Below are 66,660 nucleotides of genomic sequence, written 5' to 3'. Positions count from 1 at the left end.
CCTCTCACTGTTGTGCCCTCTCCCGTTGCAGAGCACAGGCTCCGGACGTGCAGGCTCAGCGTCCATGGCTCACGGGCCTAGCCGCTCTGCGGCATGTGGGATCTTCCTGGACCGGGGCACGAAGCCACGTCCCCTGCCTTGGCAGGTGGACTCTCAACCACTGCGCCACCAGGGAAGCCCCAGCAGGCATTTTTAATTAAAAAAAAAAAAAGTTAAATAGGGACTGAAGGAAACAAGTGAACCACACAAGGTCTGTTTACCTCAAACACAGAGCAAACATTACACTAAGTGATTTCCATTATGTTGGGAAAAACAACTAGATGCCCTCTATCACCACTAATCCTAAGTCTTGTTCTGGAAATTATTTCTGTTAGAGTAAGAATAATAAAATAATCACTATATTCAGGAAAAAATCATATCTATTTGTAGTTGACATAACTGATTACCTAAAAAATCAAGAGTCTAGTAAAAAATGAATTTTAAAGGTTATTGGGTAATAATGAAAGCAATGATTGTATCCATATTTAAAATTTTAATATGACAATATCACAATAAAAACAAATAAGCCACAGTCTGGGAGAAGGTGAGTCCGTCATAATACTAGGTAAAGGATTACTATCTAGAATGTTATTTTTAAGAATCCCACTATTTTTATATGAATGTTTTTAAAAAAAGGAACATGGGCAATACATATGAATTGGCAAGCTATAGTATTTAGCAATAAACATATGTGAAAAGATGCTCAACTCATTATTTACCAGGAAAATATTAAAGCACATACCAGAAGTGGGGATATAAGGAAATAATATTTCACTGGTTGAAGGGGTTGTAAATTGGTACCATAAGGATGTTCTCCTTTTCTACAGCAATATCTAGCGAGGTTGAACATGAACATAGCCTCTGACTTACCAATCTCACCTTTTGATAAATACCTCAGGGAAACCCTTGTTATGTATAGCAAGAAACTCAGATATTCAACAAGATATTTTTCAGTGAGAAATTATATATAACCTAAATATTGACCAATAAAAGGCCTCAATACATATGGTGTATTTATATAAAGAAAAGGACTAGGGGTTTTCTATTCTACTGAAAAGAACCATGTTAAATCCAAAAAAAAGCAAGCAGCTGGTTGGACAGCATGCTGAGCTGCTTGCCTTGCTAGATAACCATACACCTGCCACAATGCTGACATTTCCATTCTTGAAGCCTCTCCTTTTGGTTAGGGCAACATCTGCCAAAGTGGAATTACACCTACAATAAGTATTGGGAATGGGAGTTCTATAGCAAAGTATGAGATACATTGAGTTAGATAAAATGAAAGATTTTTGATAGTCTTTTGATAGGCACTTAATGTGATTTTTTTCTTCCAAGAAATATAGAATATAGAGCTTGCATGCTTGTTTGACCACAAAATCATTTTCTTCAAGAACCATTAAGTACTGGTGTTTTGTGGAACATACTTTAAGAAATTTTGAGTTAATGTACTGTCCCCAAAAGACTTCAGTTAACAAGAAAATGTTACCAGGGTGAAGAAACACATAATAGCACTTAAAATGCTCATTGTGTATGTTATATTTTTGTGTAAACACTGTGTAATGTCCACAAATTAAAAGCAATTTGAAATCATGAGTGGAAGAGATTTATTATTCTAGATGGTGACTGATTATTCAATGACATCTGCCCAATCTGCCCACTCTGAGCAAAATGGACTTAGAGGTACAAGTCAGTGTATGACAGTGACATTCATTTGGTTGAAAATAAAGTGCTGTGGCAATACTTGTTTTTCTTTTGTAGAAGGTAATAACTTTTAAGTATTGAATGCCTATTTTTCAAATAATCTTTCATTCCTTTTATAAAATTGATGAAGCTAAAATAAACGAGAAAAAGAAGAGAAACAAATGAAAGAAATTATTGGTGCAGGATCACATCATTTTTCCCAACACTGTTACACCGCTCAAGTTAGAAAACCTAAATGCCTAACTAAATCACAAAAGGTAAGGCCCTGGGTATTCCTGGTAAATCATTTTATGTTTTATAACTGTTTTATTAGACTACTGAGTTCAACTTACTGAACTTTACTTGGAATGTCTGCATGTATCTTAAATGATACTGGTCTAGATTTTGCTGTTTAGGGATTACCCTCGTCTAAAATTTTATTATTGGGATATCTGCCTTATAGAATGATCCTGCAAAATTTTGTTAGAAGTTATCTATTCTTTAAAATTTTATTGCCTGAAAAACTATCGATTCTAGTTTTTAAAAAAACAAGAACATAACTCCATTTAAATTTCCTTTGTTTACAGATCTCATACATTATAAAACTATAAATTATAAAATCTATAAATTATAAATTGTTTCAAATATAAAATAAAATATAAAATCTATAGATTGTTCAGGCTTTCTATAGTCTCTTGAGTCAACTCTGATCATTTTGGTTTCTCTAGATAGCTCATTCTCTATATTTTTATACATACTGAAATATATGTATATAGTAACACATAAATTTTAAAACTTTTAAATCTCTTTGATATATGTACCTATTTCACCATTCCCATACATAAAGCTGTAATTGAATCAACTTTTGTCGTTCAATAATAACTGCTGATTCTATATTAATGGTCTTTTCAAAGAGAATATTCTTGGATAAAATCTACTACTTTATTAACTATTCTTTTACTTTTTTAAAAAAAATTTATTTTTAAATTTATTTTTGGCTGCATTGGGTCTTTGTTGCTGCATGTGGGCTTTCTCTAGTTTCAGTGAGCAGGGGCCACTCTTAGTTGCAGTGTGTGGGCTTCTCATTGTAGTGGCTTCTCTTGTTGCGGAGTACAGGCTCTATGTATGCAGGCTTCAGTAGTTGCGGCACACGGGCTCAGTAGTTGTGGCTTGCGGGCTCTAGAGTGCAGGCTCAGTAGTTGTGGCTAAGTAGTTGGGCTTAGTTGCTCCGCAGCATGTGGGATCTTCCCAGACCAGGGCTCGAAGCCATGTCCCCTGCACTGGCAGGTGGATTCTTAACCACTGCACCACCAGGGAAGTCCCTCTTCTACTTTTTAAAAATTGTACTTTTACTTTTATTGTATGAATTACTTCCTGCTATTTACCTTAATTTAAAAAAAAAAATGGGGCTTCGCTGGTGGCGCAGAGGTTAAGAATCCGCCTGGCAATGCAGGGAACAGGGGTTTGAGCCCTGGTCTGGGAAGATCCCACATGCCAGGGAGCAACGAAGCCCATGCGCCACAACTACTGAGCCTGCACTCTAGAGCCATCGAGCCACAACTACTGAAGCCCACACGTCTAGAGCCCATGCTCCACAACAAGAGAAGCCACCGCAATGAGAGACCCGCACACCACAACAAAGAGTGGGCCCCACTCGCCGCAACTAGAAAAAGCCCGCGCGCAGCAACAAGACCCAACGCAGCCAAAAATAAATTAAATAAATAAATAAATGTTTTCTGGGAATTCCCTGGCAGTCCAGTAGTTAGGACTTCATGCTTTCACTGCTGAGAGCCCTTGTAAAAAACATGTTTTCTGGCTTATGTTAATGCTTTTTTTCCCCAACACTTTTGCCAACTGCCTGCTATGTGACAGGCACGGTATGTGTGGTAACAGTCGTGAACTAACCGCTCAATCCAGGTTTTCTAAATGCATTAAGGTTGTTAATTTCCTACAACGTAGAGCTTTGGTGGCTTCTCACAAATTTTTTTAAAAATTTATTTATTTAATTATTTTTGGCTGCATTGGGTCTTTGTTGCTATGCACGGGCTTTCTCTAGTTGCGGTGAGCGGGGGCTTCTCATTGCGGTGGCTTCTCTTGTTGCAGAGCACAGGGTCTAGGCGCCCAGGCTTCAGGAGTTGTGGCTCATGGGCTCTGGAGCGCAGGCTCAGTAGTTGTGGCACATGGGCTTAGTTGCTCCGCGGCATGTGGAATCTTCCTGGACCAGGGCTTGAACCCGAGTCCCCTGCATTGGCAGGTGGATTCTTAACCACTGCACCACCAGGGAAGCCCTTCCCACAAATTTTTATCTGTAGGGATCAAATTATCATTTATCACTAAGTAGTCTAAAATTTCAGATTTTCCACTTAAACAAAAACTTTATTATGGAAGTTTTCAAATATATGCAAAGTAGTAAGAATAGCACAGTGAACCCTATGTACCCATTACCCGGCTTCAACGATTTACAGCATTTTTCTGATCTTGTTTCATCTATCCTTCCCATTTTTTCTTTAGTATTATAAAGCAAATCATACATATAATTTCATCCTTGAATACTTCAGTATGACTCTCTAATGCATAAGGATTTATACACACACCCACTCCCATGCCATCATCATGCCTAACAAATGAATAATACTTATTTAATATAATTTAATACCCATTCCAGGTTTACTTTTTCACAATAATGTAAAAAGTTGTCTTTTTTTTATTTGTCCAAATCAGGATTGTATTGCCTGTATTTTCTTATTTTCTGTATTCTTGATGCTCTGGCATTTGGAACTTGATCTTGGAGAGACTACCGCTTCTAGGGCTAGCAAATTCCTTGACAAAGGACCCTCCTGGCAAGCATGACGTTGATATACAAACCAACCAATCCAAAGTCCACACCCCTTTATCAAACATCTCCTTTATCAAACTCTCATACACCAAGCCATTACTTCTCCTGCCCTAAATCACCCCAGGGCCAGGTACTGGACAACTGAGGACCACCACTGGAGCTCAGAGCCCACAAAATTATTCAAGCTACCCAGTCTTAAACTTGCTCAGTGTACCTACCTGGCATCACGTCACCCATTCCTTCCTGGGAAAACTCCAGTAAAGGTTCTGAGTCATGCTCTGCCCTCTTCCGCCTTCTGCCTCCTAACAGGACTAGGCGCTCCTTCCATGTTCTCCTACGTATACTTGGTTCCTCCTGTTTGCAGAAATCTTCGCGTATAAGCGTCTTCCTTCATGATAATCATTTCCATGTCTTCGTGACTTATCAAACCTGATTAAAGCAAATCCTGGGTACATTTTAACACAAGCATCTCAATACATTCCATACACTGTATTTAATTAATATGTCTCAAGTCTCTTTTAATTTGTAAAATTTTGTTTTTATTAACTTAACATATATTGGTTAAGAAACCAGGCCTTAAAAAAAAAAAAAAAGAAACTAAGCCTTTTATTTTGTGGAATTTCCCACATTCTGGATTTGGCTGTTTGCTTCTTTGTGTCATGAATTTGTTCATTTATTTCCCAAGTTTCCTGTAAACTGGTATGTTTAGAGACTAAATTACACTTCTTTTTTTTTTTTTTGTGGTACGCGGGCCTCTCACGGTTGTGGCCTCTCTCGTTGTGGAGCACAGGCTCCGGACGCGCAGGCTCAGCAGCCATGGCTCACGGGCCCAGCGGCTCCACGGCATGTGGGATCCTCCCGGATGGGGGCATGAACCCGTGCCCCCTGCATTGGCAGGCGGACTCTCAACCACTGCGCCACCAGGGAAGCCCTAAATTACACTTCTGAATCAATATTTTGGACAAGAATACTCCACAGGTAGTATACATCCATGGCATTACATCAAGAAGCACACAGCCTTGCTGATTTAATTTAGAGATGTTACTATAGGTTAACGGGTTGTCATTCTGCTCTGTCCTTTAAAACCTTCGAATAATCTCTCACCTAATGGTTTTCACATCCACTGATACCATCAAGATCCATTATTTCATTAAAAAAAGTGTCACTTTTTGGATTCTATCATTCCTTTGACCTTTATTAGCTAGAATTCTCTAATAATAAAGAACTTTCCTTCACCAACTTTTGGTTGTCTTGAAATATAGTTCATAGAGGAAAGGCAGGTTAAATGCTCCATTTTCCCCCTTTATTTATTAATAAATGCTCTAATGTGCTCTGTAGCTGACCAATGCATCTTGTTAGAAAAAAAAGAAGCTATCACAGGCTACAGTAATCATGATAAAAGGACACAGGATCCAAATTGAGGGGATTCCCACTGGCCAAATATAGGACAATTTGAGCATTTTTTAAAAAGGCTACAATGGATTTTTAAAAATTGATTCTAGACTTATAATATAGGTGATTTTTAATTTCCAAATAGTTTCTTTTTATCTTATTCTTTGTTAATTTTATTTACTTAACTGAAGTATAGTTGACTTACAATATTGTGTTAGTTTTAGGTGTACAGCACAGTGATTTGGTTACATATACACATGTATATGTATATACAAACATACGGTGTATATATATATATATATATATATATATACACATTCATACATACAGTGAATATATATACATATATTCTTTAAAAAAATTATTTTCCATTATAGGTTATTACAAGATATTGAATATAGTGCCCAATGCTATACAGTAAATCCTTATTGTTTATCTATGTTATATATGGTAGTATGTTATCTGTTAATACCATACTCCTAATTTAAATTATCCCCCCCACTTCCCCTTTCATAACCATGTTTGTTTTCTATGTCTGTGAGTCTGTTTCTGTTTTGTATATAAGTTCATTGGTACTATTTTTAGTTTCCACATACAAGTGATACAATATTTGTCTTATTCTGTCTGACTTACTTCACTTAGTATGACAATCTCTAGGTCCATCCATCCTCTGTTAATTTTAAATCAAATTTATACAGAGGTCAGAGAGTATAGATTGTAGAATATATTTTTTTTATGAAAAAATTGAAAAAGGATCTTTCACTATTTTAATAAGAGTAAGTTATCTGCCATTCAATAATGGATGAGTGTTGGTGGAAGGCATTTCTATATTCACTGCGCCCGTAGTCATTCATATGGATTTTCAAGAGAGCAATATTAATGATGATAATAGTAAAACAATAATTAGTAGCTTAAAACAACAACCATTTAATTGTATCTCATGATTTTGTGGGTCAAGAATTTGGGCAGGGGCTCAGTTGGTGGATTTTTCTGTTCTACATGGCATCAACTGAGGTTATTCACTGGCATTGAGTTGATGGCTGGTTTGGAGGATCCAAAACTATTTCACTCAGATGTCTGGTGTTTTCATGGGCAATCTGGAAGACTGGGCACAGCAGAGTGCCTCTCCTTCTCTATGTAGTCTCAGGGCCTTTCCATGTGGTCTCTTCAGCAGAGTAGCCAGACTTTTTAACATAACAGTTCAGGTCTGAACTTGAGAGAGTATTCCAAGAGATGAGGCAAAATCTACCAGTAAAGTCTGGGTCCAGAAATTAGCACAGCAGTACTTCTGCTATTCTACTGATCAAAGTAGTCACAGTCTGCCCAGATTCAAAGGGAAAGGATGTGGATTCCACATCTTGATGGGTGGAATACCAAAGAATCTGCAGTAATCTTTATTCTGCCACAGTATTATAATTTTATATATCAAGAACTTATAGCATCAAGCAGTTAAACATCCTGTTCAATATAACACAGGTAGGAAAGTGATGGGCTAGAAATGATGATAAGTGTCTTTCCCACATTTGTTATATTAATAGGATTAGTTTCTAGAATGAATGTGAAGATTCTCAGGTCTGAGTGATGGTGGAATATATTAAATTAACACATTCTTTATGATATAAACCCCGTTATGCCAAGTCAGGTGCATGGAGGAAGCAAAAGGAACTAATTACTACATTCATAGACTAAAAAGTCTTTCTTATATTTTTACATTATGAATTTTCAGATGATGGGTAAGGTGTGAATGTTGTCTAAAGGCCTTCTTACATTCCTTACATTCATAGGGTTTCTCACCAGAATGAATTCTCAGATGCTGAATAAGAGATGAATTAAGCCTAAAGGCCTTCCTACATTCCTTACATTCAAAGGGTTTTTCACCAGTATGAATGCTCTGATGTAGAGTAAGTTTTTGGCGCAATCTAAAGGCCTTCCCGCATTCCTTACATTTATACGGTTTCTCACCAATATGAATACTCTGATGTTGTGTAAGTTGTGAGAGTAGTCTAAAGGCCTTACCACATTCCTTACAGTCATAGGGTTTAACACCAATATGAATACTCTGGTGTGAAATAAGTTGTGAGTAACGACTAAAGGCCTTCCAGCATTCCTTACATTCATAAGGCTTCTCACCAGTATGAATTCTGTGATGTAGAATAAGATGATAACCACGACTAAAAGTCTTTCCACATTCCTTACATTCATAGGGTTTCTCACCAGTATGAATTCTCTGGTGGAGTGTCAGTTGCTGTCGTACTCTAAAGGCCTTCCCACATTCTTTACATTCATAGGGTTTCTCACCCGTATGAAGTTTGTGATGTACCCTAAGGCCAGAGCCACACAAAAAGGCCTTCCCACATTCTTTACATTCATAGAGTTTGTCAGCAATATTAAGCTTCTGATGTCGAGTAAGGTGTGCATACTGTCTAAAGGCCTTCCCACATTCTGTACATACATAGGGTTTCTCACCAGTATGAATCCTCTGATGTAGAGTAAGTTGTCCACGAACTCTGAAGGCTTTCCCACATTCTTTACATTCATAGGGTTTCTCACCAATATGAATTTTTTGATGTACTCTAAGGTCTGGGCCACATATGAAAGATTCTCCACATTCCTTACATTCATAGAGTTTTTCACCAGAATGAAGTCTCTGATGTCGAGTAAGATGTGCCGTCTGTCTAAAGGCCATCCCACACTCCTTACATTCATAAGGTTTCTCACCAGTATGAATTCTGTGATGAAAGGTAAGTTGTTGGCGTACTCTAAAGGCCTTCCCACATTCCTTACATTCATAGGGTTTCTCGACAAAATGAAGTCTCTGATGTGAAGAAAAAGATGAGTATTTTTGGTAAGAGGACACTTTTTGAGATGTAATTTTCACTTGATTGAAATATTCCTCTTGTCCTTCAAATTTTCTTTTGGACTCCCAATCATTTTTTAAAATGAGTCTGTTAAGGCCATGGTTTTTAATTCTCTCCATTACCTTCCACTGGGATAAGTTTATTTCATGAATGTCATTTTCTGAAGATAACTTCTTGGTCTCGTAGTTGGTCTCCAAATCTGAAAGAAAACAAGAGAGCAAACATGTAGTTCTCTTTTTCTAAAAGAAGTAAAATTTCTACAGTAGAAGTAAAAGACAACCAAAGTACTACCCAATGAAATTCTAAAAATAGTTACATAATTAAAAAAAGCAAAAGGCAACACCAGGAAAATGAGAGTTCATGAAGGAAAATGAGATTAGTGACTAAGTAAATATTTTAAGTCAGTGGTTCTCAAACTGAAACATGAATCAGAATCACAAGGGAGCTTGTTACAAATACTATGATTTACATACCACCTAAACCACTTGGATCAGATTCTACAGTCCTGGGCAGTCCTATATTTAATATCCTCCATACGATGATTTTGATGGAAATGAAAGGTTGGGAATTCATGCTTAAATTCTTTCAACAATTTCTCTTTATTCTTAGAATAAAATCAAACTTGTTAAAAGGCCTCTGCTTACCTATAACGCACCATCTCAAACCACTGTTCTCTTTACTGCTACTTGGAGAGGCCTCTTTTCAGATATTAGAACATGTTCCCACTTACTTCCATTGGACTTTTCAGTCTGCTCTATTTCCCCACAAATCTGTTTGGGCTCTTTGCATGTCTGGCTCCTTCTCACTCTGAGGTCTTAGATTAAGTTACTTACTCTACAGCTGAATCTACTGACAGTACTTAAAGCTATGTGCTTATTATACAGTTGACCCTTGAACAACATGGGTTTGAACTGTGCAGATCCACTATATATGGACTTTTTTCAATAAATATACAAACATATATGTGTAGAACATCGTGTGCAAGACTTGTATTGAAGTGGATAACCTATCCTTACATAGGCATAAGGTGAGTGATATTTAGTATAAAATTAATAATGTGTTAGCTTTCTTACTGTTTTACAACTTTGCTTTCAAAGAATTACATTACTATATAGTGTGCTTCTGTCTCTTGTGACTGGATAAACTGCATATCAGCCTATCATCACAGGTAAGTGGTTTTTTAAAACATGTAACAATGTTTCCAATACTGTTTTATAAATGTGACTGTAATATTGTATGCCATAAAAGTTTTATGCTGATTCACTCATTACTGTATAGGCTAGGCTACTGTGAAACATTCATATCAATTACACTAGGTTACCGTAAAGCAATCATATTGCTGCTTCTTCATTACCAATGCATAAGTCATTATATCTGTAAATAAATATAAAATTTTTTCACATTATCTTTTCATTTCTGATGTCCAGTGTTAGTAACACATATAATATGTAATGTGTTTATCATATAGGACAATACTGATGTAGGTACTGACAGAAAATTTATCTTATAAACAGACAACATAAACTTATGGTATCAATAAATACAGTACAGTACTGTAAATGTATTTTCTCTTCCCTGTGATTTTCTTAATAACATTTTCTTTTCTCTAGCTAACTTTATTATAAGAATACAGTATATAATATATATAACATATGTGTTAATCGACTATTTATGTTATTGGTAAGGCTTCCAGGTCAACAATAGGCTAATAAGTAGCTAAGTGTTGGGGGAGTCAAAAGTTATATGTGGGGACTTCCCTGGTGGTCCAGTGGTAAAGAATCTGCCTTCCAACGCAGGGGACACAGGTTCAATCCCTGGTCAGGGAACTAAGATCCCACATGCCACGTGGCAACTAAGCCCATGTGCCACAACTACTGAGCTCATGCACCTCAAAAAGAGAGCCTGCATGCCACAAACTACAGAGCCCACGTGCTCTGGAGCCCATGCGCCACAACTAGAGAGAGAAAACCCCCATGCCACAGCTAGAGAGAAGCCCTCATGCCACAAAGAAGACCCAACGAAGCCAAAAAAATAGAAATAAAATAAATAAATAAAATAAATAAATATATTTTTTAAAGTTGTATGTGGATTTTTGCATATGCTGGGGGGGCAACACCTTAAACCCTGTGTTGTTCAATGGTTAACTGTATATCTGCATAGTTATTATACATATATTACATACAACATAGAGCTATATTGAAATTATCTATTTATTAATTTTTCCAATTGTTATTCTGCTTATTTTCTTACCCCTAAACCTCATTAAGGGCAGAAACAATCCCTGCTTTATTCTCCATTCAATAATAAATCCAGAGCACAAAATAGATTTCACTCATTTAATTCCTATACTTATATATTTATTCTGAATATATTTCTCGGCCTCTAACCTCTCACATCTTACTACAATGATTAAATATCTCCTTTATTCATTCAAGCTAGCCCAGCTGACTATATAAATGAAAAATGGTGGTTGTATTTTCCTGTACATCCTTCCGTTTTTTATACCCTTATTTATGCAGTATTCTCTACATTGCCATTCCCTCCTTCACATAGCTATGGGTTGCTCTTTGTTTGTCTCCACATCACAACAAAGACACTGAGAAACTCTTACGTACTTCAGTTTTGTTCCTTCATCCCCTTATTCTGGTCTCCTCCCTTCCGTCCCCTCAGAGGCAAGACCATTCCTTATTTCCTAGAAATGTGACTTTCAGACAGGAAAATATGTTTATACCTTATTGAAGTTTATGAAATCCTTAGCAAAAAAAAAAAAAAAAGACGTAATTTGTAAGTAACTCACTAATAGGGTCAAAGGGTTTTGCAGTAACTTGAGTGTGAAGAACTTGCTAACAAAGATCATGATAGATGTAAATCAGAGGATGGTAAGCCAGGAGGAGAAATAGCCAGAGGGGAATTTAAGTGCTGAATGAGCTGTGTATGAGAGAGAAAAATGATGATGTTTTCAAGTATTATAATATAGTCTGTATAAGAAAACTGAAATCATATAGGTTCTACTAAAACTGGGAATTAATAATAACAACAAAAAAGTAAATCCACTTGGAATTTTAGAAGTCTATCTTAAATAACTCTTAGATCAATAGAGAAATAAGATCCCAAATGGTATTTGTTTAAAAAAAACAATAGTAACAACAACAAAAAAAACTACATTAAATTACCTGTAAAACTATAACCACAGTGCGTAGAAGAAAATTCAAAAACTTAAATACATGGGACTTCCCTGGTGGCGCAGTGGTTAAGAATCCACGTGCTAATGCAGGGGACACGGGATCGATCCCTGGTCCGGGAAGATCCCACATGCCACAGAGCAACTAAGCCCATGCGCCACAACTACTGAGCCTGCACTCTGGAGCCTGAGAGCCACAACTACTGAAGCCTGCATGCCTAGAACCCGTGCTCTGCAACAAGAGAAGCCACTGCAATGAGAAGCCTGTGCACTGCAATGAAGAGTAGCCCCCTCTCACCGCAACTAGAGAAAGCCTGTGCACAGCAATGAAGACCCAATGCAGCCAAAAATAAATAAATAAATAAATTTATTTAAAAAAATATCTTAATACATACAGCAAAAAAATGAAAGAAAAAATTAACTAAAAATCCCACTCAAAAATATTAGAAAAGCAAGCTGAAGCAAAGCAGAAAAAAGAAATTAACTATATAAAAGCAGAATTAGAATAGTTAGAAAACAGAAAAAAAGAACTAACACACAAAGTAAAACCAGATTCTTTTTTTATAAATGAATCAGCAAAACAGATAACCATTAGTTAATATAATAAAAATAGCAATAAATAAATAAATAAATAAAAATAGCAAGAACACACAAACGTAGAAATTTAAAAATGGCAAAGTGAAAATAATCATGATTAAATACAGAACATAGTTGGAAGAAGAATTACTTTGCCAATAAGTTTTAAAACACAGCTAAAATGAATAATTTTCTAAGAAAATATAATTTACCAAAACTGACCACAAAAGAGATACAATGTTTCAACAGATTAATTTCCATAAGGCAAACAGAGATTGTAGTCAGACTTACCATCTCCTTCTTCAAGGAAAAAGCTTAAAAAGGTTATTAAAGCTTTAAAGAACAGACCATACAAATTCTGTTTAGACTGAGAACTAGGAAAAAGGAGGACCTCCAAACTATTTTCATGATGTAATAATATCATACTAAATCCTGCTCATGAAAAGAAAACTACACACCAGTTTTCTGAAAACTGATGTAAAAATTCTAAGCATCTAATAAAACAGTGTGTCAAAAGACCCAGTGTTGTTTATTCAAAGAATGTTAAAGAGGTCCAGTATGGGGAAATCTATTAAGATAATTCAACTCATTTAATACAGCTGAGGAAAGGGAAAAATAAAAATCACATGATCGGGGACTTCCCTGGTGGTCCAGTGGCTAAGACTCTGCGCTTCTTATGCAGGGGGCCCAGGTTCTATCCCTGGTCAAGGAACTAGATCCCACATGCCGCAACTAAAGATCCTGCACGTGTCAACGAAGATCCTGCATGCCACAACTAGGACCTGGCATAGCCAAATAAATATATTTTTAAAAATATTTATTTGGCTGTGCTGGGTCTTAGTTGTGGCTCACTGGCTCCTTACTTGAGGCATGTGAACTCTTAGTTGTGGCATGCATGCGGGATCTAGTTCCCAAACCAGGAATAGAACCTGGGACCCCTGCATTGGGAGCTTGGAGTCTTAACCATTGCACCACCAGGGAAGTCCCAATATTTTTTTTTTAATTCACATGATCAACTCCATAGACTCTGAAAAGGCAAATAAAAAAGGGACACATACCTGAGTTTTCAAAAAAGCTCAATAAAGGAGGAATAATTACCTCCCTAAAATGATAAAATATATAATACCTTAACAAAAAGACAGCTTTGGAGTTATTAGTCAAGACACTTAAATATCAGAAAAAAATGAGTGGTAGTCTTAAGAATTTAAAAGAAGAGATAAAACTGTATTTTCAGATGATAATTCATAATTGGAAATTTTAAGAGGTTTAAATAATATAAATAACAGAATTTAATAAGGTAGGAGGATATAAAAAACAACTAATAGCCTTTATACATACATTTAATAATAAAATATGATGGAGAAAAAAAAGATTCCAGTCACAACAGTTTCAAGAGTAAACTTAAAATATATATATAACCTTTATGAAGAAAACACTGAAACACTCATGAAGCATCTGGCATTAGATTTTCTAAAGATATCATACACGAAATCACAAGAGGGAGATTACTCTGCACAAGGGGACAGCGGTCTATCAAGGGTGTTCATGCTGATAAGCTGAGCAGGTATGGAGACAATGGCAAACAACAAGGCAAATTCTGTATTCAAAGTAGCCAGGTATATCGAATCCTGCAGATTATCACCACTGGGCCAGATAGCAACTTCTGCTGTCTGCCTGCAGAGTAGGCAACAGATATGAGGGCTAGGGCATGAGAGACAGGCCAGTGGCTTGTCACGTCCAGGGGATATGGCCCCCTCCACAGGCCCAGTTGACAAAGCACTCCTATCTCACAAGAGTTAACTGTGTTTGTTCCAAACAAATTTAGGCCAGTCTCACATTTTCCTGAAAGTACCCAATTTAATTAAACAATATGTAAACTTATAAGTAACTATGAGAAGAGATTGGTTCTATGAAAGTGAAATTGAATACGTTGGAAAAACTGGTTGTAAATACATTGTTAAAAATCATGGCTAACAGGGATATCCCTGGCGGTCCACTGGTTAAGACTCCGTGCTCACAATGCAGGGAGTACAGATTTAATTCCTGGTTGGGGAACTAAGATCCTGCATGCCACATAGCACAGCCAGAAAAACAAAAAACAAAACATGGCTAACAAAAACTAAGTGTGGGAGGGACAACAGTAAAAGATGGGGAAAACATAATAATCAAGAAGTGTTCTGTACTTGTTGCAAATTTTGTTCTTGTTCTACTTAAAAAATTTTTAACTAGAAATAGTAATAGACTATAAATTGTATGTGTGGTTTAGATGAAAAATTAAATAAGAGACACAATGGAAAGAAAGCCTTAGACAAGTTGAAAGTATTGACAAAGAGCTATATTTTAATGTTGAGAGTAAAAATATTACTTTTATGGTATGTACATAAAATATCTAACCCTTTTTTATGAATAAACAAACCAAATACCAGTCCCAATTCTGTTGGACCAAAGGATTTCTATTCTATTACACAATGCTGATGAGAATATAGAAAAATATAAGCCCTTTCTTTGATCAGTTAAAAATATATAAATATGAAAAATCACAAATGTGATTCCCCTGTTTCAGAGAACCAGCTTTAATTAAATGGAAAATGTCACATAAATTACCTGAACTTAGTACTTAGTCTGTTTAGGCATTTTATTATTAACCACCTTGCTTTGTTGATACAAGACTAGGATATAGAAGATTTGGTTCCAAGGTAATCCTATTTACATTTCAACACTGTGGACAGAGTACAAAGATCTGAAAATAATAAAACCTAACATCCGAGGAACTGTACTTCTGAAGTATCAATTTTAGTCACATCCTGAATAAGGCCATAGTGAATGCTTCCATTGAATAATCCTCATTCTATTCATGATCATCTTTCTGATTTCACTGAGGAAATAACAATAGAAGAATATGCTGTCCTCTCTCCACTACCCAGACCAACTTACTTGCATTCATAACTACATTGTTTTCCCTTTAATTCTCTCTTGTTCCCTGGATCCTATCCCCTTCCTCCACTCTCTCCTCAAGGACACTGCTTCCAAATTTATGCTCTCTCTACTGCATCAATTTCCCCCACTTACAGAATCATTCCCATGGGCACACAAACATGGTCTATAATTGCACACCATAAACTACACTGTTTATAACCCAAATCCCCAGTGTAACTACCAACTCTATTTCCCAGCTTCCCTTCATACATACTTCTTCCAGAGTTGTCTTACACCCATCTCATCACTGCCTTACCTACTCTTTTTTTTTTTTTTTTTGCGGTACGCGGGCCTCTCACTGTTGTGGCCTCTCCCGTTGTGGAGCACAGGCTCCGGATGCGCAGGCTCAGTGGCCATGGCTCACGGGCCCAGCCGCTCTGCGGCATGTGGGATCTTCCCAGACCGGGGCACGAACCCGTGTCCCCTGCATCGGCAGGCGGACTCTCAACCACTGCGCCACCAGGGAAGCCCTACCTACTCTTATTAAGTCACTCCAATCAGGTTTTCACCCTGACTCCACTAAAATCACTCTTGACAAGGTCACCAGCATTCTCCATCTTGCCAGAATCTGGGGTCAATTCTCATCCTCATTCTCTACTCCTTCCATTTTGAAACATTTTCTTCTGTTTTTATCAGTGCCTGCTCCTTCTGCATGTCCTTTGTGGCCCCCTCTTTCTAACGTCTGAATAGGGGAGTATCCCATGTATCAGTCTTTAGGCCTCTTCTCTTTATCTGCTTTCTTCTACCTGCATGTGTTCCTTAGATGAACACATTCAGACCCATGGATTTCAATTTTAACCATAAAGTGAAGACACCCAGATGGACATCAGGCTGTAACCTCTCCCTGAGCTCCATGTGTATATACATATTCAGCTGCCTACTCAGCATCTAAAACTGGAAAAATAAAAGACAATTCAAACTTAAAATATCCAAAACAGAAACTCTCAACGTCTACCTGCCAACCTGCTCTTCCTATCTTCCCTACCTCAGTAAATTGTGCTTCCATTCACCTAGCTTTTCAAGCTAACACCCTTATCTCCTCCTTTGATATGTCTTTCTTACTTACTGCATTTATAAGTCCATCAGCATGTGCTTTTGGGACTCCCTTCATACATAACCTGAGTCTAACAGCTTCTTACTACCTCCTACGGCTGCCAGCTTTATCCAAACCATCATTACTTCCAGTCTGAACTGAAACTGCTTCCACACTGGTCCTTCCTACTTTTGCACTTGACCAGAGGGATCAGAAAGCAGACTATAGCTTCCAATTTCTCTTAATGATTATATTATATGGCCCTTGACTAACTCTGATCTCATCTCTTATTACTTTACCTTCCTCTCCCCCATGTTCTAGCCATAATGGCTTTCAAACATGCAAAGCTAACTTCTTCCTTAGGCCTTTTCTATCTGTGCAGAATGCTCTTCCTCTAGAGTCAAATGGCTTGAGCCCTTACTTCACATCTCTCCTCAAATACTGTCTCCTCAAAAAAACCTTCCTTCATTTGTCCACTTTTCTATATGCATTTATACTTCAATAAAACTTAACTAAAAAGAAGAAAGAAACAAAGAAAGAAAAGGAAAGAAAAAAATGATGACCTTGTTTAAGATGTCTAACTTTGAATCAACAGTTGTTATTTTGGCTAAATATTTCCTGACTAAACTGATATTATCTTATTCACTTGGAGCCACTGTATTTCATTATTTTTGTAGTATTAACAGTTGTAAATACCATTTAATCAGATGACAGAAAATAAGTTAGGATTGGGAAAAACAGCATATTTTTCTTTCCTTTGGTAGAAGGTGAATCAGAAGACATAACCTTATAAATATTATGGGCACTGAAATGGCTCTGGTGTTACAAAAGAACTTTTAGCCTAAAATGAGTCTCCTCTGTCAGACCTGAATATAACACAGAGCAAAATATAAAGTGACAACATATATCTCTATATCAAGAGTTTTAAGGATCTTTCTTTAACAAAAGGTCCAAAGAGAGATGAAAATAGCACAGAGGTAGAAGCTAAACCAAGGGATCATTTTCCATATAGTCTATTACATTCATGTTTCTTCCTGATGTGAAGGTAGATATAAACATACATGGAAAAAGGTAAATAAAAATGATATTCTGTAAACTAAGGATCTATCTTCTAGAGTAATTCACATGAAACTTCAGTTGCTGATAAAACGTATGATATTATTACCACGTCAAGAACACTCATCTCCATAGTCTTCTATTTCCCATTTTTAATTTTATGAGAAAAGTTAGGGAAGAAAGGTTTTCCTGACCATAACTAAAACAGTTTTCCCATCCCATACCATTCTCTATTCCCTTACTGTGCTTACCTTTATTCATAGTACTCCCTTATTACCTAACATTATATTTTCTATTTACTTACTATGTTTCTGTAAATCAGGGTAAATCCTCATAGGGACAGGGATTCTAGTGGTTTTATTTACCACTGTATTGATGGTGTCCAGCATAGTGGCCGGCTCAGAGCACAGTTGGTCAATCGATCGATCGGTCTGTCTACCTATCTATCTATACATGCAAAAGAAGAAATCAAAATATAGATAGAATAATATTGGGAACAGAGAGCACCTTTCCATACCTTATGCCCCCTTCAAAGGGGAGGAAAATTAGAGAGAACAACAACAATGAAAAAAGGAGAGTGGTAAATACGATACAGTAGTACTATGAGTAACCCCAGCTAAGTCCTTAATTTGCTCCCAGGGTCTCAGACCTTTTCTCCTTAGGCCATGGTCTTTCAAAGTGGGTTTTCGAAACAACATCAGAAGGGTGTGCCTCTTCCTTAACTAGCAGGGAAGTTTTCTCTGGTGATGGTTTCCCCTACCCTATTGGCCCTCACTTACCTGGATATCGTCTTCTTCCTTTCCTCACTACTTTCCAGGGCTCTTTTCCTTGCTCCAATAAGAAAATCACATCTGGTTTAGAAACAAAGCATCCTGGACAGAAGAAAAGAAATGTAAGGTAACGTGGAAATAAAAAATAAATTCACAATTACTTTGATTCAGTTTTGGTTAAATTTTTAATAAACTATAGGTCAAATGGTAATTGATAAAGACTTTAGAACAAAGAAAAGTGAGGTGATTAAAAAACATCATGTTAATATTACATAAGAAATGGAGATTGCAGAGGGAGGGAAAAGGTCTTATTTTCATTTATATTCACACAAGTACTCCTTTTCTTGAGAGCAATAGTGGTTGACAGACGTCTGGGTTCAAATCTTGCCTTTGCCATAACGCAATAGTGTGACCTTGGACAAGTTACCACTCTGCTTTATTTTCCTCACCTATAAAATAGGGATAATTATAGTACCTATCATACATGATTGTTGTGCAGGTTATATTAATATATATCCATATCTAAACATTGCCTAGAATATACACTAAGCGCTACATATATTTTATTAGCTATTATTTATTATAATTTCTTTTTTTTTTTTTTTTTTGCGTTATGCGGGCCTCTCACTGTTGTGGCCTCTCCCATTGCGGAGCACAGGCTCCGGACGCGCAGGCTCCGGACGCGCAGGCTCCGGACACGCAGGCTCAGCGGCCCAGCCGCTCCACATGTGGGATCCTCCCGGAGCGGGACACGAACCCGTGTCCCCTGCATTGGCAGGCAGACTCTCAACCACTGCGCCACCAGGGAAGCCCCTATAATTGCTTTTTTTAACATCTTTATTGGAGTATAATTGTTTTACATTGTTGTGTTAGTTTCTGCTGTATAACAAAGTGAATCAGCTATACGTATACTTATATCCCCATATCCCCTCCCTCTTGTGTCTCCCTCCCACCCTCCCTATCCCACCCCTCTAGGTGGTCACAGAGCACCGAGCTGATCTCCCTATGCTATGCAGCTGCTTCCCACTAGCTATCTAATTTACATTTGGTAGTGTATATATGTCCATGCCACTCTCTCACTTCGTCCCAATTTACCCTTCCCCTTCCCCGTGTCCTCAAGTCCATTCTCTGTGTCTGCATCTTCATCCCTGTCCTGCCCCTGGGTTCATGAGAACCTTTTTTTTTTTTTTTTTTTTAGATGCCATATATATGTGTTAGCATACAGTATTTGTTTTTCTCTTTCTGACTTACTCTGTATGACAGACTCTAAGTCCATCCACTTCACTACAAATAACTCAATTTCATTTCATTTTATGGCTGAGTAATATTCCATTGTATATATGTGCCACATCTTCTTTATCCATTCATCTGGCGATGGACACTTAGGTTGCTTCCATGTCCTGGCTATTGCAAATAGTGCTGCAATGAACATTGTGGTGCATGACTCTTTTTGAATTATGGTTTTCTCAGGGTATATGCCCAGTAGTGGGATTGCTGGGTCATATGGTAGTTCTATTTTTAGTTTTTTAAGGAACCTCCATACTGTTCTCCATAGTGGCTGTATCATATAATTGCTATTTTAATGAGAGGAAAATAAGAAGTTTCCTGAGGCATTTACTGTTTTTTCTTAGGATATTCATACAATGTTACATGCAAAGTTCTTGGATTTTTAACTTTTAATCATAAAAGTAGGTTGGAGTGAATATGTTTGTTTATTAATATAAGACATGAGTTCTCTTGAACTGTAAATAAATCCGGTTGATACCACTTACCACTAAAAAAATTATGTGTTCATTTGAGAGTCAGAGAAAAACCAAAATATAAGGTCTAACTATTTTCCTTATAGGTATACCAACAAATAACAAAACACCTATAGCAATTCTGAGTTCAGATACAAAGTGAAGCCTGCTTTCTTTGACACTGGTAAGGTTGTAAATCACCCAGATTTCAAACCCAGTCCTTTCATCATTAAGGAAGACCTGAAGGCCACATAAGGATGGCCAAGATGAATATGCTTAGTGAAGGTGCTCACTTCCAAACAAAAAGAGCTCAAACCATTCCCTTGAGAACAGGGAGCAGGAATTTGGATCGTTTCTTGAAAGATATTCCTGAAATTTCTAGAGAAGAAAGCTAATTTTGCAGAGAACAGAGTCTAAATTTCTAGAGGCAGATAACCTTACCCAATGAGACCAAGTTGCTGTAGTTCTCCAACATTACATCTCTATACAAATCCCTCTGTTCCAAATCCAGGTAGTCCCACTCCTCCTGAGAGAAATCTATGGACACATCACTGAACATCACTGATCCCTGAAATGACAAACCATACAACTGAAATTAAAGAATATTTGTTTTAAGATGGGAGAAAAAAATGGAAGAGATACTGCAGGAAATGGATCATAGAGCAAGCAAACAGGATTGGGCTGGAAGCCCATAACACAGTAGTTAGGAAATGAGTGTGCTTGAAGCAGGATGCCTATATGTTCCTGAAGGATCCTGTTGCTACAGATACAGCCTCTTGTATACTCTAGCATATCTTAACTATCCAAACACATCTGGGAAAAAAATAATCAGTATGTATGCATGTATTTATGTATGTATGTATGTATGTATTTATTTATGCTGTGCCAGGTCTTAGTTGTGGCATGCAGGATCTTTAGTTGCAGTATGCAGACTTCTTAGTTGCAGCATGCGGACTCTTAGTTGCGGCATGCATGTGGGACCTAGTTCCCTGACCAGGGCGCAAACCCGGGCCCCTTGCACTGGGAGCATGGAATCTTACCCATTGGACCACCAGGGAAGTCCCTCAGTTTTCTAATTAAATGAAATACTGTGTATAAGACTTCTGTCTGTTGTATGTCTCCCTCACAGATTCTCAAAAAATGTGTTCTTCCACCCTTTCCCCTTAAAGAACAAGATTTTTTTTTTTTTTTTTTTTGCGGTACGTGGGCCTCTCACTGTTGTGGCCTCTCCTGTTGTGGAGCACAGGCTCCGGGCGCGCAGGCTCAGTGGCCATGGCTCACGGGCCCAGCCACTCCGCGGCATGTGGGATCTTCCCGGACCGAGGCACGAACCGGTGTCCCCTGCATCGGCAGGCAGACTCTCAACCACTGCGCCACCAGGGAAGCCCAAGAACAAGATTTTTTAAAAAAAGTTTTCCTATGATATCTCTATGTTGGAAAAGGCTCTGAATACAATTAAAACTTTCTTCCAAGTTCACCATTGAATCAGATCATAAACACTTCCCCATTTATGATAAATTCTTTTATGAAATTTAAAAAATTGGTTGTATAATAGTCTATGCAATAGATATCTGCATGATCTTATCTATTATTTTCCATCCCTCACTGTATGCATTCATTATTCCTGAGTTAGAGGATACTGATGTAGATTCTGGATACTGGTGATCCAGAATCACAAAGATGTCATTCTAGACTAGCTCATCCAGTTCCAATATGAATGGTATACAACTCTTAGGGATTTCCAGGGAAGATACTTGAGCTCCCTGCATGCAAGACCCAACCATAATCCTACCTAGTCCTAAAAGCCTCATAAAGCATGAGATCTCACCATGTACTGAGGCTGAGGTCAACCAACAGCAAATCTTACCTACTTGGAAAACTCAAGTTTGGAAAAACTTAGCGATTTCCCATGAGCAGCCAAATGGGCCCATACTCTCTCAACTACTCAAAAGAGATGGTGAAACGTCTCCCTAAAAGGATTTCATTTCTGCTCCACTGCAGCTTTTAGCAGAAGACTGAGCACATATAACAGATGCTGAATGATTTGTTCAATGAATACATGAACAATGACTGGAAAAAAGAGGACTCACAAGGAGGGCATTGTACTATTTATTTGGCCTCATCTCTCACTGGATTTGGAGGAAATGGGTCCTTAGATGGGGCTCTGATAAGTAAGAAGTTTCAGGATAAAGAAAAGTTTATAGGAACTTAACTTCCAGAAGGTGAAAGAAACAGCAACTTACATGGGCCATGGTTTAGAAATTCAAGAACTGGTCAGTCCTCCTTGGGATTTACTTGCCTGGAGAAGCACAGTTCACAGAGGCCAGAGCTAGGGGGAGAAAAAGGGGGCCATGAGATAGGCCTCAGAACTCTCAAAACGACTCAGTTTAATATATTCTTTCCCCTCCCTGGACCTCCCCACCACACACACACACACACACACACACACACACACACACACGGAAATTTGAGGAAGTATGGACAAATCTAATCCCTACTTATAAATTTCAGGGCTGATAAAGGACCACATCATTTAAACCAGAATCTCTTTCAAAACCTCACAAGCCTGCTTAAATTAAACAGATACAAAGAGAGAAATCCATAGGACCAATGCTAGCAGCCGTTACCACTGAGAAATTACTGCACTGGCAGCCCTGCCTGCCTGCAGTCAGAACAATAACTTCCAGAATCCTCTGGGTTCATCACTATTTTCAATCAGAATCATCCACATTGCTTTCCTGGATGACTTCATCTGTCATTCTGTTTCTTACAACCTAGGCTGAAGAGGTGTGAATTCATGTTGTCAGCAGTTAGACAATAACATATATCTATTTATCAAGACTTTTCACAAGAAAATGAAATAAAAGGCATCCAAACTGGAAAGGAAGAAGTAAAACTATCTCTATATTATATATAGAAAATCCTAAGGACCCCACAGGAAAACTGTTAGAATAAAAGAATTCAGTAAAGTTGCAGGATACAAAATCAATTTACAAAAATCAGGTGCATTTATATCTACTAATAATGAACTATAAGAAAGAGAAATTAAGAAAATAATCCCATTTATAATTGCATCAAAAGAATAAAATAACTAGGAATCTATTTAACCAAGGAGGTTAAATAGACCTGTACACTGAAAACTATAAGACACTGATGAAAGAAACTGAAGATGACGCAAATAAATAGAAAGATATTCAATGTTCATAAATTAGAAGAATTAATATTGTTAAAATGTCCATACTGCCCAGAGCAATCTACAGATTAAATGCAATCTCTATCAAAATTCCACTGGAATATTCCACAGAACTAGAACAAACAACCCTAAAAGTTGTATGGAACCACAAAAGGCCCCAAATAGCCAAAGCAATCTTGAGAAAGAAGAAAAAATCTGGAGGCAGCATGCTTCCTGATTTCAAACTATATTACAAAGCTACAGTAATCAAAACAATATGATATTGCCCCCCCCCGCAAAAGAAAAAAACAGTTATATAGGTCAATGGAACAGAATAGAGAGCCCAGAAATAAAACCCATGTGTACATGATCAATTAATTTACAAAAAGGAGCCAAGAATATACAGTGGGAAAAGGACAGTCTCTTCAATAAATGGTGTTGGGAAAACCAGACAGCCACATGCAAAAGAATGAAACTGGACCACTATTTCATACCATGCACAAAAATGAACTCAAAATGGATTAAAGACTTGAATGTTTAAGACCTGAAACCATAAAACTCCTAGAAGAAAACACAGGAGGTAAGTGTCTAGACATAGGTCTTGGTGATGATTTTTTGACACTAAAAGTAAAGGCAACAAAAGCAAAAATAAACAAGTGGGACTACATTAAACTAAAAATCTTCTACACAGCAAAGGAATCATCAACAAAATGAAAAGGCAACCTACTGAATAGGAGAAAATATTTGCAAATCATATATCTGATAAGGGATCAATTCCAAAATATATAAAGAACACATACAATAGCAAAAAAAAAAATCTTGATTAAAAAATGGGCAGATCTAAATAGACATTTTTCCAAAGAAGTCATAACAGATGGCCAACAGGTACATGAAAAGATGCTCAACATCACAATTGTCAGGGAAATGCAAACCAAAACCACAATGAGATATCATCATACACCTGTTAGAATGGCTATTATCAAAAAGACAAGAAATAACAAATGTTGGCAAGAATGTGGAGAAAAGGGAACCTTTGTGCACTGTTGGCAGGAATGTAAATTGGTACAGCCATTATGGAAAACAGTATGGAGATTTCTCAAAAAATTAAAAATAGACCTACCATATGATCCAGCAATTGCACTACTAGGTATTTTCTGAAGAAAACGAAAACACTAATTTGAAAAGATTTATGCATCCCCATGTTCACTGCAACATTATTTACAACAGCCAAATTATGGAAACAACCTAAATGTCCATCGATGGATTAATGGATAAAGAAAATGTGAAACACACACACACAGGAATATTATTCAGCCATAAAAAGAATAAAATTTTGGCGTGGTTGGGGTTGGTGGCTGACTTCGCGGGCGCACGCCCTGGCCCACCGGCCGGATGGATTTGGACCCCCTGCGAAGGAAGGTCGGCCGGGGACGTGTCTCCCGCCGGGCGGAAGGGGCCGGGGCGAGGCGTGCGCATTGCCGCTTCTGCCACCCCCCCCCCGATTTTCTTTATTCAAGAAATAAGGGAATAAAGGGAAATTTGACAAAATACCCTGGCCGTTTTCAGAGTTGAAGGCATCCACCAGGGATACTTCTGTCCCCGGGCGGCACAAGTGGCACTGGCTGGAGCCCACCTCGACTCCAGGGGATTATCCCTCGCGCTGGATCAACACCAGTCTCAGGCCTCACCCCCATGTCCCAGCTCCGCCCGTCCCCTGGTCAGCAGTTTGGGTCACAGGCGGTGCTCCTTGACCCGTCTCTGCAGAGGTCACTGAGCGACCTTGGGGAGAGACGGGCGGGCTTATTTTTCAAGGCGGAAGAATAGTAAGCGGTTTCAAGATTGCAACTTTTTCAAGAAGGGGAAAGTCCCTTCTACTTCGGCCCGTTAAGTTTTTTCTTCTTTTTCAGTAAAATTTATGGTAAGAAAAAAAAAAAAAGAATAAAATTTTGCCATTTTCAGCAACACAGACGGACCTTGAGTGCATCATGCTAAGCGGAATAAGTCAGACACAGAAAAACAAATACTGTATAATCTTGCTTATATGTAAAATTAAAAAAACACAAACAAACAAACTCTAACCAAGCTCACAGATACAACGAACAGATTAGTAGCTTCCAGAGGTGGGGGGATGGGAGGGGTGGAGAGGGTGATACGGTTGAAGTGGGGGGGCAAAGGGACAAACTTCTAGTTTTAAAATTAATGTCATGGGTTGTAATGTATAGCATGGTGATATAGTTTATATATATATATATATATATAATATAGTATTGCATATTTGAAAGTTTCTAAGAGAGTAGTTCTTATCACAAGAAAAAGAAAATTGTAACAATGTATGTCTACAGATGTTAACTAGACTTACTGTGATCATTTTGCAATATATGCAAATATCAAATCATTATGTTGTACACTTGAAACTAAAACAGTGTTCTATGTCAATTATACATCAATTAAAAAAAAGAAGAGAAAAAAAGGACTTCTATATGATAGGTATTTTATATGTTAATTGTATCTGCAGGATTGCTATGTAGTATCGTAATTATCCTATCTATGCAATGGATCAGAAAATTCACACTAAAAGAAGTGAAATCACTTGCAGAAATTCAGTTAATAAGTAGCAAAGCTGCATTTGGAATCCTTATTTTTCTAACCACAAAGTCAGCTCTCTTTCACCTCTAGCTCTTGCCCCTGAAACCCAGAATCTCTTGTCCCAGTGAGAGAAACATGAGGTACGACTCACTAAAACATAGAAATAACACATCAAATTACCTAAAGATATTAAACCTCATTTTAAGAGTACTGATGCCCATATTAGCAAGCTTGTAAGGATATGAACATTCTAACCTGTAGACTGCACAAAATTTAAAGTAGGTACAAGCAGCATTTAAACCATGAAAACCCTTTGATGCAGAAATTCTAACTTATGGGATTAAAGAAAATATTAAATAATTGTATATATGGACAAAAATGTAAAAGTGTGCTGACAGACATTATTCCTAGGGGAAAAAAGCTTTCCAACACTGAAGCATCCTTCAGTAGAAATAGATTTAATAAATTATAAAGCATCCATAGAGTGAAAAAACTTTCCATTTAAAAATTATGATATAGGGCTTCCCTGGTGGTGCAGTGGTTAAGAATCCACCTGCCAATGCAGGGGACACGGGTGCAAGCCCTGGTCCGGGAAGATCCCACATGCCCCAGAGCAACTAAGCCCGTGCGCCACAACTACTGAGCCTGCATGCCTAGAGCCCATGAGCCACACAACAAGAAAAGCCCCTGCAATGAGAAGCCTGCACACCACAATGAAGAGTAGCCCCCACTCGCCACAACCAGAGAAAAGCCCACACGCAGCAACGAAGACCCAATGCAGGCAATATAAAATAAATAAATTTTTAAAAAAATTTTAATAAATAAAAATTAAAATTATGATGTAGATCTTTAATAGGAAAGATGGAAATATGTTTACTACATGTTGCTGAGTGAAGAATGCAGGTAACAACAGTTGTGAGTACTGTGATCCTGTCATGGCAGGTAAAAACACCTATATGTATCTATATATTCATCTATGTGTAAAGTAATCACTAAATGCTAACCTTCATTATTAAAATTTTTTTTCGATTGAGGCATAGTTGATGGAAAATATTATATAAGTTTAAGCTTTAGAAAGTACACAGACATACAAAATATTCAAGATATGCAGTCTTTAGAAAAATAAAATGAAATGGTTATTATATTTGTAAAGTATACATATATATTGGCATAAAGAGGTACTAACAGGCATCAACAGAAAAAAATCTGCAAAGATTGCTATTTCTACATTTTTTCTTCTTTTTGCTTACATGTACTAATTTTCTTCTTTTTGCTTACATGTACTTCATAATTTTCTTTTTTGCTTAATGTACTTCATAATTTTCTTCTTTTTGCTTACATGTACTTCATAATTTTATATGGCCATATATACCCTTGAAATATATATATATTTTAAAATTTTATAAACAGGAACTTCTTCTTCAAGTAGGTGAAAGAGATTTTTTAAAGCAGTCATCCCTTGAACCTGGAGGAAAAAAGCTGCTATTTTTAAATTTATTTCAGCTCCCAATATCTGAACCAACTCTATGATTTCTAAGTTTCTGCTGCCTCTCATAACTTTTTCACTGATGAATTTATCTTGGTTCTGAATTAGTCATTTTAGTCACGATGCCCTCCAAAGAGCTAATGAATTGTCTTTCTTCTGTTGGTCTCGCCCTGCATCAACATCATGAGGAAAAAATAAACTGTGAGACAAAGCTTATTACATAAAATCCAATGACCTCCACAGAAATCTGATGGGTTTGGTACTATTTGGTCACAACCTGATAGTGCTTGCTATAATCAGATGATGTCTCCTTTCCAGGAACTCCCAAGCCATGCCATCAGACCTCTTCATTGACTTTATTTTAGTCTTATTCCTGTAGAGGTTTATCTACCTTGATAGATAAAAAGCAACTTAAGGATTTTAGTTACTGTATTTTCCCCAAGCACTAGCACAGGATCTGGCATGATATGAGTTCTTTTTAAATGTCTGATAATTTAACCTAGAAATTCAAATTCTAGGAATTTATCCTTAGGGAATATTTGTAAAAGTATACACAAAGAAGTATATGCAAGGAAGTTCTTCAAAGAATAATTTATAACCAAAAGAATACCTAACAATAGTCAACAAGCTAAATAAATTATGTTCCACTGTATGATGGCATATTACACAATTATTAATAATGATGATACTGGTTCATATTAATTAATGAAGAAAGATATCCATGATAAACTGCCAAGTACACTAGGCAGACTAAAAAGAATATGCACAATGTTGGGAGGTGATTGACTCTCACATATGAAAAACACAGGCTTTGTTGTCAGGATCCAGTATGTGAATCTAAGCTCTGACAGTTATCAACTAGGAGGCTTTGGACACGTTACTAATTTTCAGTGCCTCTGTTCCCTCATAGAAAAACTGGAGAATAATAACAGTATCTAGGGGACTTCCCTGGTGGTCCAGTGGTTAAGACTTCACCTCCCAATGCAGGGGGTACAGGTTCGATCCCTGGTCGGGGAGCTAAGATCCCACATGCCTGGAAGCCAAAAAATGAAAACATAAAAACAGAAGCAATACTGTAACAAATTCAATAAAGACTTTAAAAATGGACCACATCAAAAAAATACAGTATCTATCTTATAGGGTTGTTGTGAACCGTTAATATAATACATATAAAGAACTTAAAGCAGCTCATTACAAGCACTGAATAAAATGAAAAACATGACATGTCCATTCTATTTATTAAAGAAAATTATCTTTAACAATTTTTAATTAAAAATTTTTAATTTTTGATAAATCATCTCGAATAATTTTTTTTAAGGAACATTTGTTTTTTGGCCGCATTGGGTCTTCGTTGCTACATGCAGGTTTTCTCTAGTTGCGGTGAGCGGGGACTACTCTCCGTTGCGGTGCGTGGGCTTCTCATTGAGGTGGCTTCTCATGTTGCGGAGCATGGGCTCCAGGTGCGCGGGCTTCAGTAGTTGTGGCACGCAGCCTCAGTAGCTGTGGCTCATGGGCTTGGTAGTTGTGGCTCGGGGGCTCTAGAGCGCAGGCTCAGCAGCTGTGGCGCACGGGCCTAGTTGCTCCACGGCATGTGGGATCCTCCAGGAGCAGGGTTCAAACCCGTGTCCCTTGCACTGGCAGGTGGATTCTCAACCACTGAGCCACCAGGGAAGCCCTCTAATAATTTTAATACTAGCATGCCCTTTCTCTTTTTTCTTAACAGTAAATTTTTTGAGATTTTCACAACTGGCCTTTCTTAACAGCATCAATAAATTTTAGAACTAGGCTTAAGAAAGTAATTAACAAAAATCAATGCCTCCATAACTAAAAAGTGTAAATTCTTGAAAAGTTTTTCAAATTAGAGGGAAACCATTGCACTCCCCTTTACCCTGTATAGGCATAACAATATAATAAATCTTATGACTGCAATGGATTGCTTTTTCATAGTGTTGGAGAGTCTTTATCTTTTTAAATAACCCATTTTTATGATTCTATTTTGCAAACCAAACATATATACACAAGTGCACAAAAAAATATTTGGAAAAACAAACATCAGAATTGTAATATTCATTAACTCTGGATGATGGGACTAAGGGCATTTAAAATTTTCTTCTTAAAACTTCCTTAGGTTCCTGCATTTTTTTTCTTTTTACAATAAACCTGCATGAATTCTATCATCAGAAACAAAAATTAAATTACTATTTCCATATAAATAAAATAGAGTTGAGAGAGGGAGTACCTTCCAGTTGTTAAGAGAAATGTGAGTCATAGGCCTGTGACATGAGAGGGTTCTACACACACACACACACACACACACACACACACACACACACACAAATTAGCATGGCAGAAATAAATAACTGTTCTTTTACTGTTCATCAAAACAATAAGCTATCTTCACAATCCTTCTCCTGTAACTGAACACAATGAAGGTAAACAGCATTCCCAAATTTAGAAGAGTATACCAAAGCAGACAGAACAGTATTTGGTATACAACGGATGCTTTACCTCCTCCTTTCTCCACTGAATAACTATTAAATTTTCATATTAGATATATCATTGCAAAATGTCACACAAATCCCTAGTTTATTAAAAGGAATTCATACATAACTAAAAATGTCTTGAGTCATCTTGTTCAAAACTGTAACTATTGCTTAAAATTGATCATTTTACTTCTTTTCCTTCTCATGAGTCAATACCAATGGCATAAAATCGCATCACATGGATGGAATGTGATTTATTTAATAATTTCCTATAATTAGACACATTTTAATTGATCTTATCTTACCTTATTTTATTTATTTTTGGCTGCACCACGCAGTTTACAGAATCTTAGTTCCCTGACCTGGGATTGAACCCAGTGGCCCACGGCAGTGAAAGCGTGGAGTCTTAACCACTGGACCCCCAGGGAATTCCCATAGATATTAATTTTATATAGTTCTTATTTCAAAGAACATTCTCAGACATTAGCCTTTGATTCTAGGCCAATGGATCTGAATCTTTTTGGGTCATGTTTGATAATCTCATTAAATTATGGACTTCCTTCCCAGAAAAATGGCATATTATCAACTATTATAATTTCATATACAATCTCAAGGGATTTCTGGTAAAGTGAAAGCCCCAAATGGATTTAAATTACCACTAGTTAAGAATTCCTATTCAAACCATTTGAGTACATCATTTTTTTTTAATTTTTATTGGAGTATAGTTGCTTTACAATGTTGTGTTAGTTTCTACTGTACAGCAAAGTGAATCAGCTATACCTATACATATAGCCCCTCTTTTTTGGATTTCCTCCACATTTAGGTCACTGCAGAGCATTGAGTAGAGTTCCCTGGAGCACCTCAATTTTTTAAACTAGGAAATGTTCAACACAATTAGCATGGTATTTCCATTTTTCCTGATCTATTGGAGGCCGATGGGGAATTGCTCCAAATCACCACTTAACAACAAATAGCTAATGTTTATTAAGTACTTATGAAGTATCAGGCACTGTTATAAGACCTTTACATATAGTTAAAAAAAAGAAAGCTCTCAGAAGTAAGGGGAAGTATCTGCCACATGGATATATGCATATAGGCACTAGGGAGGGGAACTACATATCAAATTAATGGACAGGTCATACTAAGCAGAAGGAAGCAAATGTTTACAGGTTCTAAAAAATAAAAATGCATTTCACAGAACAAGTGGAAATACCCACTCGTCTTGACTTTGACTTTTAAGTGGGCAATAGCAATTCATTCCTCCTCCTCATCAGAGCCCTTTTCTTAGTTTGACAAGACTGAGGAAGAAGGGAATCTTAAGACAATATAGGCCTTTCTTGGAGCCCTGCCCACGCCGGCTAAATTAGGGCACGCCACGACCGCATCTGACCCCACCACCCACCACCCACGCACGCCCAGAGTAAGGAAGAGGAAGGGTACTGACTCTTCCCAGTAATAGAGAAAAGCCAGGGTCACGGTTGTGCGGAGAGGGAATTCCGTGGCTCCGAAACCTGCAGGTGGAAAGTGAGGAGCTGTGTGAGCAACCGTGCGTGTGCCCGCGCGCGCCCGCCGGAGAATGTAGTGCGCTGGGAATACTCCCAGGAGCCAGCCTGGGGGGGCACCTTCAGTTCTAACATTCTTATCCCAAGACGGGTCTGAGTCTTTTTGCTGGGAGTCTTTTCTCTGGCTCTCAGTTACCTGACTGGGGGCCATTTCTCTGCGGCTGGCAGAAGATTCAGCCGTGACGCTAGGGTCGGAGTCACCCAGTCCACGGCAACCGACGGTCACACAAGAGGCTCTGCACCCCATTCAGTCACACAAACGCCATCACCCACTAGTTCCGGCCTCACAACCGCACATAGTCCCGATGCCATACCCCGGTGCAGTCACGCCCACAGACACACCACAGCGTTACACCTCCGCGGTTCTCACGCCCACTCGGGGCTGAGATGCTGGGCTCCCAACACTCTGAGGTGCTGCAGCGCTTCCCTTCCCTCTCCCTCATCCCCGGGCCGCAACGCCTTTCCTACCGATGGCCAGAACAAATGCTCCGAGCCAGGACTGCTCACCTGGGGCACCGAACCCGTCTCACGGTGATGCCCAGTGGAAGAGAGCGCGCGACACCTCAAGTAAGTCCACAGCCCCCGGAGCCTAACGGGCCGCGCGCGGGGCTTGTTGGGAGCGCAGGCTGCACGCACTGAGTGCGCAGGTGCGGCCGAGCCCCAGGGGGCGGAGCGTCAGTGAGTGAGCTGCTTTGCGTGGGATGTGTCGAGTGAGCCCGAGATCCAGTCGCTCCGCAGTGGGGCGGGGTTCTCGGCTCTTTGTCCTAAGGAAGTCGCGGCTGGGCCGCAGCGGGGCGGGGGCGGACTACAGGCGCATTAAAGAGGGATGTGTATGCGAAAATAGGACTCTCCGCGGGGCCAACCGGAGAGGTCCATGACCAAGGACAGCGCTTGTGTATCTGTCTTTGGAGTGGTTCCGGATGCGATTTTTTTCATTGAATGTGGCTGGTTGTGTTTGAGATGGTGCGACTGCTGGGATTGGAATGCGGTTTATGAAGATTTTATGACTGGAATTGTGTCGGGCTGTGTCGGACTGAGAATGTTGTGAGCTGACTGTGAGTGCATGAGGTTGCGTTTCTGTGAACGTGTCTGTAATTGAGCATTTATGTGGCTCGGTTTTGATAGATTTGTTTTCCTTGGGCCTTCTCTGCGGACCCTGGATGTGAGTCACTCAGTGTGTGTCTTAGAAACGACCTGCCTGATTGTGTGACGAGTGTGTGTGCTTCTGGTATGTTCCTGCAGGACTGAGGAGGTGGCTATCTTGATGATTGGATGTGACCAGGAGCCTCATTCTCCTCAGCTCTGAAGAGGGAAAGGAATATTGCATCTTCAAGGAGCATCAACTTTACTGAAGGATTTAGTGAAAAAACGGATTTTTCTGGGAAATTATTTCACATTTAATCACAGGTTTCTTATGGAGAAAAATGCAAATAAGCATTACTTTAAAAATAAGATTTCAAAGGAAATTTCTGCATAGAGTAGTTGATTTGCTTCTGCCCCAAATTCCCATGAGTGGGCTTTCCCTCTCATGGGAAAGGGGGTTTTGTTAGGAAGATTTAAGAAGCCCTAGTCTATGCAAAAACATCTTTACACAAAAGAGAAGCAGTATGGCTAGAGCAGACAGTCCAGGATTAGGAAGTCAGATATCTTGAGTCCTGGATTAGACACTATTTTCCCTATGTTCAAGGAGGGCAAGAAAGACTCAAAGCATGAGTCCATACTGACATTACTAATTCAAATTTAACATTACAGAGTTTTATTCTTACTTTTTATTTTATATTTCTGCTTCTTTTCTCTAACAGAAATCCTAGTTCCTAGTAATATTAACATATTTATTTATTTCCCTTAGCCTAGAATTGCTATAAAATAGTTTAAAATTGTAATACCAATATTATTACTAACAATCAAGCCAGTAAATATAATTTTAGACTGTAGTTCTTTTACAGCAGGGATTGGCAAGCTATAGCCTGCAGGCCAAATCTGGCCTGCCACCTGTTGTATAGCTAGTGAGTGTCTATGGTGTCTGTGTTTTTTTAATGGTTTAAAAAATCAACGATAATAATCAAGAATATTTCATGAGGTGTGAAAATTATATATTTCAATTTGTGTCCTACACAAAGTTTTATTGGGACATAGCCATCCTCCTTTATGTATTGTCTATGGCTACATTTGAACTACAAGGGCAGAATTGAGAAGTTAGTGTAGACTGAATGGCCTGTGGATTCTCATTATTCATGGTAGTTATATTCTATAAAATTGTTGCAAACACTGAATTAGTGAACTGTTGCTCCTAGCAGAGAAACAAAGTTAGTTTCCTATAAACATCTGGTCACAACATTTTCCTCAACCAGTCAATACATAACATTGTTTTATGTGTTTCTATTTAAAGACACTTTTTATATGTTATTGATTTATTGACACTGAACTCAAGGCCAACAACAGCATAACTCATTCCTGAATGAAGTTTATCTAACACATGTATTGTCTCTGTAAGGCACATCTCTGTAATCCTTCTTGCCCTCAGGAACACTAGATAGCACTTCAGCATAAACTTGGGGACCATTTTAAACAGCAAAATCACCAACAAAAAGCACAAAGATGAGGGACTTCCCTGGTAGTCCAGGGGGTAAGACTCTGTGCTCCCAATGCAGGGGGCCAGGGTTCAATCCCTGGTCGGGGAACTAGATCCTGCATGCATGCCACAACTAAAGATCCCACATACCACAACTAAGACCCAGCACAGCCAATAATAATAATAATAAATAAATAGAATTTTTTAAAAGCACAAAAATGAGAGGAATAAATTAATACTAACCACACTGAGAAAAGGATACTTGTTTATGGTATAAGAACAGAAACAAGGGCTTCCCTGGTGGCACAGTGGTTAAGAATCCACCTGCCAATGCAGGGGACACAGGTTCCAGCCCTGGTCTGGGAAGATCCCACATGCCGTGGAGCAACTAAGCCCATGCGCCGCAACTACTGAGTCTGCGCTCTAGACCCTGCAAGCCACAACTACTGAGCCCGTGTGCCACAACTACTGAAGCCCGCGCACCTAGAGCCCATACTCCACAAAAAGAGAAGCCACCGCAATGAAAAGCCCGCACACCGCAATGAAGAGTAGCCCCCATTTGCTGCAACCAGAGAAAAGCCCGTGCTCAGCAACGAAGCCCCAACGCAGCCAAAAATAAAATAAATAAATAAAATAAATTAATTAGAAAAAAGAACCGAAACAAGAAGGCAGAGGGTCCCCTATTTGACTTCAGCTGAGAACATGTGTGTCGGGAGACTCATTGGTCATCAATTTTCACATGCCAACGCATGACCAAAAAGGTTCTGGGAGTATTGACTCTGGGGTTACAAATGAATTTTAGCAAGTAGGTTAGTTGCAAATATGGAATCTGCAAATAATAAGGATAGACTGCATTTACTATCTGGCCTTTTACAGAAAAAGCTTGCTGTCTCCTGTTTTAGAGTATATCCTTCTTAATTATAGAGTGTTTAAAAACTACTTGAAATAATTCTTTTCCTGTGCCATCAATAAATTCCGTAATTAATTATAACCCATTAAATAAATTAAAATCCATAAACAAGAGAAAAAGAAGAATGCCAGCTAATAAGTTTGTTTTACATGGCTGTGAACTCTGCTTCAAGTACATTTACAATATTTGGATTTGATGAAGATTTTTGTATAGAATGATGTTTTCCTTTAAGTTCACATTCATTTCTATTGTCTTCTCTCATGTCACCTATCATCTGCAGTTAGGTAAGATAGTGACATTGTTAAAATGGATACATCTTCATGGCATGAAGGCTAGCCATTGGTAGGATAATATTATAACACAATATATCAGGCAATACTGAGTTTTCTTTGAAGTCAGTCTCTATCTGATTTTTCCCAATGCTTAATGTTTGCCTTGCCTGCTGCTGACCAGCACTTCTGCTTCTTTACAGAGTCTTGACACTCATAGTGCCACTTGCATTGGTAGAAACAAGGTGCCCAGAGAATAGCTTTTCCAAAGCTGGGCAATAGCTGGGTGAATGAGTTCTAATTACAGAAGATGTGCTGGTAGTTTGTGTGCATCCTCAAATGTATTTCTACTGGTCACTCTCCAGGGAGGGAGGGCACTGTTGCACTGCTCACTCCTTAGGTGTAGATTGCCTAGACTAAACCACATATTTGCTTACTAAAGAGTTCTGCATCCAATTTCAGTGTGTGTGTGTGTGTCTGTGTGTGTGTGCGCACGCGCGTGTGTGTGTGTTCCCCACACCACCAAGCAATTCTTGGACACCAGCTGGGTGTCCTGCAATTGGACTCAATTCTGATTCTGTGTACCTGGAGATAGTGTCAGATCCCAGAGGTTAAGGACCAAGTCCTACACCTCCCCACCCCCAACTTCAGATGCCAGTTGCAGGCATCTGGCATCCAGGTTATCACCTGTGCCTCTGACCAACGGGTTATAGATTGGAGGTTCGAACAACCCCCTCCTTGGGTTTGATTAATTTGCTAGATCAGCTAACAAAACCCGCAGGAACATTTTACTTACTGGATTACTGGTTTATTATAAAACGATATAACTCAGGAACAGCCAGATGAAGGAGATGCATAGGGAAAGGGCACATAGCTTCCATGCCCTCTCTGAATCTCCATGTGTTCTTGCACCACTATCCCTGAATCTCCACGTTTTCACCAAATCAGAAGCTCTCTGAACCCCATCCTTTTGGGTTTTTATGGAAGTTTCATTACATAGGCATGATTGGTTAAATCATTGGCCATTGGTGATTGATCCAACCTCCAGCCCTCCTCCCCTCCCTGGAGGTCAGGGGTGTGGGACTGAAAGTTCTGACCCACTAATCACATGGTTGGTTCTTCTGGCAACCAGCCTGCAGCCTTAGGTGTGGTTCATAAGTTTCCTCATTAACATACCAAGAGACATCTTGATCACTTTCAGCACAGGATATTCCAAGGGTTTTAGGAGCTCTGGTGCCAGAAACAGGAAAAAGACCAAATATTTGTTTCTTATTATAAATCACAATATCACACTTACTCTCCAACATCATTGTTGCCATGAGCAGGTATGTTTCTGAGTGTGAAGTGCTACTCAGAACTGGCAGGACAAGGCATTCTCTTAGTGACTTCAAAGCCTATGAGAAATTGCAGGGAATTCCCATTGCGGTCCAGTGGTTAGGACTCTGCACTTTCATGCCGAGGGCGCAGGTGGATCCCTGGTTGGGGAACTAAGATCCCTCAAGCCACGATGAGCAGCCAAAAAAAAAAAAGAGAGAGAAATTGCAAATGTATTCATATCTTTACTGCAAATTTTCACATATTATTTAATGCAATGAAAGAAAGCAATAACAAACAGTTGAACATAGCAATGGAAAACGGATATGAATAGGCAACTAATAAAAGAAAAAATGCTGCTAATAAACACACAAATTTAATCAAGTTAGTGAGAAGAAATATCTCAAAAGAAATAGTTAAAATGATTTTTTTTTAATTAAGAAGAGAAAATTTTAAAAGATGTAGAATACCAAGGTAGGCATAGAAGTGGAAAACAGCCATATTCATGAGCACTGTTTAGTAACATGTCTCAAAGGTCAGTGATTCAACTTTTAAGAAGTTATCCTAAGGAAAATTGGGACAAATGAACAAAAATATGTGTGAATGCTTGTTCACCACAGCATTGTTTATAATACTGGAAGTAATACCTGATCAGGGAAGTAGTTAACTTTGGGGGTCCCAATATAAACTATTAATCTAGACAAAAGACACTATATATAGATTTGTCTGGAGATGAATGATGTATAAGTATATATTATTTCCAGATTAAATTAGATTGTGCAAATCACCTAGACGAGAATGACCTTTATTATGTTCTCAGGGAAAAATTTACTTCCTAGATATCCACAATAAAAGAAAAGAGTAATGAATCTATTTGGTATATTATAAAATCTATTCATGTAATCAGTGTTTAAATGTCACTTGAAATTTTCTTATATATTATGAATAACACACTTAAAATAACATAATGAACATTTAATTTATTGCATACCCTTAATAAATATGCAATTTAATGGATAAATAATTTTTTTGTACTGGATGTGGCTCTTTATTTTATACCTACATATTGATACATTTTCCCTTGATAGGGAAGTGGTGTCATTCTTTTTAATGTAAGGAAAAGTTAGATATTTGACATTGTTCATAGTCCCTGGAAAAGAAAACGTGACTCCATCTTCTGCTTGGTTTTTTTAGGTTTTAAATTATATCCTGGCCTGAAATTCATTTCATACAGAAAATGACTGCAAAGTTTCATTTTCCAAATAGATGATGCCTTCAGTGCATTCTTTCTCTAGCCTATGTGCTGGAAAAGGGACCAAGGAGGAGGTTACCAAAGCATAATTAAAGTATCGGGAAGATGAGCTTCCCAGCATTTTAGAATAAACCTGGGCTACAGGCAGAATTTTTGGCTTCTTGCAAGTAGAAAATACACTTGTGTTCTCTTGTGAGCCTAGAAGTTGAGTCCAACTTACCTTATTAGAGATTTTTCCCATTTCTTTGTTCAGGAAACCACCTGCTTTCTTGTCTGTATTTCTCCTCTAATGGAGATATACCAATATAAAGAAAAATTAAAGTGATTTGACTTGATGCCTCTGCTGCAATTTGGACATATTTTTCCTCTGATACAACAGTTTTCTCAGCCTAAATACCATTTCAGGCCAAGTGATTCATAAACAAATACATAATCTCAAACTACGTAGGAATATGAGTACAGAGTAAAGTTGTACATACGCTGTTTAGGCCAAGACAGTGAGATACAACAGAGAGAGAGAGAGAGAAAGCTCTTCGGTTTGGGACTGTGGATTTCAGGTTGGTGGTCATGGTGGGAGATTTCAGCAATTGGTTTCTGAGCTAACATAGCATATTGTTCATCTATAGCTATTTGAGAATCCTTGGAGATTTGCTGGAGAGGGATGACAAGTGGCCATTCATTGTGTTCAAGTACAAATAATTGTTACCACTCTGCTTCCTTTAGATTTTAGTACTTAGAAAAACAAACCGCATCTTTTATCTTGTAGACAAATCTATGACCAAAATTCCAGTGTCCCTCCTATGCATTGCGGAGCACTCGCTCTAGGCACTTGGGCTTCAGTAGTTGCAGCATGCAGGCTCAGTAGTTGCAGCACATGGGCTTAGTTGCTCCGCGGCATGTGGGATCTTCCCAGACCAGGGATCATACCCGTGTCCCCTCCATTGGCAGGTGGATTCTTAACCACTGTGTCACCAGGAATGTCCCTTTTTTATTTTATTATTATATTTTATTTTGGCTGCACTGCACAGCTTGTGGGATCTTAGCTCCCTGACCATGAACTGAACCCCGGCCCTCAACAGTGAGAGCCACATCCTAACCACTGGACCGCCAGGGAAATCCCCGTTTTAACTATTTTAAAGTGTACCATTAAGTGGCATTCACAATGTTGTGCTTCCATCACCAACATCTAGCTCCAGGACATTTCACCATCACCCCCACCCCACCCCCAAACAAAAAAATCCCATATACCCATTACATAGTCACTTCCCATTCGCTACTTCCCTCCAACCACTGGCAACCACTAACGTATATTCTGTGTCTATGGATTTCTTTTGATGGTGTTCCATTAAGTCCCAGACTGGATAATTTCAAACGAGGTGTCTTCTACAATAGTTCACTGATTCTTTCTTTTTATTGGTCTACTCTGCTATTGAAGATCTCTATTAAATTCTTTTTTTTTTTTTTGCAGTATGCGGTCCTCTCACTGTTGTGGCCTCTCCCGTTGCAAAGCACAGGCTCCGGAAGCACAGGCTCAGCGGCCATGGCTCACGGGCCCAGCCGCTCTGCGGCATGTGGGATCTTCCCAGACCAGGGCACGAACCCGTGTCCTCTGCATCGGCAGGTGGACTCTCAACCACTGCGCCACCAGGGAAGCCCTCTATTAAATTCTTAAGTTCAGACATTGTATGCTTTAGCTCTAGGATTTTTTTTTTATGATTTCTGTTTCTTTGTTGAACTTCTCATTTTGTTCATACATTGTTTTCCTAATTTAGTTTAGTTGTCTGTCTGTTCTTGTAGTTTGCTGAACTTCTTTAAGACGATTATTTTGAATTCATTGTCAGGGTTCATAGATCTCCATTTCTTTAGGGTCAGTTATTGGAGCTTTATTAGTTTCCTTTAGTGGTGTTATGTTTACCTGATTTTTTGTGATCCTTGTATCCTTGAGTTGGTAACTGCACATTTGATTAAATGGTCTTCTCTTCCAGACTTTACATCTTTGCTTCAGCAAGGAAAGAACTTCACTAGTTTACTCAGCTTGGGATACTGGATTGGTGAGCTGGTAGCACCCATGAGCAGCTGGGGCTTGCAATCAGGGTCTCTAGATGGGTGAGGCCACTGCCCATGCTCTGAGGTCAGGAGTTGCCACTGCCTAGGCTCTGCTGTTGGGTGGAGTCACTAGCTGGGCTCTGCAATCACTTCTGGTCACATGGGGGTATCAGGCTGTGTTCCCTGACAGGGCAGTGCCACTGGTTGGCTTCTGTGATTGGGCAGGGTGGCAGGCTATGCTCTGAACTGATCTTGGTTGGCTGGGCCTCAGGCTGTGCTTGCTGACTAGATGCTGCCACTGGCTGGAGTCTAAGTTCAGGTAGGGCCATGGGCTGGGCTTCATGGTAGGTTGGGGCCTCAGGCTGTACTCTGCAATCAGCAGGAGCTGCAGGTTGTGCCCCAAAGTTGGGTGGGGCTTCAGGATGGGCTTTGTGACTAGGTACACCATTGGCTGTGCTCCACTATTGGGCATGGTCACTGGACAGGCTCTCTTGTCAGGCAGGGACTCCTGTTGTACCCCACGGTTGGGTGGGTCTGGAAACTGTGCTCCATGGTTAAGCTGGGTCATTGTTCAGGCTCCGTAACTGGGTGGGGCCACAGCCTATGCTGTGCAATTGGGTGGCGTCACTGGCTGAGCTCCCTGCCTAGGCAAGGACCCAGGCTGTTTTCAGTAATTGGGCAGGGTTGTGGTCCGGGATCTGCTGCTGGGTGGAGATGTAGGCTGGGCTCTGTGGTTGGGCCATAGAATGTGCTCTGCAGCTGCTGAGCATCTGTGGCTATACTCCCCAGAGGAATGGAACTAGATGCTATGCTCAGCTGTTTGGTGGTACTGTTAGTTTGCAACCCTGCCTAGGTAGGCCAAAGAATATGCTCTGTGGGTCCTAAGTGTCTGCAGTCAGGCTTCCTGGTGGGGTGAGACTGGTAACTATGCTTAGCAGTTCCTCTCCTGCCTGAGTGGAGCCACAGAATGGGCTCCATGGCCAATACAGCTCATTGGCTGGGGATCCAAATCAGGTAGAACTGCCGACTGAGCTCCCTGGCCATGGGACCACTAGCTCAGTTTTACAGGTGGCAAAGCTACTAGCTAGGATCTTTGCTCAGGCACTGCTGTAAGCAGGAATACAGTCTGTAAAGATCTAAATGCTGGTTGCTTCTTTGTCCACCTCGCTTCTTCATCTCTATCTGATCACTTGTGGTAGAACTCTATAGGCTTCCCCAGTGAATCCCATGAGGTAAGACCTGAGTGGGTTTCCTCGAAAGTGTCCCACAATGCTGGGGAAGCTACATGTCCACCTTGGGTCCTCTTTTTCCCAATGGAATAACTGTAGGCCTGGGAGGCCCTTCTTGGTACAGTGTTGTGCTGACCTGGGGGAGGGGCAATGTGGTCAAAAGGAAGCCACTCTTCTTACCCTTCTATTGTGGTTCTTCTCATTCTTTGTGATCAAGCAGGGGTGCTTCAGCTCAACCCTGGGTTCTGGGATTTTCAAAATAGTGTCTTGTCTATGGATAGTTTCTGGTTGGTCTTCTTGTGAGGGGGATTGAAGTTGGGAATGATCGATGATGCCATCTTATGTGCCCAGTCTCTAAAATGTTCAGTTTCCAAGAAAAAATTGTGACACATGCAGAGAAACAAGAAAGTGTGACCCATACACAGGAAAAAAGCAAAAAACAGAAAATTTCACTAATAAGGTTCAGACAAAAACTTCAAAGTAGCCATTAGAAATATCTCAAAGAACTAAGTTAAACCATACTTAAAGAAGTAAAGGAAGTTATGATGAAAATGTCTTACAAAAATAGACAACCCTCAGAACGCAGAAAATATTTGCAAATGAATCAACTGACAAAGGATTAATCTCCAAAATTTACAAGCAGCTCATGCAGCTCAATATCAAAAAAACAAACAACCCAATCCAAAAATGAGCAAAAGACCTAAATAGACATTTCCCCAAAGAAGATATACAGATTGCCAACAAACACATGAAAAGAATGCTCAACATCACTAATCATTAGAGAAATGCAAATCAAAACTACAGTGAGGTATCACCTCACACCAGTCAGAATGGTCATCATCAAAAAATCTACAAACAATAAATGCTAGAGAGAGTGTGGAGAAAAGGGAACCCTCTTGCACTGTTGGTGGGAATGTAAATTGATACAGCCACTATGGAGAACAGTATGGAGGTTCCTTAAAATACCAAAAATAGAACTACAATACGACCCAGCAATCCTACTACTGGGCATATACCCTGAGAAAACGATAATTCAAAAAGAGTCATGTACCAGAATGTTCACTGCAGCTCTATTTACAATAGCCCAGATATGGAAGCAACCTAAGTGTCCATTGACAGATGAATGGATAAAGAAGATGTGGCACATATATACAATGGAATATTACTCAGCCATAAAAAGGAACGAAGTTGAGTTATTTGTAGTGAGGTGGATGGACCTAGAGTCTGTCATACAGAGTTAAGTAAGTCAGAAAGAGAAAAATAAACACCATATGCTAACACACATATATGGAATCTAAAAAAAAAAAGGTTCTGAAGAACCTAGGGGCAGGACAGGAATAAAGATGCAGACATAGAGAATGGACTTGAGGACACAGGGAGGGCGAAGGGTAAGCTGGGACAAAGTGAGAGAGTGGCATGGACTTATATATATTGCCAAATGTAAAATAGATAGCTACTGGGAAGCAGCCGCATAGTACAGGGAGATCAGCTCGGTGCTCTGTGACCACCTAGAGGGGTGGGATAGGGAGGGTGGGAGGGAGACACAAGAGGGAGGGGATATGGGGATATATGTATATGTATAGCTGATTCACTTTGTTATAAAGCGGAAACTACCACACCATTGTAAAGCAATTATACTCCAATAAAGTTGTTAAAAAATAGATAATATAAATAAAGAGAAAGAAATAAGAAAGCCAAATGGAAATTCTGGAGTTGAAAATAACAATAATCAAAATTAAAAATTTACTAGAGTGGCTCAGTAATAGATTTGAATTGGTGAAGAAGGAATGAGCAAACTTGTAGATTGAGAGAGATCTAACAATCCAAAGAACAGAGAGAGAAATGAAGAAAAGTAGACAGCGCCTCAGAGAAATGTGGGACACCAGTAAGAGCACCAAAATATGCATAATGTGAGTAACAGAAGGAAAGGAGAGAAGGAAAAGAGCAGAAAAATATTCAAAGAAATCACAGAAGGAAAATTCCTAAATTTGATGAAAAACATGAATTTACACAGCCAAGAAACTTAATGAACTGCAAGATGTTTAATCACAAAGATATCGACACATAGAAACATCATAATAGAAACACTGAAAGCTAAACACAAAGAAATCTATTGAAAGCAACAGAGCAAACCAAATTGTAATGTATAAGAGAACACCAATTAAGATGAATAGCTGACTTTTCAATAGAACAAATGGAGAAGAGATAAAAACTGAGAGATTTATTTACTAGCAGATACACCTTATAAGAAATACTACAGGGGGACTTCCCTAGTGATCCAGTGGTTAGGACTCCGTGCTCCCAATGCAAGGGGCCCGGGTTCGATCCCTTGTCAGGGAACTAGATCTCGCATGCTGCAACTAAGAGCCCACGTGCCGCAACTAAAAGATCCTGCCCGTGTGCCACAACTAAAAAGATCCCACATGCTGCAACGAATATCCCACATGCACCAACTAAGACTCGGCACAGCCACATAAATAAATAAATATTTTTTAAAAGATAAGAAATACTACAGGAAGTTTTTCAGGTTAAAAGCAAGTGACCTCATACAGTAATTCAAATCCACATGAAAAAAACAAAGAGTACCAGTACAGATAATTACATAATTATAAAAGTATATAAATGCATATTTCTTTTCTATTCTTCTCTTTACTCATTTAAAAAATAATTGAATAAAACAATATGTATATAATAGTATATAGGACCTATAACATATAGAAATATATTTGCCAGTAACAGCACAAAGAAGGTGAATGGGAGCAAAGATGTACAAGGCTAAGGAAACAACACCCAATAAAGGGTGGAAACTCAAATCCACAGGAACAAATGAGACTCATAAATGGTCAACAAGGTTACTATAGCAAACTCTATAAATATATACTTCTCCTTTCTTACCTCAGCTTCTTTAATAACCATAAAATCATGTAAAGCAATAGTTAAAATAATGTATTGTGGGTTGTGTAGCATATATAAGTATAATATGTATAACAATATAGCAAAAAAGGCGGGAGAGGGAGGGGCTTCCCTGATGGCACAGGGGTTAAGAATCCACCTGCCAGTGCAGGGGACACGGGTTCGATCCCTTGTCTGGGAAGATCCCACATGCTGTGGAGCAACTAAGCCTGTGTGCCACAACTGCTGAGCCTGTGCTCTAGAGCCTGTGAGCCACAACTACTGAAGCCTGCACACCCTAGAGCCCATGCTCCGCAACAAGAGAGGCCACCACAATGAAAAGTCCATACACCAAACGAAGAGAAGTCCCCACTCGCCGCAACTAGAGAAAGCCCACTTGCAGCAACAAAGATCCAATGCAGCCAAAAATAAATAAAATAAAGTAAATAAATTTACACAAAAAAAGAGGGAGAGGGAATAGAGCTATATAGGAGTAACATAACTATATCTCTAAATATGAAATAGATTCTAATAATGTAAGATATGTATGGTAAGCCCTAGAGCGACCACCAAGAAAATAACTTTTAAAATACTGTAAAAAAAATAATCATTAAAAGAGGGCTTCCCTGGTGGCGCAGTGGTTGAGAGTCCCCCTGCCGATGCAGGGAACACGGGCTTGTGCCCCGGTCCAGGAAGATCCCACATGTCACGGAGCGGCTGGGCCTGTGAGCCACGGCCGCTGAGCCTGCGCGTCCAGAGCCTGTGCTCTGCAAAGGGAGAGGCCACAACAGTGAGAGGCCCGCATACCGCAAAAAAAAAAAAAAATCATTAAAAGAATTTAAATGTTATGTTAGAAAATATTCACTTAATGCAAAAGAAAGAATAATAATAGAGGAACAAAAAGGGCACAAGACATAGAAAACAAGGCAGCAGTAAATGCAACAATATCAATAACATTAGATGTGAATGAATTAAACAATCCAATCAAAAAGCTGAGATTGTCAGATGGTATTTATTTTTTAAAGATCCAACTATATGCTGTCTACCTGAGCTACACTTTTGATTTAAAGATACAAAAAAGTTAGTTGTAAACCAACCATAACAAAGCTAGATTGGCTATACTAATACCAGTCAAAGATAGAGTAAAACATGGGAATTCCCTGTTGGTCCAGTGGTTAAGACTCTGCGCTTTCACTGCCATGGGCCCAGGGTTTGATCCCTGGTTGGGGAACTAAGATCCCACAGGTCCCATGCATGGAAAAAAAAAAAAAGTAAAACAAAAATGTTACTAGAGATAAAGAGGGACCATTTATTATGATGAAAGGGGGCTTCCCTGATGGCACAGTGGTTAAGAATCTGCCTGCCAATGCAGGGGACACAGGTTTGAGCCCTGGTCTGGGAAAATCCCACGTGCCGCAGAGCAACTAAGCCCGTGTACCACAACTACTGAGCCTGCGCTCTAGAGCCTGCGAGCCACAACTACTGAAGCCTGTGGTGCTCTGCAACAAGAGAAGCCACCACAATGAGAAGCCCACGCACCGCAACGAAGAGTAGCCCCCACTCACCGCAACTAGAGAAAGTCCGTGTGCAGCAACAAAGACCCAACGCAGCCAAAAATAAATAAAATAAATATTTAAAAATTTTTTATCTATGTTAAAAGGGTCAATCCATCAGGAAGATATAACAATTTGAAACGCATAAGCACCTAATAATAGAGTCCCTAATACATGACTTAAAAATTAGAAAAAATGAAAAGAGAAATACACAATTCAACAATAACAGTTGGAGAATGCAATACCCCATTTTCAATAATGGATAGAAAAACTAAGTAGAAGATCAGCAAGGAAATGGAGGACTTGCACAACACTGTACACTGACTAGACCTAACAGACATCTATAGAATACACCATCCAACAATTCTGGAATACATATTCTCCCCAAGTACACATGGAATTTTCTACAGGGTGGACCACATGCTGGGTTATAAAATAAACCTCAATAAATTTAAAAGGATTGAAATCATGTGCATCATGTTCTCTGATTACAATGGAATGAAATTAAAAACGAATAACAGAAGAAAATTTGGGAAATTCACAAATATGTGGAAATTAAAGAACACACTCCTAAAGGATCAATGGACCAAAGAAAAAAACTCACAAGGGAAATTAGCAAGTACTTTGAAATAAATGAAAATGAAGACACAGCCTACCAAACTTACAGGAAGCAGCTAAAGCTAATAGCATTAAAATGCATATATTAAAAAAAAAGATCTGAAATCAGTAATCTAAAGTTCTGGACTTCCCTGGTGGTTAAGAATCCACCTGCCAATGCAGGGGAAACGGGTTCGAGTCCTGGTCCATGAAGATCCCACATGCCATGGAGCAACTAAGCCCGTGCACCACAACTACTAGAGCCTGCTCTCTAGAACCTGTGAGCCACAACTCCTTAGCCCGTGTGCCACAATTACTGAAGCCCACACGCCTAGAGCCCCTGCTCCACAACAAGAGAAGCCATTGCAATGAGAAGCCTGCACACCACAACGAAGAGCAGCCCCCGCTCGCCGCAACTAGAGAAAGCCCGTGCACAGAAACGAAGACCCAACACAGCCTAAATTAAAAAAAAAAACCAAAAACTAAAGTTCTACCTTATGACACTGGAAAAAGAAGAGCAAACTAAATGTACAAGAAACAAAAGAAAGGAAATAAAGATTAGAGTGGAAATTAATGAAATAGAGAATAGAAAAACAAAAGTGAAAATCAACAAAAATAAAATGTTGGTGGCCTTCCCTGGTGGCACAGTGGTTGAGGGTCCGCCTGCCTATGCAGGGGACGCGGGTTCGTGCCCCGGTCCGGGAAGATCCCACATGCCGCGGAGCAGTTAGGCCCGTGAGCCATGGCCGCTGAGCCTGCGTGTCCGGAGCCTGTGCTCCGCAACGGGAGAGGCCACAAGAGTGAGAGGCCTGTGTACCACAAAAATAAATAAATAAATAAATAATAAAAAATAAAATGTTGGTTCTTTGAAAAGATCAACCAAATTAATGAACTTTTACCTACATTGACTAAGAAAAAGGAAAGACTCAAATTACCAAAACCAGGAATGAAAAAGAGGACATCATTATTGACCATACAAAAATTTTTTTAAATTATAAAGGAATACTATGAACAATTATATACCAATATATTAAATAACTGAGGTGAAATGGGAACATACTTAGAAAGACATAAAGTACTGACTGAAGAAGAAACAGAAAGTCTGAATAGATTCATAAAAAATAAAGAGATTGGGCTTCCCTGGTGGCACAGTGGTTGAGAGTCTGCCTGCTGATGCAGGCGACACGGGTTCGTGCCCTGGTCCGGGAAGATCCCAAATGCCGCGGAGCGGCTGAGCCCGTGAGCCATGGCTGCTGGGCCTGCGCGTCCGGAGCCTGTGCTCTGCAACAGGAGAGGCCACAACAGTGAGAGGCCCGCGTACCGCAAAAAAACAAAACAAAACAAAACAAAACAAAACAAAACAAAAAAATAAAGAGATTGAATTAGTAATTTAACTACTACCCAAAGAGAAAAGACTGGGCTGAGATGCCTTCACTGGTGAATTCTACCAAACTTGTAGAAAATTACAACCAATTCTTCACAAACTCTTCCAAAAAATAGAAGGGGAGGTTATACTTCCCAACTTTGCTTTAAGTCCAATATTAGCCTAATTTCAAACCAGAAAAAGACATCACAAGGAACAAATTCTACAAATCAATATCTGTTATGAATATGATGCAAAACTCCTCAACAAAGTATTACCAAACCAAATCCAGCTATACATATACACCATGACCAAGTGGGATTTATCCTGGGAATGCAAGATTGGTTTAACATTCAAAAATCCATTAATGTAGTACACCATATCAATGAAATAAAGGACAAAATAGTCCCAATCATCTCAATAGATGCACAAAAAGCATTTGACAAAATCCAGTTCCCTTTCATGACAAAACTACTAAACAAACCAGGAATAGAAGGGATTTTTTTTTTCAACCTGATAATGTTCTTCTACAAAAAATTCACAGATAACATCATATTTAATGCCAAAAGACTGGATGCTTTCCTCCTAAAATTAAGAACAAGATAAGGATGTCTGTTCTCACCACTTCTGTTTGACATTGTACTGGAGGTTATAGGTACAGCAATTAGGCAAGAGAAAATAAAATAAAAAGCTTCAAGAATAAAAGGGAAGAAGTAAAACTATCTGTTTGAAGATGGCATGGTCTTGTGTGTAGAAAATCCTAAGGAATCCACTAAAAAACTGTTAGAACTAATAAATGAGTTTAAAGAAGTTGCAGGGTACATGATCAATATACAAAGATTCATTGTATTTCCATAGACTTGCAATGAGTATCAGAATTGAAAATAAGAAAAAATTCCATTTGTAATAGCATCAAAAATTAAATATTTAGGAATAACTTCAACAAAATAAGTGTAAAACTTATACTGTTTAAACTATAAAGCATTGATGAAAGAAATTAAAGAAAATCTAAATAAATGGAAAGGCATTTCATGTTCATGAGTCAGAACACTTAATATTGTTAAAGTGGCAATATTTCCTAAATTGATCTATAGGTTCAGTGCAATCCCTATAAAAATCCCACCTGGCTTCCTTGATAAGTTGACAAGCTGATCTGAACATTCATATTTGAATACAAGGGACCTAGAATAGTCAAAACAATCTTGAAAAAGAACAAAGATGGAGGACTCACATTTCCTAAATACAAAACAGTACACTACAGTAGTCAAGATAGTATGATAGTGGTATAAGGATCAATGGATGAATGGAATAGAACTGAGAATTCAGAAATAAACCCTCAGATTACAATCAATTGATTTTTTAAAAATAAATTTATTTATTTTTGGCTGCCCTGGGTCTTTGTAGCTGCACGTTCTTTCTCTAGCTACAGCAAGCAGGGGCTGCTCTTCGTTGCAGTGTGCGGTGTTCTCATTGTGGTGGCTTCTCTTGTTGCAGAGCATGTGCTCTAGGCACGTGGGGTTCAGTAGTTGTGGCTCACAGGTTCTAGAGCACAGGCTCAGTTGTTGTGGCGCATGGGCTTAGTTCCACGACATGTGGGATCTTCCCGGACCAGGGCTCAAACCCATGTGCCCTGCAGTGGCAAGTGGATTCTTAACCACTGCTCCACCAGGGAAGCCCTACAGTCAACTGATTTTTAAGAAGGGTGTCAAAACGATTCCATAGGGGAAGTAATAGTCTTTCAACAAATCATCTTGAGACCACATTTTCACATGGAAACGAATGAAGTTGGACCCCTACATCACACCATAAACATAAAGAAACTCAAAATTGATCAAATACTTAAATATAAGAGCTAAAAAGTATAGAACATCTAAAAGAAAACATGGCTGTAAATCTGTGAAACTTTGGATTAGGCAATGATTTAGATATGAAACTAAAAGCACAAGTAATAAAAGAAAAAATATATGAATTGTTCTTTATCAAATTTAAAAAACAATTTTGTGCTTCAAAAGACACTGGTGAAAGAAAGTGAAAAGAGGACTTCCCTGGTGGCGCAGTGGTTAAGAATCTGCCTGTCAATGCAGGGGACACGGGTTCGATCCCTGGTTTGGGAAGATCCCACATGCTGCAGAGTAACTAAGCCCATGTGCCACAACTACTGAGCCTGTGCTCTAGAGCCTGCAAGCCATAACTACTAAGCCTGTGCACCACAACTACTGAAGCCCACGTGCCCTAGAGCCCACGTGCCACAACTACTGAGCCCACATGCCTAGAGCCCATGCTCTGCAATGGGAAAAGCCACCACAATGAGAAGCCCACGCACCACAACGAAGAGTAGCCCCCACTCACCACAACTAGAGAAAGCCCATGTGCAGCAACAAAGACCCAATGCAGCCAAAAATTATTTTTAATTAAAAAAATAAAAATAAATAAACAAAAAATAGAAAGTGAAAAGACATCTCATGGAATGGGAAAAAATTTTGCAAGTCATATATCTGATAAGGAACTTTCATCTAGAATTATATAAAGACCTCTTACAACTTAACAGTAAAAAGACAACCCAACTTAAAAATGGACAATATATCTGAATAGACGTTTGTGCAAAGAAGATATATACAGGCCAATAAGCACATGAAAATATGCTCAACATCACTAGTCACCAGAGAAATGCAAGTCAAAACTATGAGATACCACTTCATGTATTAGGATAGTTGTAATAAAAAAGACAGATAATAACAATTGTTGACAAGGCTGTGAAGAAATCAGTACACTCATACACTCCTGGTGGAAATATAAAATGGTGCATCCTCTTTGGAAAACAGTCTGGAAGTTCCTCGAACTGTTAAAGCCATATAACCATACAACCCAGCAATTCCACTCTTAGATATATATACCCAAGAGAAATGAAACTATATGTCCACAGAAAAATTTCATGAATGTTCATAGCATTATTAATCATAACCAAAAAGTGAAAACAACCTAGATGTCCAGCAACTAATGAATGAAGGAATGAAATGTAGTATACATACAACAGGATACTATTCAGCCATAAAAAGAATGAAGTACTGACACAGCTACATGGATGAACCTTGAAAACATGCTCTGTGAAAGAATGCAGACACAAAAGACAGCATATTATATGATTGCATTTACATTAAACATATTGAATAGGCAAATCTATAAAGACAGAAAATAGATTAGTGGTTGCCTAGTGTTGGAAGGTATGGGGGAAGCAACCCCAAGTAATTAAAGAATTGTGTTTGAAGTCTCAAAAAAATGTGGGCAAATGAATTTTGATATGCTCATACCATAGACTATTATTATAGAGTAGTCTTCCCTGACTCCCATATTTTTATTATAATTGATATATTACTTAAACTTATGACTTGAGCTTCTTTTTTATTCACTGCCCAAACCTGAATTCTTTCAATCCATTTAAAAATAAAAGTGATAAATCTTAGTTACCCTGGTTTAGAAAATATTTCTTAGATAGGATGTAAAAAGCATGAACCATGAAAGAAAAAAAATGATAAATTGATTTCATCAAAACTAAAAACGTTTTCTCTTCAAAATCCACTGTTAAGTAAATGAAAAAGCAAGCTACAGATTGACAGAAAATAGTTGCTGACCATATGTCTAATAAAGGACTTGTATCTTGAATATACAAATAATTCATGACACAATAAGAAGGCAAATAACCCAATAAGGACTGGTAAAAGATTTAACAGATACTACACCAAAAATTATATGTGAATGGCATAACAAAACAAAATAGAACAAAAACCCACATGAAGAGATGCTCAACATCACTAGTAGATTAAAACAGTGAGATGTAAATTAAAATATAAATAAAATGTAAATTAAAACGAGATGATACTACACACTTATTAAAATGGTTAAAATTTTTAACTGAAAATATTAAGTGTTGGCAAGTTTATGGAACAACTGGAACTCTCAAACATTGATGGTACATATCAATGTTCTTATAAAGTTAAAGATATACTCAGCATATGACCCAGATATGACTTTATTTACCCAAGAGAAATGAATACCTGCTTATACAAAGAGTTGCACTTGAATGTTCATAGTAGCTTTATTCATACTGCCAAAAAATGGAAACCACCCAATGTGCATCAATTGGTGAAGGGATAAACAAATCAGAGTATTTCTGTGCAATGCTGTATTACTCAGAAAGAAAAAAAGAATTAGATAATCTACTGCTACACAGAACGTCATGAATGAATCTCTAAAGAATTATGTTAAATACAAGAAGTCTTACATAATACATTATGTACTGTATGATTCCATTTATATTAAATTCTAGAAAAGTTGAAATTTTTGTGGACAGAAAGTAGATTAGTGGCTACCAGAGGCCAGGGCCAGGGATTGGGGAAGGGGTTGATGACAAAAAAGCATGAAGGAACTTTTTTTTTTTTTTGGCTGTGCCACATGGCATGTGGGATCTTAGTTCCCCAAGCAGTGATCAAACCTGCCTCCCCTACATTGGAAGCATGGAGTCTTAACAACTAGACCACCAGGGAAGTCCCTGAAGGAACTTTTTGAAGTGAAGGAAACATTCTAAATCAGCTTGTGGTAACAATCACATGATTGTATACATTTTTCAAAAGTCATCAAATTGTACACTTAAAATTGGTGAATTTTACTGCATGTAAATTGTACCTCAATAAAGCTGATTAAACAATGCCAATAAAAATTTTAAAAGATTCTAGAAAAATAGGAGTTACATTAGCAAAGTTTTTAAATCGTCCCAAATCCCCACATAAATATAGAGCAAGCAGCCAGTAAAACCAAAAACCTATTGGCAACATTTAAGTAAAACTGGATGAAACAATTTTATGGGCTCAATTGCACCTCCCCTCGAATTCATATGTTGAAACCCTAACTCCCAGTACCTCAGAATGTGACCATATTTGAAGACAGGGGCTTTAAAGAGATGATTAAATTAAGATGATTAGTGTGGGCCCTAATCCAGTCTCTTCTTATAAGAAGAGGAAATTTGGATACTCTGAGAAACACTAGGGAAGTGCTGGCCCAGTGGAAAGGCTATGTGGGGACACAGTGAGAAGAGGTGGCCATCTGCAAGCCAAGGAGAGAGGCAGGAAAAGACTTCCTGACATCTTGATCTTGGACTAATAGTAACCAGAACTGTGAGAAAATAATTTTCTGTTGCTTAAGCCACCCAGCTTGTGGTAATTTGTTATGACAGCCCCAGCAAACTAATACAGATAACATACCCATTAATCCCCAAATAAAAGCAGATAGGGAAAAATCATAATGCAATACCTGCATGGTAAATCTGTGCATCTATGAAGAAGGAAGCCAAGCAAAGTAATTGGACATCTGAAGTAACCTGAAAGCAAGAGAACACCAAAACATACTCACTGGAAAGCAGAGTGGGCCAAGTTGAGAACAACAGCTGAAATGGGATGCAGCTTTGCACACACCAATGGGAGAGGAGTGCAAGTTGTCCACGACGGAAGATCTGAAGGGGCTTGTGAAGCTTTGTCTGTGAGAACTTTCAAAGTAGACAGCCCAAATTTCTTTCCAGGAGAAAGTTCCTCCCTGAGGAGAAAATGCAAAGAATGGGGAATCATAATTGAGCTGGACAGGGAAAACAGAATCGAAGTCAAGGTCCAGATAAAAGTGGGAGGGAAGAAGAGAGCAATTAAGTGTCAGAAAGGCCATATGTGTGTGTGTGTGTGTGTGTGTGTGTGTGTGTGTGTGTGTGTGTGTGTGTGTGTGTATTTCTTTTTCAACACTGTGTGAAGCCTACAGAAACAGCTCTGTAGGTATAAATAATTACCCTGAATCAAGCCTCCTTCTAAAGTGGTTCAGGGAAACTACTATATAAAAATAAGTAACAGAAAGGTATCAGACCAACTCCATAAAAGTTACTATTTTAAAAGAGAGAGAGAGAATAAGGAATACAATAACATCCTTACAGACAATGAAAGCATATCAGAAAGATCAAAATTGGAACCGACTATTTCAAAATGAGCTAATACTGCATTTAGAAAATGATACAAAATATGAAAGAACAATATAAATTAGAATTAAAAAATTCAGAAATGGGGTACTAACTCAGAAAAGAATTAGAAATAAAAGTCATTTCAGAAATAAAGACTCTCCTTAAAAAGCTAAAAATAGAACTACCATATGACCCAGCAATCCCACCCCTAGGCATATACCCAGAGAAAACCATAATTTGAAAAGATACATGCACCCCAATGTTCATTGCAGCACTATTTACTATTTACAATAGCCAGGACATGGAAGCAAACTAAATGTCCATCAATAGAAGAATGAGTAAAGAAGATGTGGTACATATATACAATGGAATATTACTCAGCCATAAAAAGAACAAAATAATGCCATTTGCAGCAACATGTGGATGGACCTAGAGATTGCCATACTGAGTGAAGTAAGTCAGACAGAGAAAGACAAATATCATATAATATCACATATGTAGAATCTAAAAAAAAGGGTACAAATGAACTTATTTACAAAACAGAAGTAGAGTCACAGATGTATAAAGCAAAACTTATGGTTACCAGGGGATGGGGGGCGAGGGATAAACTGGGAAATTGGGATTGATATATCACACTACTATATATAAAATAGATAACTAATATGGACCTAGTGTATAGCACAGGGAGCTCAATACTCTAATGGCCTATATGGAAAAAGAATCTAAAAAAGAGTGGATTTATGTATATGTATAACTAATTCACTTTGCTCTACATCTGAAACTAACACAACATTGTAAATCAACTATACTCTAATAAAATTTTTTTTTAAAAAAGGAAAGAAAGACTCAACTAGAAGGAATACAACAATGACTAAACCAAGAAATGCCTAAGAGGAATAGAAGGTAAAAATTAGGAAAATTTCTAAAATTGGAAAGAAATGAAGAAAGAAATTTAAAAAGACTTGAGAGACAGAGAAAAATATTGGAGACAGGCAAAGAAGATCAAACATATTAACAGAAGTTCCTGAAGAAGAAAACAAAAGCAAAGGAACGGAATACTAAAAACTTAGAATAATAATAATAATACTGATATAAAAAAGATTTGCAACTGCATATTGAAAAAGTAGATGGTATACCTGAGAATATCAATTCAGAACAACAAACTACAAGTCATATTAGTAAAATTACTTTAAAGAAAAGAAAAAAATTATTTGGGCACCTAGGGAGAAATAAATATAAGTGACTTTTTTTTTGGCTGCACTGCTTGGCATGTGGAACTTCCCCAACCAGGGATCAAACCCATGCCCCCTGCATTGGAAGCATGGAGTCTTAACCACTGCACCATCAGGGAAGTCCATAAGTGACTTTTAAAGGGAAAAAAAAATGTCAGGTTATCATCAGACATTTTGACAGTAAATACAGTATATTTAGAAATATAAAATGGATTAGCATATTTTAAATACTCAATGAAAGAAAATATGAGCCAAATATTTTATACCCAGCAAAACTAAAAAACAGTTATTAACAGATGAGTATGGAGAAATATTGTAGGTTAAAAGAAACTTAAAAGACATGTCAAATTAAAAAAAACAGTAAGGTAAAACATAGTGTTTAGAGATGTACAAATGGATAAATTATAAAGAAACACAAGGAAGAAATAACACAAGGAAGAAAAGTTAGGAGAGTGGTAGTGGTTACTTTTGGAGACAGGGCAAGGTAATGATTGGGACAGAACATATGGAGGAATTTCTGACTTATCTGGTAAATTTCTATATTTTGACCTGAGTGATAGTTACAGGGGTATTTGTCTTATAACAATTCATTTGGGTGTATTTTTATGGTTTTTCTGTGTGTGTTTTATTTTTGCAATAAAAAAAGATTTAAAAAAACAACAACGATGAACAACAGAGTCTCAGGAATTATAACTTTTCTCCTCCTTCACAGCATGTAAACATGGAGGGGAAAAGTCAGTGCTGTTGAAAGCCACTCAAGCCTGAAAACATTTGTATTTGCTGGAAAACTGTTCCAGTTACACAGAGAATGAACAAACACGGGAATTCTAAAAGCATAAGATATCATGCCTACTAGCCCTCAAGCATATTTAGAGGCTGAGTAGACAAAGCCTGTATGGGACAGGAATTCAAGCCCTGAACATGGTTTAAGGTAATCTCCAACAGGTACCCCTATCTTCCTGGCGGAAGTAATATTAATTGTTTCTTGATCTCAGGGAATCTTCACAAATAATTATTTTCAAGGTCAATGAGAAGCATGTGGTAAAAGAAACTAAGCCCTCAGTGAAACAAGGTATTATGAAAGAGAACCAGCAGAAACACAAGATAGTGACAATAGGCCTTCATTTGAATCATAGATACAAGTTACCAAAGAACTTTGCTTATGTTTAAACCTCGATTTTATTTCTTAAAATATGTGTAGGGATCTATAAAAATTACAGATTTGAAAAAGAACAAAGTAAAACTTTCATATGGGAAAAGTACAATAACCGAAATTAGATACTTATTGTACAGGTTGGGCACAAAATTGGACAAAACAGAAAAGAGAATTACTTAACTGGAAGAAAGATAAAAATACACAGAATCTATCACAGAGAGACAAAATGAGGCTATATATAAAAGAGAGTTTAAAGATATGCCAGATAGAGTTGGAGTTGCAACTAAACTTCAATATTAGAAGAAACAATAAATGAACAATTTCCAAAGATGATGACAGTCTCTAAACCATTGACTCAAATCCTTCAACCTAGACCCATTATGGAGAAACTGCATAAAATCAAAGACAATGAGAAAATCTTAAAACAGCAAACAAGAAAGGATAAATTACCTTCAAATTAGCCATTAGACTGACAGCTGACTTTTCACAGTAGCAATGAAAGTTAGAAGAGTGGAATGTTAGCTGAAATAAAATACTATCCACTGAAATAAAATAATAATGAGACATAGGGAAAATGATCCCCAATGGAAGTGTTGAGAAACAAGAATAAATGAAAAGCAATATAGGAATTATGGGGGCAAATGTAAATGAACATTGACTATAAAAAATTATGTCTATGAGGTTAAAAAAAGATAATAAATATGCAAGAAAACAATAATCTACATTGGTATATGGGTGGATGAATGTAGCTAAAGTACTCTAAGTATGTTCTATTGTCATGGGAGCGAATAAAGATATGAACTGTTTTAGACCTTGATAGGTTTTAGTATTCATGATATTTTCTGAAGTAACCCTTAAAGCATAGAAATAGTATGTAGAATTTCCAATAATAGAGGTAAAAACAAAATGACAATTTTTAAAATCATGAAGAAAACAAAGAGGAAAAAAAGAATATAGAATTGGCAAAATAAACAAAAGATTAAAGGTGGTAGATTTAAAGCTAAATATATCAGTAATTACATTGAATAAATTAGATCTAATACTCTATTTAAAAGACAAAGAATGTCATATTGAATTTAAAAAATGCAACTATATTGTGTTTAGAAAACACATCTATAATTTAAGGATACAAAAAGTTGAAATTAAAAAAATTGAAATTTAATTAACTGAAATTAAATTATATCATACAAACAATAAGCAATTCATGTAACTATACTACTAGCAGACAACCTAAACTTTAAGCCAAGATGCATTAATAGAGATACCTGTTGAAGATCTTGTCTGATGTAGTTATCTTGCAATAGTGTTACTTTTCTCATGCTCCCCTCCCCTTATATCGAGACCATAAATTATAATCAAATCTCAGCATATTCTGAAAGTCAAACCTAAGTATCAAAAACATTGTCTAAGGATAATGTAGAGAATATATGAAGAAATACTTTCACCAGTGGACACAACGGTGATTCCAATACAATGTAAAGTGAGCCTATAACTTGGCTATTTAGAGTTCCTTGTGACCCTGGACAACAGACCAAAGGCTGGGGTGGAAGAAGAAGAAGGGTGTAAGCTGGTGTTTGCCAGGCTGATTGATCCTGGCTCTCAAGGGAAAGATAGATTTGAAATTTCCAAATGGAACATGGATAGAACACAAAGATTCCCCTGGGTCAACTCCTACTTCTAAATCATTTCCAGTAGTAAAAGTTAATAGAAAACTATAATAACCAACAAGGATTCAGATCCTTTTTTCATAAAGGCTTAGGTCACTTTACCTATAAAAACTCCCCAATCTACTAAATTAAAAGGGAGTGTGTCACAACTGTCATTTACAGAGAAGAAGACTGGAGCATCTATCTAATTTATATATACCTATATATTATGATTACATTTCTTTTTACTCGTTTTCTTCTATGTAGGTTGTTACCACTTAAGACAAAGTTTACGGAATGTCTACAAAGGATCCTGACAGAGAAGAGGTATAGACATTACCCAGCACATTTTCAGTTGAGCGGGGGAATGGCCATATTATTTTAAGTGAGGTTTTCATTTTCAGCTGTGGGAAGAATTATGTATGATTAATGGGATGCCATCTTATAAACGCTGGCCATTCATTTGGCTGCCCAGTTCATGTGTACACTTGCTATGATGGGAAACATCCGTCTTTAAGAAGCAGAGGCTGGGGGCTTTCCTGGTGGCGCAGTGGTTAAGAATCCACCTGCCAATGCAGGGGACACGGGTTTGAGCCCTGGTCCGGGAAGATCCCACATGCTGAGGAGCAACTAAGCCCGTGCACCACAACTACTGAGCCTGTGCTCTAGAGCCCGCGAACCACACGTACTGGAGCCCACCTGCCACAGCTACTGAAGCCCGCATACCTAGAGTCCGTGCTCTAGGACTCACAAGAGAAGCCACTGCAATGAGAAGCCCACGCACCGCAACAAAGAGTAGACGCCACTTGCCACAACTAGAGAAAGCCCACGCACAGCAACAAAGACCCAACGCAGCCAAAAAAAAAAAAAAAAATTAAAAAAAAATATATATGTAAAAGCAGCAGAAGCTGATCCTCACTAATCTGAAAATGTATCTGTCTCCCCAGCAGCTAATGCACAGGGATGGAACCTAGGCTTCAGCACTCAAACACACTCCTCTCCAAACAGCAAGCTGATAGTACAAAGGAACAAGGACTGTGGAAATTCCATCTGGGTGATGGGTAACCCCAGGTACACAGGTGGCAGTAGCAGGAACATCCAGAGCCCAGCACCCATGGTGTCAGTAGTGTAAGTTGGGGATTCTGTGTACAGCAGCAGCAGTGGTGATCTCACCACACAAGCTCTATGTCATCATTTGGAGCATTGTTTCTGGTTCTGTATCTTTGTTCTTCAGCACATTAAGATTTTCCATGAGCAATTCAAAACCATTTGAATGAATTCTTTATCCACTCAAATTAATAAAATGTAAAACATATTGACTGTAACTAATGTGTTTTCATTAAAATTAGAAATAAAACAAAAATGGCTATAGAAAATTTTTTTGTGGGTGATAATTAGCTATAACTCTCTCATCCTGATTTCTGGACTGATTGAGAAATAGGTCATTTTTTGGGTAATGCTTTATTGAAAGAGGCAGCTTGAACCTGGAGTTAAAATGCATAACCTAATACTTCATTCAAACTCTAGATATTGGGACATATACCAGCAGAGGAATGGGTCTGCAGAGTCAGCATAGAGAATCATAGCCTGCCCCAGGAAATATGAGAAATTCAGGGTCAAATAAAGGGAGGTAATTTATGTGTTTTAATACATTTCACCAAGGTAATAAATCATTTCTCTTATGACACACAAACAAGAGTAGGGATGAAAACAGGAAGCAGAAATTATCCTCAAAATCCAACTCTTCAGCCTGTAAAAATGGGGAAAATCTGTTAAAAAAGAAGTCCTGCTCAAAATCCACTGTCATCAGGTCTACAACATGAAATAAGACAAGAAAATAGGTGTAATACTGTGAGATGGGTATATCTTTTATCTGCACATTATAAAAGATCAAAAGAATCTATCTCTTTATAATCAATACCCTAATAAAATATGTTAAACTTTCAATTATTACTAGCATATCTTAAGGACTATATATATATTTTATGTACATTATAAAGATATTAGAGAGTAAGGAGGATGAAGAGCTCTCAAAGAAATTTCAAGACATACATATATATTAATGAATATCCAGTCAGTGTCAATGATGCATTCATTTGGGATACTCTATATTTAAACTTAATAATTCAAAATATAATCCCGATGAGGACTTTTACTGGAACTGGATTAAAAAAATTTTTAATTCTAATGAAGACACATTTGTCTTTATTTTCAAATAAAACTATGTAATTATATGTATTTTTATTTACAAGTAATAAGTTACTGAAAAGTATAAATCAAAGAATGCTGGCAAATAGGTCTGAGGATATGAGCATTTAATATATGATAGATAGTATTTTAATTCAGTAGAAGATGAATAGTTTAATAGTTCAATACTTTAATAATTGTTTCTGGCATAATTGGCTTTATTTCTGGATGAGAACAAGCCAACATACTATATCACACCATATATAATAATCAATCCAGATGGATTAAGTGTTAAATCTGTGTGTGTACACACCCACATAAACACATATATGAAAACCTGCACTTTTTTCCTTTATCCTCTTGTCCTCTGAAATTTTCTATAAGCAATACTTTTCTAAGAAACATGGAAAACATTGGAAATGTTTATTTCTATTTTATAGAAATAAAATAAATAGACAAGAATATAATATATGAATGTTTATTGCAGCACTAATTTTAAATGGCAAAGGAGATAATATGAAATATCACAACTAGGGAAATACTGTAGTTGAGTAGGTATTGGTATAAGCATACTGTGGAATATACTGTAAGCATTAAAACAACTAAGTTCAATCATCATTTACTAACTTGAAAGAAAATCCAAAATGTACTGTTGAATGTAAAAAAGAAATTACAGAGAAATGTATAAAGTATCATCCATTTGGGGGGGTAAAAAATACTAAAATAATTTATTTGTGTTACTGTTTAAGCTTGAAGAAGTATATGGGGGAGATACACGAGGTTTAGACATTACTCAGAAGGAAATAGACAAAGGGGAAGGGAGTGAGGAATGGAGAGGAGCAGAGATAATGTTTTTTTCTTTTTACTGGCATTGGTTCAAGTGCAAATGCATTACTTCTGTAATTTTAGATGAGGAACTCAATAAATGACTTTAAAATGACAGAAGAATATAAAATTTCACTTAGTTCTCATTTTAGTGTAATGCAGAATATTAGAATAAAACAGCCTCGTCTTTACTAATTCTACCATCTGCAGATATGTTGCTCACTCTACTTATCTCAAATTGATTATTAAATATTTTACTTCTTCATGCCTCGTAAAAAATAAAGTAGCTCAATGTTTTGTTTTGTTTTTTAAAGTCCTCTAATATGGGATCTAAGAAAAAAGAAAGTGGAGCATAGAAGGATAGATCTATAGTAACTTTGGATATATGGATTTTCCTTCCACAGAATGGTACCATTCAATGTAGGAAGCTGCTTGCTGAGCATGAAAATTGAGGCACAGTAAAGGCCCATCTCAAACACTAACCTAAACCTAAACAAAGCTAAGCTGTGGGACTTTTTTTTTAAACTTCAGGATTTCTTAAGAAATTTTAGTAGGCTTCCACACTATAATGGCAGAGGTGAGTAGTTGCAACAGAAATAGTATGACATACAGAGGGTAAAATATTTATTTTCCGGCCCTTTACACAAAGTTTGCTGACCCTTGGTCTAAAACAGAATGCATAATTCCAGTGACATATTTGCTGCTAGAGTGATGGTCTGGCTAACCTATTTTTCTCAATAGGTTAACTCTTTATTCTTATTTTCAGCTGCGTGTGTATACAGTTATATAGCTCAAGAATGGGATTACAACATATAAAATATACCCTAGTTTTTAAATGACATGATGCTGAGAATAAAAAACTGCATGTAGAAAATATGGGACTGGATCAAGTCCTTAAAAAAAAAAAACTGTATTTGGAGTTTAGCTACTTTATCTCTGAAAATACTTTTCACATCTAAGAAATTCCAGGTAAATTATCTTGTATTTCACTATTCCCCTGCCACCCTTAAGTCTCCTTGGGGCTAAGGGATTTGCACTATTAAAAACTCCTCCTGTGAGCCTTTTGCACACTCACTGCTCTAGTGTCCAGAACAAAAGTAAGCTATGGGTCACTTGCTACTTGCAGCGTCAATATATCTTTGGTCCATACCATGTTTAAAAAAAAACCAAACAAAACCCTAGCTGCCATTTAAAAAATCAAGGGCTATCACACGCTGAAAAAAAGTAGATTTCTGGATTTTCCCAAAAGTCAGAAGAGCTGGCAAAAGAAGGCCTGCATTTTCTCATAGCACTCATTAGCTGGAACTGGGCACTGGGGATCCTCTTCAGTTACTGTCCCAATGCAGGTTCATTTCTGTTCATTTAATAGATACCTACAGTTTGCTATTTTCTTTAGTATGCTTGTATATATCTTCATGGATGACCCTGAAAAATAGCTTCCTGTTTGTGTTCTCCTAATCCTTATCTAACATCAGGATTATGTTAGAGTATGTTATGAGATGTCTACTTCTATATAACTAATAGTTCCTTGAATACTTGATAAAGTCTTTCCTGTTCTCATCACAAAAAAAAATTCTGTAAGTATGCATGGTGGCGGATGTTAACTAGACTTATTATGCTGGTCATTTTCCAATGTATACAAACATCAGATTATTATGTTGTGCACCTGAAACTAATATAATGTTGGTATCAATTATACCCCAATTTTTTAAAAAAAGAGTTCTGCCTGTAAAGAAATTGGGTTTGATGCTTCATTAGTAATAGCCACTATATCTCACGCTAAATTTCCCCTTTTACCTGTGTTTATGAGTCTCCCAAGAGTTTAATTCTCTTTGAGTCAATACTGTAATTTTTATTTTCCTACAAAATAATTTTGTTTAGGTTTTCAAATGTATTGGAAGTACTGTATTCAGTATAACATTTAAAATCAGTCACTATAAGGTTTCTCTTTATGTACATATGCATATTCATTTTCAAACATAATGCTGTTTGTCTTTTCATATTTTTTAATCAGTGTCACCAATGTCTTGTCTATATTATCATCTGTCTTTATATTAGGTATTATATGATGTAGTGAAAAGGATACCAGTCTGAATACAGCCTTTCCTACTCATTACACACATTACTTTCCCCACCAACACCCAGGATTACTTCATGTTCCATAGGAAGTAAGTGATAATGGAAAATTTCTTAATTCATTACCTTCAATGGGTCTTTCTTCAATTATCTGTCCTGTCTGATGTTGAGTAAGGTCTGTAGAAACAGTTGCTTTTCAACAAATAATACTAATAATGACAACGATGAATACAATTAACATGACCAACATTCTGTGGGTATCTATTTATTATATGACAGGCACAATTCTAAGCACTTTGTGTCTCTTTATTTGATCCTCACACAAAATTATGAGGTAGGTATTATAATTATCCCCATTTTATAATTTCTACCAAAACATATATGTATAAAAACATAGAAAAATGCTCAAGAGGATAAATACTAAACAAGGAGGGATATGGGTACAAGGATAGTTGTCAAAGACCTTACTTGTAATGTTTAAACCTATTATAAGGAAAATATATATTGAGGCATTATTTCTGCAATTAAAATAAAAGACATGACACAAAGATATACCTAGGGAGAATGCCCGTCAGGGCACTGTGTATAATGGCAAAAACACTGGAGGAAACTACAATGTCTATCAGTAGGGATTTGATGAAATGATATTACAGCAACACAAGGAAAACACCATGAAGATAGTAAAGGATCTCTATTTACTGAGTGGTAAGTCATTACATGAACGTTTCTACAACAAGAAAGTCTAAATTTTGTAAAGAGCAAAAGGAATAAGCTATCTTCAAAAATAAAGAGGTCACTGCTCTTGGGTATTAAAGGTATCTTAAAAATAAAGATATTTTATAAACCATGATATACACAGATGGACTTTACAGTTATATAAATTTAAATGGATTAAAAGATTAAGAATATTACAACTATAGACAAATTGGGGGGAAAATAAAATGAAAATCACAGGATTACATTTCAGCATGTATTCTCTGATGTTTAAGATAAGGTTAGAAAGGTGCCAGAAGTGCTGTTGTCATTTTGAGTATTTACTAGACTGAATTACCTGATGGCAAGGGAAATAGGGGCTTTTATTAAATGGCTTCCAAAACGTATTCTACTCATAGGGTGTTTCTCCTACATGATTTTTCTTGGGCTGAACAAGCTGTAGTCAGCAAATAAGATGTTTCTACCTTATTCTATTTAGAGGGATTAATATAGAGATAAATTCTCTTTTGTTAAATAGTTGATGTTAATAGTTTTGAGCTGTAAATAAAAGCATTTGCACACATTTCATATATTCTATGTTTTATCACCAGTACAAATTTTGATGTTGAATCAGCTGTGAGTCATAATTAAAGGTCTTCCCACATTCCCTATATTCATAGGGTTTCTCACTAGTATGAATTCTATGATGACTAATAAGTTGTGAACTCTGAGAATAGGCTTTCCCACATATCTTACATTCATAGGGCTTCTCACCAGTATGAATTCTCTGATGTCGAGTAAGGTCTGAACCAGAACGAAAAGCCTTTTCACATTCCTTACATTCATAGGGTTTCTCACCTGTGTGGATTCTCTGATGTTTAATAAGTTGTGAGCTCTGACTAAAGGCATTGCCACATTCCTTACATTCATAGGGTTTCTCCCCTGTATGAATTCTCTGATGTTGAGTGAAGTTTGAGCCACTACTAAAGGCCTTCCCACATTCTTTACATTCATAGGGCTTTTCACCAGTGTGAATTCTCTGATGTCGAGTGAAGTTGGAGCCACTACTAAAGGCCTTTCCACATTCCTTACATTCATAGGGTTTCTCACCAGTGTGAATTCGGTGATGTCGAGTAAGGTCTGAGCCACAAATAAAGGTTTTTCCACATTCCTTACATTCAAAGGGTTTCTTGCCAGTATGAATTTTCTGATGATGACTGAGTCTTGAGGGATGTCTAAAGGCCTTTCCACATTCCTTACATTCATAGGGTTTCTCAACAGTATGAATTATCTGATGGGTGGTAAGCTGTGAGTCATGTCTAAAGGTTTTCCTATATTCCTTAGTTGCACAGTATTTCTCTTTATTACTAATGATTTGCTGTAATGTAAAGGATGGATGTTGACTAAAAGTGGGCATGCCTTCATGGGTGAATATCAGTTGACTGAAATGTCCCTCCTGAGAGCCATGTTGTTTCTCAAACTGGCCATTACATTCCCAATCATCTCTGAAACTAGAGCACTGAAGGTCATGTCTTGTAAGTCTTTCCATTATCTCCCACTGGGCTGACTCTATTTCATAAATTTCCTTCTTCAGAAATAATTTCTTGGTCTCACATCTTGACTCCAGGACTGAAAGAAAATATGAAAGCAATCACTCACATTTTTCTTGTTTGGGAGAAATAAAACTTCAATTAAAATGGGAGAATTAAACTGAAATTTTTAAAAATGGACAAGAAAAGAAGAATGAAGAGAGATGACATAGTAAGGTGAGGACAGTAAGTAAGCCACTGGTTTCTAAACGTTGCTATAAATCAGAATTACTTATGGGAGCTTGCTAAATATACAGATGCCTAGACTCCCTTGTTACAGGATGGCTCTAATCATACATACACACACAAAAAATCTCACATCATATGCAAACACACATATAAAAGCGGCGCACAGCATGAACTGTAAAATAAGGGGAATGATCATACCACTTAATAGGGTGGTTGTCAGGATTAAATGAATATGTCTAAGGAAGAATGTTCAGGGGTTGGCAAACTATGTACTGCAGCCCTGCAGTAATTTTTATAAATAAAGTTTTATTGGAACACAGCCACATTTATTCACTTATGTATTGTCTATGGCTGTTTTTGAGCTACAGTTGCAACAGAGACCACATTGACTGCAAGCCTAAAATATTTACTATCTGGCCTGTTGAAAAGTTTGCCAGGCCCTGGTTAGATCTGTATTGTCCATTACAGTAGCTACTAGCATATACGTCTATTTGAATTTAACATAATTAAGATTAAATAAAAATTCAAATTCAGTTCCTCAGTGACAATATCCACATTTCTAGTGTTAGAAATAGCCAAATATGGCTAGTGTCTACCATACTGGAAATCACAAATATCAGACATTTCCATCATTGCTGAAAATTCTAGATTAAGTAACTAGAGGCTTAGGTTCTCTTCAACCAATGACAGAGAAATAGAAGGTGGCAATCCAGATGGGAGAGTACCTTAAGAAAACTCAGGTGCTGAATGAACCTAGCATGAGTGTTATATAGGGAGGATTTTCTGTGGCTCGATATGGTATATGCTTGGGGTTTGATGAAAATACTATGCCTTGGAATTCTGTAATTCTGAACTTAGGAAAAAAGAGGAGAGGACTTAACAAGTGCACAAGCACTGTAGTAGTGATGACCAACTGACAGGAAGGGCATTTGTATGTTCAAAGAGAAGTGAAAAGAATATAATGGGAGGCAGTGTATTGCTATTGAAAGATCAGAGGTACAAGATTCAGTTGTATGAGTTTTGAACTCAAACTCAGTTAATTACAAGCTTTGTTTCCTTGGGCAAATTAGTTCATCTTTCTGAGCCCCCAACTGTCTGTCTATATGACAGGAATGATAACTAACTCTTATAATCATTGTGAGGACTGGGAATACTACATGAAAAAATACTTGGTATTAAATAATTATTTAGTATTTGGGAGATAATATTATGGAAGAATTTCCATATAAAAATACGGATATTAGGCAAGTGAAGTGTTTTGAAGACCACACTATGGACCCAGAGGAAAAACCTCAAGCCAAAAAAGTGAAGATCATTCTAGTACCATTTTATTCATCTTACTCTCATATAATTATTTAGCAAATACTGTTTAATATTGTTCCTAAATATATCCTGACACTCTTCCCTTTATATTCAATATAATACCTAATATGAAATATCTCTCCCTTGGAATACTGGAATAGCCTCCAACCTAGTTTCTCCACTTGAGGTTTGTAGTCTTGAATCCATGTCACTAGAATGGCATTAGCCTGCCAATGCTCTGCTTAAAATCCGTTGGTGGTTTCCTTTTATTGCTCTTACAATAAAAGCCAAACTCCTGAATGTGGTCTACAAAACTCTGAATGATCTTGTTCCTGCCTGCCTTTCAACCAAATC

At 37.7% G+C, this 66,660-nt stretch overlaps 2 protein-coding genes across 5 annotated transcripts in view; both read right to left on the bottom strand.

Moving 5' to 3' along the window:
• Positions 1–6,609: 6,609 nt before the first annotated feature.
• On the bottom strand, positions 6,610–32,029 carry ZFP82 (ZFP82 zinc finger protein). Of its 2 annotated transcripts, XM_027078986.1 has the most exons (6): positions 31,933–32,029; positions 22,380–22,465; positions 20,578–20,704; positions 18,407–18,499; positions 8,928–9,004; positions 6,610–8,762 (listed from the first exon to the last, which is right to left on the bottom strand). In XM_027078986.1, exons 2-6 carry the CDS (start codon positions 22,386–22,388, stop codon positions 7,647–7,649), a joined length of 1,422 nt encoding a protein of 473 aa, XP_026934787.1. In that variant the 5' UTR covers positions 22,389–22,465; positions 31,933–32,029; the 3' UTR covers positions 6,610–7,646. The 2 variants fall into 2 exon arrangements, with proteins under 2 accessions (XP_026934787.1, XP_026934786.1); XM_027078985.1 differs by having other exon boundaries at positions 6,610–9,004.
• Positions 32,030–62,785: 30,756 nt separating this feature from the next.
• Positions 62,786–66,660, bottom strand: part of ZNF566 (zinc finger protein 566) — a 31,994-nt gene continuing 28,119 nt past the window's right edge. For all 3 annotated transcript variants that reach the window (XM_027079006.1, XM_027079005.1, XM_027079007.1), the window contains one exon: positions 62,786–64,855. In XM_027079006.1, the coding sequence (XP_026934807.1) occupies positions 63,831–64,855 (1,025 nt within the window). In that variant the 3' untranslated portion in view covers positions 62,786–63,830. The remainder of the gene's footprint in view (positions 64,856–66,660) is intronic.

The sequence above is a fragment of the Aethalodelphis obliquidens genome, unplaced genomic scaffold (genome assembly GCF_003676395.1).
Source record: "Aethalodelphis obliquidens isolate GAN/ISIS:26980383/991018 unplaced genomic scaffold, ASM367639v1 scaffold43, whole genome shotgun sequence".
In the NCBI taxonomy this organism is placed as follows: domain Eukaryota; kingdom Metazoa; phylum Chordata; class Mammalia; order Artiodactyla; family Delphinidae; genus Aethalodelphis; species Aethalodelphis obliquidens.
The sequence above is the reverse complement of the archived record's forward strand: the minus strand, read 5'-3'. Positions and strand labels throughout refer to the sequence as shown.

Bases quoted from the DNA above. Each gene is read 5' to 3' on its own strand.
- ZFP82 (XM_027078985.1), bottom strand. The intron at 18,500-20,577 runs GTAAGGTTATCT...TCTTCTGTCCAG, and splicing joins CAGCAACTTGGTCTCATTGG to GATGCTTTGTTTCTAAACCA. The intron at 9,005-18,406 runs GTAAGTGAGGGC...GTTTTCTTTCAG, and splicing joins AGGAAGAAGACGATATCCAG to ATTTGGAGACCAACTACGAG.